At 43.3% G+C, this 72,089-nt stretch overlaps 1 protein-coding gene and 1 non-coding gene across 3 annotated transcripts; one reads left to right on the top strand and one right to left on the bottom strand.

The window, feature by feature from the left end:
• Positions 1–8,464: 8,464 nt before the first annotated feature.
• Mir3220 (microRNA mir-3220) lies at positions 8,465–8,543 on the top strand. Its single transcript, NR_107504.1, is given in 1 exon segment — positions 8,465–8,543. It is a non-coding gene; the product is annotated as a microRNA mir-3220 (primary transcript).
• Positions 8,544–50,082: 41,539 nt separating this feature from the next.
• Positions 50,083–70,870, bottom strand: LOC101737775 (stAR-related lipid transfer protein 7, mitochondrial). 2 transcript variants are annotated; one of them, XM_062675800.1, is made up of 10 exons: positions 70,388–70,870; positions 66,962–67,077; positions 64,763–64,881; positions 62,564–62,730; positions 61,228–61,446; positions 59,440–59,559; positions 58,609–58,773; positions 57,411–57,491; positions 56,659–56,796; positions 50,083–53,777 (listed from the first exon to the last, which is right to left on the bottom strand). In XM_062675800.1, exons 1-10 carry the CDS (start codon positions 70,640–70,642, stop codon positions 53,757–53,759), a joined length of 1,401 nt encoding a protein of 466 aa, XP_062531784.1. In that variant the 5' UTR covers positions 70,643–70,870; the 3' UTR covers positions 50,083–53,756. The 2 variants fall into 2 exon arrangements, with proteins under 2 accessions (XP_062531784.1, XP_021204518.2); XM_021348843.3 differs by having other exon boundaries at positions 51,660–55,999.
• Between the last annotated feature and the right edge of the window lie 1,219 nt (positions 70,871–72,089).

Below are 72,089 nucleotides of genomic sequence, written 5' to 3'. Positions count from 1 at the left end.
AAGAGGGGAATAGTGTACAATATAAAAGCTATTATATTAGTTTTTTTTTCTTAAATATTCATTTTTACAATGAGTATTATAACGTGACAATTTGATTCGTAATGGTTTGATTCTCACAAAAAGACCTTAAGAAAGCCCAATTGCCAAAACCGACAACCCAGGACAGATCAGCCTGGCGCCGTAGAGTGAGGAGACCCGACCCCAGATAACGGGAACGGAGACGGATAGTAGTAGTAGTAGGTTTGATTCTCGCATCTACTAGTTCGGCGTGGAAATCAGAACTTAATGATGTGGACTCCTTTACACGTGTTGGCTACTTTGCACTGTGCAACAATAGATGGCGCTGTTAGGTTTTTCTGAATCGCGCTATTGTTGCTACCAACGGCTTTATATAAAAATGTGAAGTTTTTAAAACTATGTCACCAGCCGATCGTCATCGCATCCGTTTATCTCCCCCTGACAAAAAATTATGTATAAGGCAGTCTCTCTCGAGACCAACCTCCCGCTGCGATCAATGCTTATTGTGGTATCTCTCACTAAATAGTGGGCCCCCACCTTCCCAAGTTTCACCCTAATCCTAGCATCCTGGTTGGCACAGCGCAGGGGGTCAATTCCAACCATAAATTATACACTTAATCAAATCCCAACTCAGAGGACTCGCCTTTCGGCGAGTTGTTTTAAGTCCTGGGGACGCCCGGCCCCCCCGGGCACACAACCAAACCAACGCTGAGTGACGCTAACAGCCCGCAATTCGTGCGGCAGTTCTGCCCGGACATTATGTCCCGCTTTGAGACCTACAAGGCCAGCTTAGGATCGAACTAGCCTTGTTCTTGCTCGGACACTGAACGGAGCGATCCGTACTAGGACAATTTGTCAGATGTCCTAATTCAGTCTTTTAGTACATTTAGTACAGTTTAGTACACTGAACGAATAAGAAATTAAGAATCAATATTTTTATTTTCCTTCATACTTCGCAGGCTTAGAACTGTCATTCTATTCAATATTTTAGTACATTTAGTACACTGAACGAATAGTGAATTATATTTTGATTTTCCTTCATAGTTCATACTTTGCAGGCTTAGGACTGTCATTCTAATCAATACCCGTTTATTTTTTACATTAAGTTATTGAGATATTAAAATATCCTGATATTTTTTTCTTAATGCATTATTTATAAGATATCGAAATTTTATAGATATTTGTCGGGTTATTTTAGAATCAGAATGGCGTATTTAAAAATCAAAATATTTACAATGATTTAATTTTCAGATAAATCATGCTATTCATTTTTTTTTTTTTTATATTTATACTAGCTGACCCGGCAAACGTTGTGTTGCCTTAAATAAGATTTCTAGGGAAATTCTAGTCTAATATATAAAATTCTCAAAAACCTCATTCAATCACATAATATAGTAAGCGGCACGTAAGTTGGCAAGGTTTTGGTGTAGTGGGGGTAATGTCGCGCATAGTGTACATTGCAACAAAAAAATGGTCACTTCTATTGCCCGCATATATGTTTATTTTATTTTATTAAATTTTTTATTTGCCATAATTTATTTTTAAGCCTGTGTGTTTAGAAGAAATTTTAAGAAAAGAGAGGAATTCGTGAAGTGTATTAGGTGTTATAAATAAAATACAATTAAAAGTTAAAAAAATTATTTAAAAAAATATACTTAATATTAAAAATTATGTGTCGCCGTCGTCACTATCATTTTCTAATAGTGCTACCCCTTGGATTAAATTTATGGTAGCACCTGAGCTGGTGGAAGGAGTTGGCTCCTCATCGTCGACATAACGAAGAGTCGCTGTCGTCACTGGCGTAAATAATAAAACGCTCAGTGACTGAATCGACTATAATTATGGTCATTGGTATTTGCAAGCAAATTTAAAACAATAACACTCGTAACAAAAACTAAATTTAAAACAATAATAACAACTCGTAACAAAAACTCAATATAAACAAAGGGTTCCTACAACTTTAGTAGGCGCATGTGTAACCGGGAGCGAACGGAACGTGGACGCGGTGCGGGAGGGGAGGGTCGACTGACTTACCAATCGCGCGCTCGGAACGGTGCTACGTCTTTCCCCGCGTCCCGCTTGACAACCAAAGAGACCTAAAAAACGACTTCTGCGCATCTAGCGACTCTTGCTAAGTTACGTGCCGGGGACTATACCTCATTATAACAAAGAAAAAAAACTAAAAAGAAAAAATGTTTGGGGTGGACAGCCCTTATCACTTAGGGGTATGAAATATAGATAGTAGCCGATTCTCAGACCTACTGAACATACTATTGATACACAAATAAAACCAAAAAAACATGGCTGGCAAGATACGATTGATACACAAATAAAACCAAAGAAACATGGCTGAAAAATGTATAGTGAGTAAGACAGGAGACCGGCTTCGTCCTCATCCCTACTACGTGATGTTTGCTGGATGAGTGGCGACACCTGGCGGGGATAACTGATCGATTGAATTTAAAAAAAATCATTATTACAGGAACTTGAAATTATAAACTCTGAATAAGAATTTATCGTACTACAATTATAATATTTGATTGCCATCTTGCAACCTTATTGCGGATCTGTGCATAGAATAAAAAAAATAAAAATCGGGATGGAAAAATAGGGGTTGATCGTATAAGAGTGAAAATTGAGAGTAATATATATATTTTTTATTTTAAGTCATGACAAAATAAAAAATAAAATCTTGCCAAAAAATTTAAAATTTATAATTAACAAATAAAAAATAGGGGTTGATCGTAGAGGGGTGAAAATTTCAGAGTAATATGATTTTTTTTATTCTAAGTCGACAAAATAAAAACAAAATTCTTGCAAAAAAATTTAGTTTTTAATTAGCAAATAAAAAATAAGGGTTGATCGTAAAAGGGTGAAAATTTAGGGTTGTATGTATTTTTGTATGTTGTATCATAAAAAAAAATAGAAATTAAAAATTTTGTCTAAAAAATAAAAAATAAAATTTAGGGGTGGACTACCCCTAACATTTAGGGGGATGAAAAATAGATGTTGGCCGATTCTCATAGATACTGGATAAGCACAAAAAATTTCATCAAAATCGGTCAAGCCGTTTTGGAGGAGTATGGCAACGAAAACTGTGACACGAGAATTTTATATATTAGATTTAGTTTTGTAATATGATAGTTTTTAGAACTTAATTTTTTTAAATCTAATAATAGTTTCTGTTCTATAAATAGTTGTTTTATTTCTTGTAGGTTTACACTTACAGATACATATTTACATATTTGCATGCAAGAAAAGTAACTGAGAAACTTTATTGGGCTCTAAAAGGCTTCTGGGTTGATTCAATACTTGGCCCGCATTAGAGAAAACCCGCTCACAGGACACTGAAGTTGCCTGGATGCACAATCGTTTAAGCATGTATTGATAAAGGTGTGGATACACTAATTTTCTACTGTTCCACCACAATAACGGGTCTTCTTTTCTATGTACGTACTCTTCATTTAAATATTAATCAAATTGACGTATTCCCGCGGCTATTGAACTATTTGGTCTAATAATTGACGACGTTTCAGAGTCATATTCATCCCAAACACTTTTTTTGATAATAGCCGGGGTCGTAGAAGGTCCTGTATTTTTTTCAATATGGACTACTTGAGGAGAGTTTTCTGTTTCTTCTGGCAATCTTAACTCGCATATACGACGTTTCAGGATATCGCACGCTTTGTTAAAAGCTTCTGGAGTTCGGAAGCCTCTTCTTTTAAATCTCGGATCTAAAATTGTACTTTCCGAGTAAAGGGGATTCCTTTCAAGATCAGAAAATCTTAAGTGAATCTGAGTCTGTAAAACGTCAATGAAGCTTTTTACAACCTGCTCATGCGGTTCTGACATTTTTTTAATAATATGTTTAGAAAGAAGTTGTACGAAAATCAATACTTTTGACAACGAGACATTTTTCTCTGCGCGTACCTCGTTAGTGATTTCATAAAACGTCTCTAATATTGGAATAACTTGTTCAATAGTAACCCACTCATGTGGTTGTAACGATAAATCGCTTCTTAATATAGCTAAAGTGCTTATTACAGCATCTTTAATCTTGCAAATTCTGTCCAGCATATCGAAGCAGGAATTCCACCTTGTTGGACATTCTTGCTTTAATTTAAGTGACTTTTTTTTTTTTTTTTTTTTTCCTACCTAAGCTGATAGCTTTGAGAGGCTATGTCAGCGTAACCCTAACTTTAGTAGGTGAGCTCACGGGGCTCAAACCTGACGATGTTGCTAACACGAACCCTAGCAAGAGCCGTGCTTCGCAGAATCTACCACCGGATCGGAAACGCGACCCACTGAGAAGATCCGGCGAGAAACTCAGTGGGATGTGTCTGAGAGTTAATTTACTCGTCGAGCCCTTCGACGCAAGCGTCGGGTTCGACGAGAACGGTGACCGGTGCTTGAAGTACCTAAAAGCACCGTTAGTGGATCGGGAGGATCCGAGATGACGTGTTTTGGGCGACGTCGACTGCTTTCCATTCTGTCCGCAGGATCGGGAATGTAGTTACCGGCGGCCACGATGAGAGGGTTCTCGTGTCGTGCCGCTTTATCGAAGTGGCGCATGGACGCCGACTGCAGATACTTACTGATGGACTTTAAGTCCAGGTCGTCATGGAGGTCGACGTTCCTGACGAACCACGGGGCTCCGACGGCTATCCTGCAAAAACGGGATTGAATGACTTGGAATGATTTCAAGTGTATGCGGGCCGCGTGAGCGAACACTACACTTGCATAGGTCATGACGGGGCGTATGCAAGTTTTGTAGAGTGTCACCTTATTTCTAAGGGACATTTTACTTCGCCTACATATCATCGGGTAGAGACGTCCTAGAATGAAGGCGGCACGGTCGCGTACCGTCTTGATGTGGGGGCGGAATGTCATCCTACTGTCGAGGGTGACGCCTAAATATTTGACCTTCGGGGCCCACGGTATGGGCTGGTCGAACATCGTGATCGGGCGAACGGCGGGGGCGGGGGTATTGACGCGCCTAGTCGGGAGGGGGATGCTCAGCGTGGTGTTCGGAGGGCGACCCCTTTTGAAGAGCACCGCTGTGCTTTTCGTGGGGTTGATGTCGATGCGCCACTTCCGGAACCACTGTCCCATGGTGGTAGCTGCGGTCTGAAGTCGTCGATGAAGCAACGCCTTCTTCCTACACGAGTAGTAGATGGCGGTGTCATCGGCGAAGAGCGCCAGATGGGTCTCCGGAGACCGGGGTATATCGTTGATATACAAACTAAATAGTAACGGGGAGAGGGCGGAGCCTTGCGGGACTCCGGCTGTGACGTGACGGGGTAGGGAACGCGTTCCCTCGACTCGATATCGGAACGAACGGTTCGACAAGTAGTCTCGTATGATGAGCACGAGTCTGTCTGGCACTCCCATGTTATACAGTTTGTATATCAAACCGTTGTGCCAGACTTTGTCGAACGCCTTCGCTATATCGAAGAAGAGGGCTCCTGTCGGAATGGGTTTCCGCCTGTTCAGCCCTAGTAATATGTGCTCCGTGAGGCGGTGCACTTGATGGACGCACGAGTGTCTGGCGCGGAATCCAAACTGCTCGTCTATAAGAATTTTATTCGCGGATACGAAGTCCCAGAGGCGTTTACGAAGGAGCCGTTCGTATAGTTTGCCTATCGCCGGGAGGAGACTGATGGGGCGGTAACTCGCGGTTTCGTTCTTCGGTTTGCCCGGCTTGTGTATGCCGATAACGTCCGCTTCTTTCCACGCCGCGGGAAAGATGCAGTTCGTCATAGCAGCATTTAATATGGTGGCCAACATCGTTATCAGTTGGGCTGGTAACAATTTAAGCGCGCGGTTGCGGATGCCGTCGGAGCCGGGAGCTTTCCGTGGTTGTAGGCTATCAATCGCCTCCTTAACCTCGGAAGTGGTAATGGGGGGTAACGCGTCCGAGGGCGGCAGGGAAGCTCTGCGCTCGACCTCCCTGTCGACGAACTCGGTGTGTTCGGGGTCCGCGTGTTGAGTGCTGGTGGTGCACTGCTCTTGCAGTGCATCGGCCAGCAACTCTGCCTTGTCATCGTCATCGTAAGCCGGTGATTGGCCTGAGGGGCGTACGAGAGGCGGCATAGTGGCTATAGTTTCGGACTTGAAGGTCCTAGCTAGTTGCCAGTATGCTTGGTGAGTGGGTGCGAGCTCTTCTAAATAACTGTCCCAGTTTTCGTTTCGGGCGTCGCTTAAGCGGGATTTGACCTCCCGCTGTAAGCGACGCATCCGAGTCCGGTTTGAGTCCGTGGGATATCGATCGTAGGCCCGGATTGCCGCGTTTCTAACTCTTACGAGGTCCCTAAGATCGGGGGAAAGTCTGATGCGGTGGAAGCAGTCCTCCACATCGACTTGCTTAGAAGATCTTATGATCGCCGTCGAGACGTGATCAGTGAAGATGTTTATGGATTCGACGGTATCCTCGGGGGATGGAGTTGAATCCGGGCCGCAAGGGAGGATTGGTGGAGCGGTGTCAGCTAAGCACGTGCCCAGCTTCTTCCAATCCACCATGGTCCTCGTATCTGGTTCGCGGTTGACTGGGCGACCGAGCTGCATGACGACAGGTCGGTGGTCTGAGTCGAGTTCTGACATTGCCTCGATGGAGCGTAAGCGCAGAGTTACGTTCCTCAGCAGTGCCAGATCTATTGTGCTCGGACGACGCGCGGCGTTGTACGGATAGCACGTGGGGGTCGGGGGGTTGAATATTTCGAATGTGAGGTCGTCTATGAACGCGTCGAGACGCCTACCGTTCACATTCGTGCGATGGCAGTTCCACCTAGTGTGGTGGCAATTAAGATCGCCTGCCAGAATGACTGCGTCCCCCATACCGAGCAGTGTCTCGAGGTCACTGCTCAGGAGGGGTTTGTCAGGGGGGAGATAAACGGATGCGATGACGATCGGCTGGTGTCCCGTCAGCGCGATGCGGCACACTGACGCCTCGATATGTAAGAGCGAGGGAGTATCGAGAGGGACGCAGTGCAGGGCCCTCCTATAGTAAATGACAGTCCCGCCCTTGCGGGTGGAGAGTCTGTCATTCCTAACCATGACGTAATTCGCGACTTTGGGGTCGCGACGCGAGGGCTTTAGGAAGGTCTCCTGCACCAGAAGGATGTCGATGAGATTGTCGCGGAGAAACTCATATACTTGATCGCGCTGACGCGCGAGTCCGTTAGCATTATAAAATGCTAACTTTAAGGAACGCGGTTTTTCCCTACCGTTGTTGGCCATTGATTACCGGTAATCAAGCCAGCGTACGCTGGACGGACTCGATGACGTCCATATGGTCGAACGTCGCGTATAGGCGGTCATCGGCCGTGACCGCCCTGCGCATGGCGTTGGCGAACGAGCGCATGCGATCGATGTTAATCGCGGCGATATAATCACGCACGATTGAGAAGTCGTTTACGGCAGGGCGCGCGGGGCCGGGGCGAGGCGCGGGACCGGGCGCGAGGGCGGGGCGCGGCGCGAGCAGGGGCTGGGGTGCCGGTGGTTTCCCTGCCAGCGTGAGCGGCAGCGGTTTTGCCCACGCGGAGACGGTGGGCACCGGTGCCGGCACGAAGGCAGGTTTCGGCGCGCGGGGCGCCGAAGTCTTTGGGCCGACGGTTTTTAATGGCGCGTTGGCCAGACGCTTCCGCGGGGCCTTGGGGCATCCGCGGTAGTTGGAAGTGTGACCCTGCTTTTGGCAGAGCACACAGCTCGGCGGTTCGGTCGCGGTCTCCTTGACCCGCGAGCAGTCGGCTGTCGCGTGGTCACCGAGGCACTTTACGCACCGCGGACGCGCGTGGCAGTTGCGCGCGGAGTGGCCATAAAGTTGGCACCTATGGCACTGTCCGGGAGTGCCTTTTTTGTGTGGGGCCTCGACGGTGACCCCTGATAAACCGCAAACGGTGCGGAGGCTTGAGGCAATTCGTTTGCCTTCGGCGGTTGGTTCCAACGCGACGAGAACCATGTTATACGCGAATTTGTCGCGCCCGCTGTGCATACGGTGCACACTTACGATCGGGTACGTTTGCCTGATTAGGTCTTCCTTGATTAGCTCGACGTCGAGCTCTTTTGGTACTCCGCGTATTACTACGCGGAGCTCGCGGTCCTCCTGGAGTGCATAGGTGTGGTAACCTATGCTCTCCTTTCGGAGGTAAGAAGTGAGGGCCCTATGGTCGCCCGGCGTTGCGACTTTTATTTGTATCCCGTGCGCGAGATTACGCGCTTGGGAGTAATTAATTTTGTTGGCCGTAAGGGCCTGGGATACCCGGTTCCACGACGACTTTTCCCGCAGGATGACCGGCGGCGGCGCGGGAATTTTGCGGACGGACGCGGGTTGGGGTCGCGGCGACGGGGTTGCGCGGCGAGGGGAGTCGGGAGAGACCACGACTTTTGGCCGCGACGCGTTCGCGGCCTTGGGTTGTTTCGGCGCCGCGGACGGTTCCACGGCGCGGGCGCGTTTCTTCCCGCGCGTGACGGTTTGGAACCCATCGGAGGTTCCGGGTTCGGGGCTGGCGGCCGACTCGAACTCCATCTCCGACTCGGAGTCGGAGCCGGAGCTCGATGCCGCGCAGGACGCTATCGACGCGGGCGCTGGGGTGGGGGGCGACATCGGCGAGTCAGGGATATTCGCGGCGGCGGCGAGCGGTGCGCGGGACTGTGCTGCTAATTTGGCTTTATGGGCCCTAAATTGAGTCATGATGTCCGGGCAAAACTCCCGGACGAAAAGGACGAACATGGCGGGGTCGTCGTCCGCCATGGTGGTTGTGCCCAGGGGGGGCGTCCCCGGGACTTAAAGCAACTCGCCGAAAGGCGTTTAAGTGGCGGCAACTCCATCTGTTTTTATATCTCTTGGAGCTTATTTAATCCGGCCGAACTTTTTTTTAAATACTCTACTATGCTCTTTACTTTGTTGGTAGTTTGGCTAATTGTTGTAATAGCCTGTTGAAGTACCAAGTTCAACGAATGAGCAAAGCAACCAACTGATCGCCACTCTCCCATTCTAACGGCTCCTAAAATGTTTGTGGCATTGTCGCTGACAATCCACACACTCTTATTATTTATTTGCCAATCGCAGATAACTTGCCTCAAAAAAACAAGTAAATTAGCACTGGTGTGCCGTTCATTATAATTAATACACCCCAAGAGTGCAGAATCCAGTTGACCTTTGGCGTCTATAAAATGCGCCGTAACCGATATGTAACTTTTATTGGTTATTGATGTCCAACCGTCAGTACAGACACAAACATATTGAACCTCTAATAACTTTTCTGTATAGACTCGAAGGTCATAGCATAGTTCCTGGGCACCAAAGTTGTTGATAAAGTTTTTCTGGTCGGAAGTTGGTATCCTGGGCACTTAGATACCATATCAATTATTTTTTTAAATTCAGGTTCCTCCACCATTCGCAATGCGTGGTGACCTTTAACCACCATTCTAACAACCTGATTATCGATTTGATCGACTTTCCGTGATGGCAGTGGTTTCCTTATATAATTGGTGATTGGATTTAATTGTTCAGGTCCAGAGATATATAACGGGATATTCGGGGTACTGTCATGTATAACTGAACTTGTAGATGCTAAATTATTGATGTTAGATGATGGTGCTACTGTAGGATGTCTATAAAATTTTAAAGATATTGTTGGGTGTTTATTTCTCATGTGACGATTCAAGTTTCCTATAGAGCCACTTTTCGTGCTGAGGTAAAGGGAGCAATGGTTACATTTTGCTCGACATTCATTTGTGTCCTCCGTAAAATGAAACCAGATGTTACTTCTCTTAGTTTTTGCCGCCATTTTTAAAACTCAAGAGAAGAGAAAAGGTATCGCAGTAGCAATTAGCAAAATAAATTAATAAAAGTAAGTATTAGTAAACAAAAGTAAGTTCGAAGTATAATTAAAATGTCACAAGCACGTTAAAATATTAGCAATTAATTTTAAATATTGTCATCCACCATATTTAATTTTATACTTGCAAGCAAAGCTAGAGCCACAAACAAATAAGTCCACACTATAATTACGTACCGAACGACACACGACACAACTACACAACGCAGAACAAGCAACTGTACTTAAGTGTATAATCTATGAACTGTACTAAAATATTAAAATATTACGTAGTGTACTAGTAATTTTTAACTGTTTAACATTTTAGTTCATTTCATTCCGGTGTCAAAGGACAAACCCGAAATCCATACAAACTTGGGCCTGGCGTTACAGTGCTAGAATTTGGGCATAAGTTACAATACCTAAGAAGGTTTCATGAGCCCAATTTTCAGGTCTCCCAGCAATGGCCAAATTGGTAAAATCAGACAATGTTTACATTTTAGGTTATGTTTATTGTTCGAGATATTTTAATAAAAACGATATTTTTGAGGCTATTTCCTACTAAAGATAAGTAATTTTTTACGAAACCTGTTGCAGCAACAGGTTGCTTTAAAATAAAAATGGAACCTGTTACGAGAAATCGCGCGTTAGGTTGTTTACGAAAACGAACGAAAGCCAACAATTAAAAACAACGTAATGCGAAACGCGCTGCGCACGAAATGATTTTTTAAGGGATTTTATGACCTGGTAACTAAGACCTTTAGGTCAGTCTTATTTAAATTTTAATGAAATCTTTTTTATATGAAAAACTATATTTATATGATAACTTTTGATATAAAATATAAATCATTACGTGCTCCCATATTATCTCATCACATTTCATTTCATTTTATTTCATGCCTTTTTTATTTTAATTTTTTATAGCTTAGATACCCTTCGATGAGCTCACAGCCCACCTGATGTTAAGTGGTTACTGGAGCTCATAGAAATCTACGACGTAAATGCGCCACCCACCTTGAGATATAAGTTCTAAGGTCTCAGTATAGTTACAACGGCTGCCCCGCCCTTCAAACTGAAACGCATTACTGCTTTACGGCAAAATCCAAAATATCTTCAGTTGGCAACATTAAAGATAACATAACACGATTTGATACATTTGTGTTTTTCAATGGCATAGTCACATTAATATAAAAATGCAAAACTACCCTTTCATGCTATATTTAATTTTGTCAGTTGTAGATATTTTGAATTGCCGCCATTGTAAGTAGTTGTGTCACGATTCGATGGCCATACTCTATTTACATTGATTAAAATACCTATAAAAACAGTCATTTATCCTAAAGCAAAAGAGTATTAATTATTTTTTACACTTGATTTCCACTAAATCGATCATATTTTATGGATGCTCTAATTCTAATCCGCACGTTTGTGGAGCTAGTTACGTATATTGAAATAAGTGTTGCAGATGTTTACAAAGATTGTTTAAAACAAAAAATTGAATTCAACTTATTTTCTACACTTGGCCATTGTCAATGAAGCTAAGATTTTAATAGGTTAATGAAGCAAAATAGACGAATTTTTTGGTACATATCCCATTCGTGTAACGCTTAGGCCCAAAATGGGGTTTCTCCTTTACTGATAAATGAAAATATACTCTAAATTAATGTAAATAAAGCTAATTATGATTTAATTTTACTAGCTTGGAAATCGAGTCCTAAAAACATATTTGAAAAAATTTGTTAAAAAATAAATACAATTTCGCAAAATGTTTATACAAAATTAAAAATTAAAATAATCAGTAAATATATGAGCATAAAGTTCAAAATTGCTTCATGAATCAGAGTTATCAGAGATCAAATTTGGCAAATGAATATTATCATGCGTCTCACTCTTTCATGCACCGATACCAAATCGTTGCCGCTCATTCAGTCAAAATCAGTCGCGCTCGCGTTCCGTGTTTCACGTACGACAGATATAAATGAACGATGTCTTAAAAAGGAAAAGGAATAGTTCGTTCCATTCAGTGTCGGGAATTTATTCTTTTAGTACATAGTACATGTACTACACAAGCCTAACTCCGTCGCCTAAACCCGCGCCCCCGCCGGTAATCCTACGGGAAAAATCCGCGTGGAACCGCGTGTCCCAGGCCCTTAAGGTCAACCAGATAAATTACTCCCAAGCGTAACCTCGCGCATGGGATTCAAATAAAGGTCGCAACGCCGGGCGACCATAGGGCCCCCCGAACTTAGGAATTTGGGTTTCGCGCCAAACACTCGTGCATCCATCAAGTGCACCGCCTCACGGAGCACATCTTATTAGGGCTGAATAGGCGGAAACACATCCCGACAGTTGCCCTCTTCTTCGATATAGCGAAGGCGTTCGACAAAGTCTGGCACAACGGTTTGATATACAAACTGTATAACATGGTTAGAAATTTTTTTCAGGTTGAGCCCGTGCGCCCATTCAAGCGTAGATAGAATAGAAAAAAAAACGTTATGTTTTTAAAAAAGCCTCATGTATCCTGTGTGCTTGTGTGAAGCTAACTGTTCCAAATTCATACAAATATGAGCTAACTTTTACGCGTTCGAGAATTTAAAAAACTCACACTAAACACACTGGTGTGGTATCAAAACTGCGTCCTTTCGTCTGGTACTGGAGGCGACTGTTTTGACAATTCTATGGGTATCAGGTCTTATACGCACTGGAATAAAGTCCGCTGAAAATCCCGCAGTCAACGTGTTAAAGACTCAGAAAGGCTTTAGATAAATCCCGTCCTTAAAGTGATGTGTTCTAAGCTATAAGTTCCTTTGACAGAATAAATCCGCGCGAGGAATTCCCCGAATCCGTCGAATACGAACCCAAAGTGTCGTACTGGTGCGGCCCGTACAGATATTTCATTCCGGCCACTAGTGACGTCCGCTGCGTGTTCTCGATATTTTCAATGAACTTCGTTTTCCGCTTCGGCTACGACGGAGTCACGTACAAAAGCTCGGACCTGTCTTTCGTGAGTATATCCGATTGGATTCACTCAGTTTTCAGCGGTTATTAACAGTGGCAAGTTTACGCTTAGCCGTTGAAAGAGAAGTCGCCGTGGCTTGATAGGTAAGACGACCGGTGTGTACTGACCGGCTATGTAACATATGTACTGGACAGGTGCTCAGAAACGACTTCCATAACGAAGGAATAATATAGTGTAAGTTGGGTGGCGCATTTACGTTGTAGATGTCTATGGGCTCCAGTAACCACTTAACAACAGGTGGCCTGTGAGATCGTCCTCCCATCTAAGCTATAAAAACAAAAAAAACATCACTCAATTTATTTTCCGAGAGCCCGCAGGGGGTTGTTATCATCCCTGAAATATGCTTGGGACGTGGTCTGCTCCCAACATCTGCAGATCGTCAATAGCCCGTACGCCCCTAGGCGCGGATATCTCGTATGACATTCGGCTTCCTACCAAAAAAAAGAAACAAAAAGAGGTTAGTTACCATCATTGTCCCTATGATTTCTGTAGGTTCAGGCAACTACTTACCAGTACGTGGACAGACAGTTCGTTTACCTATGCAAGAAAATCGATACTTGTTTTTCCGACAACAACTGGTGGGAAGGCTTCAAGCCGGAATACAAGATGGCCGCACGCCATAAATACACCGTAACTATAAGAATCGCCTTATGATCACTTCAACTTGTAGATGTACCAAAACGGCCAAGTGTTCTACACGGACGAGCCCTGGGCCGGGATGTCGTGCTGGAACTGGGCCTGCAAGTGGCGGCACAACCAGAACATGCGCTCCAATGAGTTTTTTGTTAATTAAATAAAATATGAAATTATTTTTCATTTCTTTTCCTACTTAAACTGAGAGCCTTGAGAGGTTATTTTAGCGTAACCTTAAATAATAGGTGAGCTCACGGGGCTCAAACCAGAGTTATGCTAACACTGACCCTAGCCCCCTAAAAATCAAACGCGCAAAATTATAATTTACGTAATTACTGGTGGTAGGACCTCTTGTGAGTCCGCGCGGGTAGGTGCCACCACCCTGCTTATTTCTGTCGTGAAGCAGTAATGCGTTTCGGTTTGAAGGGTGGGGCAGCCGTTGTAACTATAATGAGACCTTACAACTTATATCTCAGGGTGGGTGGTGCATTTGTGTTGTAGATGTCTATGGGCTCCAGTAACCACTTAACACCAGTTGGGCTGTGAGCTCGTCCACCCATATAAGCAATAAAAAAAAAATCATATGAAATCAATTTTTTTTTAAATCAAATTTTTTTTTTTTAAATCAAATATTTTTTTTGTTTTATTCAACATAAATGAAAGTACATACTTGTTGAACGTCAAAAGAACTACCGCCAATTCACAAGAACTAGCCTCCGTCCTGAGAAGAACTGGTAAGAAACTCAGCGGGCATGTTTTTTTTTTTAAATATTAGTTTTATTTATTTATTTTATTTTATTTTATGCTTATTGTACACACAAAGAAAATACAATCAAAACAGATTTAAATACTATGTACACAGGCGAGCTTAACTCATTCATGAGTTTTCTTCCAGCAAACCATTAGCAGAGAGAAATACGATGTATAAGAGGGGAATAGTGTACAATATAAAAGCTATTATGTTAGTTTTTTTTTTAAATATTCATTTTTACAATGAGTATTATAACGTGACAATTTGATTCGTAATGGTTTGATTCTCACAAAGAGACCTTAAGAAAGCCCAATTGCGAAAACCGACAACCCAGGACAGATCAGCCTGGCGCCGTAGAGTGAGGAGACCCGACCCCAGATAACGGGAACGGAGACGGATAGTAGTAGTAGTAGGTTTGATTCTTGCATCTACTAGTTCGGCGTGGATCAGAACTTAATGATGTGGACTCCTTTACACGTGTTGGCTACTTTGTACTGAGCAACAATAGATGGCGCTGTTAGGTTTTTCTGAATCGCGCTATTGTTGCTACCAACGGCTTTATATAAAAATGTGAAGTTTCTAATGCTGTGCACGCCCCCCTAAATAGCTGGCTCAGCGCAGAAGGTATAACTCCTACTTAGGGAACCCGACTTGTGGTGAGTGTCCTTAAGTCCCGGGGACACCCCCGGGCACACAACTAACAATGGAAGAGGAACTATTAGGATTCCCAGGGTCACATGCGGAAAAGTACCCGATACTTTCTAACCTCACGGCCGAATTGGCGGCCTACAGGGCCGCCCGCTCAAGTCCCCCCCGCCCGCGTCGTTTCTAGCCGCGCAGTCATGCCCCGCCCCCAAATCCAATTCAAGCGCACGTGGCCTGGCGCCGTAGCGTGAGGAGACCCGACCCCAGATAACGGGAACGGGGACGGATAGTAGTAGTAGTAGGTTTGATTCTCGCATCTACTAGTTCGGCGTGGATCAGTGTGCTTAGTGCGAGTTTTGTAACGCTCTCGATAGCGAGCCAGTTTGCTCAAATTTGTATGCAATTGGAACAGCGCCCCTAGCGGCAAAGGTACCCGGTGTTATTTTGTGAGTGCGAGTTCATATTAACGTTGTGATCTCGTAACCGATTAATTTTACCGAAATGAGTACCACGAATGACATTTGTGCGAGTGCGTGTTACAAATTAGTGGGTTTTAACGTTTCGATCGAGTATTTCTTTAGTAGTTCTATTTTTCCAACTAGAGAGACAAAAATATCATGCCATAAAGCCTAATCTTTTTTTTATGAAAAATGATAATATGGAGTGAAATGGATTTGATTAATTTGAAGCATTAATCAATTGGCATGGGATGAAATGAAATGAGATCGGATAATATGGGATAAAATATAATCTCTGCAAAATGCTGATTATATACTGAGATTTTTTTCAGTGGACCTTTTCGAAGACTTCGAGAAGCTACGTCCAGCGGTTTTGTTTATTTTTTTGAAGTGAAACTTCCTTATCGGCGTTGGAAAAAAATTTACCGTCACATTTTTCGGTTACGCGTCACTTTTTTCCGTTACGCGCCATCTGTTTTGTATTCATGTCTATGATAATAAAATCCTTTTGTTTAAACTTTATCTAATTTAACTTTTTTGTATTCATGTCTATGATAATAAAATCCTTTTGTTTAAACTTTATCTAATTTAACTTTATTTAACCAATTTCTAGAAAGTTGCATGTAGATCATTTTTCGAAAAATAAGGCCATAAACAAGTTTCACTTCTTACGTGTGTACACTAGTACACGCACACATTTTTTTTAATTTTCGCTCTTTCACAGATACTAAACAGTTAATAAACCCACGTTACTTTGTTATTGCATAGATGGGTGGACGAGCTCCCGGCCCACCTAATCTTAAGTGGTTACCGGAGCCCATACACATCTACAACGCAAATGCCGCCTCCCACCTTGAGATATTAGTTCTAAGGTCTCAGTATAGTTACAACGGTTGTCCCACCCTTCAAACCGAAACGCATTACTGCTTCACGGCGGAAATAGGCGGGGTGATGGTACCTACCCGTGTGGACTCACAAGACGTCCTACCACCAGTAATTACGCAAATTAATTTTGCGGGTTTGATTTTTATTACATGATGCTATTCCTTTACAGTGAAAGTCAATCGTAAACATTTGATAAGTACGTATTTCATTAGAAAAATGGATATCCGCCGGCGGGATTAGAACACCGATGCATTGCAAGATACGAATACACCGGACGCCTTAACCTTTAGGCCAGGACGGTCTCAAAATTACACTTATACACGAAGAAATATTAAATACGCATTTACTAAGAAACATTAAATAGACAAAATAAAACAATTCACACAATTTAGCTCCTCGCGGGCCCACCAAAATGTCTTTTCATCTTTTTTTCCTAGTTGTTCAATTGTAAATGAATAAATCAAAATCAAATCGAGTTTACGTTCTATACGGTGAAAAATGAAGAATTGTGAGTGTGAGTTGAGATATGCTACTCGCTTCGCAGGGCGTTTATTCACCGAGAGCAGCAATAATATTATTTCTCGTATATTGGTAGCACGTGATGTTTTGGCATTAGACCGTCTAAATGAAATACAACGCATTTTAACAGCATTTTAATGGGAACCAACTACTTTCAAAATTATTCGGGTAATGTCACGTGTTCAATACTATTTTGTACCTTTAGAATTAAAGTGGCTCAACCCAAAATTCTTAGTTTCTGGTAAACTTCAATATTGTAATACAATAATTGTATTTTTTTAGTTTTTCGGATTAAATACTTTAAGGCATGCCATTTTATTTGAAAAAGACAGAAAGAGTACTTTGTCCTTTTCTAGACTAAAAGAGACTGTTTAATTTAATAAGCTGATAGAATAATATAGAAAAGAATAATAGGATACCCTCTAATCGTCACATTGGAAAAAGGTATGGCTTTATCATTTTATCATTTAAATTATTTTTTATTGCACTTATAAAACTAATTTAATTTACAATATGTAACTACATATATCTATAACTAATCCGTACTTGTCAAATTCCTCATAAATTGTCTTTTTTTTTTTTTTTTTTTCCTACCTAAGCTGATAGCCCTAGCGGCTATGTCAGCGTAACCCTAACTTTAGTAGGTGAGCTCACGGGGCTCAAACCTGACGATGTTGCTAACACGAACCCTAGCAAGAGCCGTGCTTCGCAGAATCTACCACCGGATCGGAAACGCGACCCACTGAGAAGATCCGGCGAGAAACTCAGTGGGCTGTGTCTGAGAGTTAATTTACTCGTCGAGCCCTTCGTCGCAAGCGACGGGTTCGACGAGAACGGTGACCGGTGCTTGAAGTACCTAAAAGCACCGTTAGTGGATCGGGAGGATCCGAGATGACGTGTTTTGGGCGACGTCGACTGCTTTCCATTCTGTCCGCAGGATCGGGAATGTAGTTACCGGCGGCCACGATGAGAGGGTTCTCGTGTCGTGCCGCTTTATCGAAGTGGCGCATGGACGCCGACTGCAGATACTTACTGATGGACTCTAAGTCCAGGTCGTCATGGAGGTCGACGTTCCTGACGAACCACGGGGCTCCGACGGCTATCCTGCAAAAACGGGATTGAATGATTTGAAATGATTTTAAGTGTATGCGGGCCGCGTGAGCGAACACTACACTTGCATAGGTCATGACGGGGCGTATGCAAGTTTTGTAGAGTGTCACCTTATTTCTAAGGGACATTTTACTTCGCCTACATATCATCGGGTAGAGACTGTCATTTACTATAGGAGGGCCCTGCACTGCGTCCCTCTCGATACTCCCTCGCTCTTACATATCGAGGCGTCAGTGTGCCGCATCGCGCTGACGGGACACCAGCCGATCGTCATCGCATCCGTTTATCTCCCCCCTGACAAACCCCTCCTGAGCAGTGACCTCGAGACACTGCTCGGTATGGGGGACGCGGTCATCCTGGCAGGCGATTTAAATTGCCACCACACTAGGTGGAACTGCCATCGCACGAATGTGAACGGTAGGCGTCTCGACGCGTTCATAGACGACCTCACATTCGAAATATTCAACCCCCCGACCCCCACGTGCTATCCGTACAACGCCGCGCGTCGTCCGAGCACAATAGATCTGGCACTGCTGAGGAACGTAACTCTGCGCTTGCGCTCCATCGAGGCAATGTCAGAACTCGACTCAGACCACCGACCTGTCGTCATGCAGCTCGGTCGCCCACTCAACCGCGAACCAGATACGAGGACCATGGTGGATTGGAAGAAGCTGGGCACGTGCTTAGCTGACATCGCTCCACCAATCCTCCCTTGCGGCCCGGATTCAACTCCATCCCCCGAGGACACCGTCGAATCCATAAACATCTTCACTGATCACGTCTCGACGGCGATCATAAGATCTTCGAAACAAGTCGATGTGGAGGACTGCTTCCACCGCATCAGACTTTCCCCCGACCTTAGGGACCTCGTAAGAGTTAGAAACGCGGCAATCCGGGCCTACGATCGATATCCCACGGATTCAAACCGGACTCGGATGCGTCGCTTACAGCGGGAGGTCAAATCCCGCTTAAGCGACGCCCGAAACGAAAACTGGGATAGTTATTTAGAAGAACTCGCGCCCACTCACCAAGCATTCTGGCGACTAGCTAGGACCCTCAAGTCCGAAACTATCGCCACTATGCCGCCTCTCGTACGCCCCTCAGGCCAACCACCGGCTTACGATGACGATGACAAGGCAGAGTTGCTGGCCGATGCACTGCAAGAGCAGTGCACCACCAGCACTCAACACGCGGACCCCGAACACACCGAGCTAGTCGACGGGGAGGTCGAGCGCAGAGCTTCCCTGCCGCCCTCGGACGCGTTACCCCCCATTACCACTTCCGAGGTTAAGGAGGAGATCGATAGCCTACAACCACGGAAAGCTCCCGGCTCCGACGGCATCCGCAACCGCGCGCTAAAATTGTTACCAGCCCAACTGATAACGATGTTGGCCACCATTTTAAATGCTGCTATGACGAACTGCATCTTTCCCGCGGCGTGGAAAGAAGCGGACGTTATCGGCATACACAAGCCGGGCAAACCGTAGAACGAAACCGCGAGTTACCGCCCCATCAGTCTCCTCCCGGCGATAGGCAAACTATACGAACGGCTCCTTCGTAAACGCTTCTGGGACTTCGTATCCGCGAATAAAATTCTCATAGACGAGCAGTTTGGATTCCGCGCCAGACACTCGTGCGTCCATCAAGTGCACCGCCTCACGGAGCACATCTTACTAGGGCTGAATAGGCGGAAACCCATTCCGACAGGAGCCCTCTTCTTCGATATAGCGAAGGCGTTCGACAAAGTCTGGCACAACGGTTTGATATACAAACTGTATAACATGGGAGTGCCAGACAGACTCGTGCTCATCATACGAGACTACTTGTCGAACCGTTCGTTCCGATATCGAGTCGAGGGAACGCGTTCCCGGCCCCGTCACGTCACAGCCGGAGTCCCGCAAGGCTCCGCCCTCTCCCCGTTACTATTCAGTTTGTATATCAACGATATACCCCGGTCTCCGGAGACCCATCTGGCGCTCTTCGCCGATGACACCGCCATCTACTACTCGTGTAGGAAGAAGGCGTTGCTTCATCGACGACTTCAGACCGCAGCCACCACCATGGGACAGTGGTTCCGGAAGTGGCGCATCGACATCAACCCCACGAAGAGCACAGCGGTGCTCTTCAAAAGGGGTCGCCCTCCGAACACCACGCTGAGCATCCCCCTCCCGACTAGGCGCGTCAACACCCCCGCCCCCGCCATTCGCCCAATCACGATTTCGACCAGCCCATACCGTGGGCCCCGAAGGTCAAATATTTAGGCGTCACCCTCGACAGTAGGATGACATTCCGCCCTCACATCAAGACGGTACGCGACCGTGCCGCCTTCATTCTAGGACGTCTCTACCCGATGATATGTAGGCGAAGTAAAATGTCCCTTAGAAATAAGGTGACACTCTACAAAACTTGCATACGCCCCGTCATGACCTATGCAAGTGTAGTGTTCGCTCACGCGGCCCGCATACACTTAAAATCATTCCAAATCATTCAATCCCGTTTTTGCAGGATAGCCGTCGGAGCCCCGTGGTTCGTCAGGAACGTCGACCTCCATGACGACCTGGACTTAGAGTCCATCAGTAAGTATCTTCAGTCGGCGTCCATGCGCCACTTCGATAAAGCGGCACGACACGAGAACCCTCTCATCGTGGCCGCCGGTAACTACATTCCCGGTCCTGCGGACAGAATGGAAAGCAGTCGACGTCGCCCAAAACACGTCATCTCGGATCCTCCCGATCCACTAACGGTGCTTTTAGGTACTTCAAGCACCGGTCACCGTTCTCGTCGAACCCGTCGCTTGCGACGAAGGGCTTGACGAGTAAATTAACTCTCAGACACAGCCCACTGAGTTTCTCGCCGGATCTTCTCAGTGGGTCGCGTTTCCGATCCGGTGGTAGATTCTGCGAAGCACGGCTCTAGCTAGGGTTCGTGTTAGCAACAACGTCAGGTTTGAGCCCCGTGAGCTCACCTACTAAAGTTAGGGTTACGCTGACATAGCCGCTAGGGCTATCAGCTTAGGTAGGAAAAAAAAAAAAAAAAAGCAGTGGACCCAAGCGCGTAATCTCGCGCACGGGATCCAAATAAGGTCGCAACGCCGGGCGATCATAGGGCCCTCACCTCATACCTCCGAAAGGAGAGCATAGGTTCCCAATGTAATGTGATATGACATCACTTTTACAGACAGGTGATATTACTCGAAAACATTACCGTCATTACACATCATTCTTAACATTACTCGGTGCGTTCAATAGATACTGTGACGAATACATTGTATCTATTAGGGATGTAAACCGGTTCGAAGAAAACCGGAGAAAAACCGGTTTTTATACATACCGATAAATACCGGTTTTTATTTAAGAATACCGGTTTTTTACGCTTTACTTTCACAGTTCATACCAGTGCTACCAGGTCAAATATACAAGCTACAAATATAAAAAAAACCGTGTTTCAGAATCAAATTACGGTGCATTACATTTAAAAACTACAGTGCAATAACCACAATATGGTTGGTAGACTTTTATCGTACGAAATGAGGACCGTGACCCAAATATATATATATATATATATATCTGCACCCAACACTCAGAAATGGCTTTCGCCAACCAGAGCACATGTTGTCTGCAAAAGAGATGGTGCATCGTGAACTGAGGAATCTTCTTGAAGAATTTTCAACTCTCGCTTTATCATCGGAACAGTCAGAAAAAACCACAAAAAATTTTAAAAGCCTGGTATTCTGGATTTTTTGCATTCGCGAAAACAGGATATTCCGAACGCCACGGCGGCCGCAGTGAATATAGTGCGAATGGACTGAAGCCGCCATAGAAAACCACACCGAAATTGCTGGCACGTGCTAAAACCCAGAAGGAGCAGGCTTCTGAATGACGCAGTGGACCAACTATGCCTCTTGCATCAAAATTTTGATTAATACAGTAGTATTAAATCAAATATACAAAACTTTTATTATTGGATAATATATAATAATATGATCATTAAAAGCCTATATAAAATATGCTCACCCAATTAATTGTATGAAAAAAACTCTTCGTTTGTACGTAAATTTGTTTTATTTAGTGATTATTTAGCCTTTATGGAAAAAACCTAAAAATACCTAAAAAAACCGGTTTTTTGAGAAATAATCGGTAATAAACCGGAGCCAGAAATTGTAATCGGTTCACATCGCTAGTATCTATACACCCGAATCATTACTTAAGTGATGTGTTCATACTATGTATTGTTATACACTGTTATATTACTTGACAGAGATTGACTTACTTAATAATATAATAATTTAATTTTTTACTTAATATAATTTATTGTGGGATGAACGGATTTCATATGGCGACTTAGACTGCAAATTGAGCTCGACGATAATGTTAATATACGAGAGCAGTAGACAGTCAGTAGACGCATTGTTTCGGCGCGGTCTCCTCAAAATGCATCCAAAGAGGACTGTACTTTCATTTAGACGCCATTCTTTCTTTCACTTATTAAGCACGCATTAAAACCACTGAAGTAGGAAACCTATGGAAATGAAACGTCAACAAAAATTCGTGCCACTGTGACGTCATCTGGCCACAAAACATGGCGGTTTTAGTGCTGCCCAGAAGATTTTAATGTTAGTAGGTTTTATCGATAAACGTTCTTGGCTTATTTTATTTTAAATATTGTTGAGTATGAATGTATTTGTAGAATTTATACTTTAATAGGAAGTAAGTATATTGTTATGTGCAAAGATGATGTGATTTAGATATTATGTGAAATCTAAGACGAGTTCGTGCTTCAAATTTTCCAAGTAAACGATATGACGATTTTTAAATTTGCTACACTGATTTTATAAAGTTGTCGTTTGCCGCAAAACATAAAGATATGGCATAGTACAGTGCCATCAGCCCATTTCTAGCATGCTGAATGTTATCGTATTTTGAGTACGTGTTTTTCTTAGACTACTACAATCTATTTTAATTGTTTTGCTGACTCTAAAGTCCGTAACACACTACCGCAGCGCACCTCAAGGAAGGTGCACCGCACTACCGCACCGCATGCAAAGGGGATGGTCCATTTTAGGCCCAAAGCGGACAATAGATTATAGAAAAAATACTTAGTGCATTAATTTTGTCATAAATAAATATGCATTTACTTTCTTGCAAATAAGCGCCACTATAGTTTACAATAAGTAGTTTCAAAAAAAGTAACTCTATTGAAAAAACAAGGATTTTTATTTTTGCGGGAAAAATATTGCCAGCTTCAAATCCTTTTACGTATGAAGTAAATATTTTGAGTATATAAATAAAACATATAAATAAATCATTTTAAGTATTATCATTAATCAAACGATTTTAATGGATTTTATGCACATAAAATAACATCGAAGACATACCCATTGGATTTTAACTTGTAACTATACTTGAGACCTTAGAACTTATATCTCAAGGTGGGTGGCGCATTTACGTTGTAGATGTATGTGGGCTCGAGTAACCACTCGAGCGAGTGGCGTGGTAACCACTTAGCAACACCAGGGTGGCTGTGAGCTCGCCCACCCATCTAAGCAATAAAAAAAACTTTACTAGTATTGTTATTTAAATATGTGCAACTAAAACAAAAACATAAAAAATAATGTGTACTCGTAAAAAAAAGATTAAGATATAAATCAATTATCGGTTATTCAAAAAAAATAATCGATATATGAATTTCATGTAATTATTTTTCTTTATACTGACAACACTGAATTTAATCTGACTGACTGACACTTCGCTTGCTGCTTGTGGTGTTGTGCTTGCGTACAAAATGGATGTGTTTTGATTTTTCTTCGATTTATTTTACTTTTATCAATAACGTTTCATACTACGACTAAAAAACATTATGTGAATTGTGGTTTTACCCTGACCGAAATTTAAAACCGTGTATATGCTCTCCTTTGCTATTTTTAGATGATACTAATTGTGTATGAAGATGAAGAAAATATAGATATTTAAAGAATTAAGTGTGTTTTTATACCCTATTGGATAAAAATACATTAGGAACATCTTAAACATTAAGAAAAGAAAAGTTCTTGAAGTATCTCACAATCCGACACTTATTTATATAGAAAATTAACCTCAAAACGAGTTTTTATTTTTATTATATTTTTTATAATAGTGGCGTCAATTTCAATATATTTTTTAGATATCCAATACATTTAAGAATTTGAATCAGTACATTTTTATAGTAATATTTGATGTCCATCTTGGGCCTAGCACACTATGGAGAGTGGGCAATCCCCTTTAAACTTATCTAGGGACCGCCTGATAAAAAAAAACACCTACAGAACATTTATTCGTTAATGAAATTACAAACGTCATTCCTTGTGACTTCCTCTCTAAAATCACTTAATTAATAAATATTTAACGAATTTACAATAGTGTTTTACTCATTGCGGAATAAAACTATTTTATTTAAATAGTTCCGAAGAGATTTTGTCGGTAGCCTTTTTCCCGAAATATCTAAACAGAATGTCTAAATATGTTTTGATAACATATTTTAAAGAGGTATTTATGATTAGTGTCATGATGAATAGATTCCGACCGAAAAATGGTGTCCGATATTTCGGATTCAAATATATTAAGTGTATAATCTATCTTTCGGATGAGGGCTCCATAATGAATTTAAATATATATAGATAATAGTTTTGGGGCATCGACTTTCTTGAGATCCTATAAAATATGTTTTAATTATTATTTTTGTATGTTTTAAGCATGATAAAATTAGAAATTTTATATAAGCAATCATATTAAATCGATATCAAAGTCAATAAATAATGTACAACCCAAAACAGACGGCCGAACTGACGTGACAATGACATTTGGCGCGCTAAACATGACGGACTTTCGGCCTCATTAGACGGAGACGGAGACATTTACGTATATTCATGTTTCATTTTATGTACGCACTGAAATACTGTTATATTGTTTTCCTGCGAGTTAAAGTGCTGAGTAAGAACGAGATAGATATATGTTTATGTGTGTGCCTTTAAAATGGGTGCTATTTATATAAGCAATTGTACGTATAGAACAATATGTCGTGTCCCTACTATATAGGTCTATGATTAAAACAAATATTAAAACTATCTTCAAACAAGTGCTTAAGTAATTCAAACACAAAAATTAACATGAAATATTACTAAAGAATTACGAGCGACTAGCGATTTTACAAAAGTTGCGGAAAAAAATTAAGTAACTACTTGCGGGGAACTACCGGCTGGCCGCATGAAAAATATAAACACAAATGTCAAATGCCTATATTAAAATTCAGACGTACTATAGGTATAAAAATGTACCTAGCGGCCAGGGCATACGGTTCAAAATCACTAGGAATAATTCCGTGTCGCTTGCTCATTTATTTTGCGTAGTGCTGTAGCACTGCACGTCAAGCCATCGCGTTGCAGCGTCAATCGGTCTGTCTCGCTCGCTCGGTTCCGTTCGTGTACTAAGCAACATTACACGACAAAGAAAGAAACATGTTGGGTGATAGTGTGATGTTTGTTTCCTTCGCGTAATGTGTGATGTTGCATTACATCGTAGAGTAATATTACTGGAGTAATATCACTCGCATTACTTACACATGTCTAGTTCACAACCGTCGCGCGCGGGAAAAAACGCGCCCCCGCCGTGGAACCGTCCACGGCACCGAAGCGAAGCAGCCCAAGGCCGCGAACGCGTCGCGACCCAAGGTCGTGGTCTCCCCCGACTCCCCTCGCCGCGCAACTCCGTCACCTAAACCCGCGCTCCCGCCGGTAATCCTACGGGAAAAATCCGCGTGGAACCGCGTGTCCCAGGCCCTTAAGGCCAACTAGATAAATTACTCCCAAGCGCGTAACCTCGCGCATGGGATTCAAATAAAGGTCGCAACGCCGGGCGACTATAGGGCCCCCCGAACTTACGAATTTGGGTTTCGCGCCAAACACTCGTGCATCCATCAAGTGCACCGCCTCACGGAGCACATCTTATTAGGGCTGAATAGGCGGAAACACATCCCGACAGTTGCCCTCTTCTTCGATATAGCGAAGGCGTTCGACAAAGTCTGGCACAACGGTTTGATATACAAACTGTATAACATGGTTAGAAATTTTTTTCAGGTTGAGCCCGTGCGCCCATTCAAGCGTAGATAGAATAGAAAAAAAAACGTTATGTTTTTAAAAAAGCCTCATGTCTCCTGTGTGCTTAGTGCCAGTCTTTTACCCCTAGCGACAAACGAAGGGAAGCTAACTGTTCCAAATTCATACAAATATGAGCTAACTTTTACGCGTTCGAGAAATTAAAAAACTCACACTAAACACACTAGTGTGGTATCAAAACTGCGTCCTTTCGTCTGGTACTGGAGGCGACTGTGTTGACAATTCTATGGGTGTCAGGTCTTATACGCACTGGAATAAAGTCCGCTGAAAATCCCGCAGTCAACGTGTTAAAGACTCAGAAAGGCTTTAGATAAATCCCGTCCTTAAAGTGATGTGTTCTAAGCTATAAGTTCCTTTGACAGAATAAATCCGCGCGAGGAATTCCCCGAATCCGTCGAATACGAACCCAAAGTGTCGTACTGGTGCGGCCCGTACAGATATTTCATTCCGGCCACTAGTGACGTCCGCTGCGTGTTCTCGATATTTTCAATGAATTTCGTTTTCCGCTTCGGCTACGACGGAGTCACGTACAAAAGCTCGGACCTGTCTTTCGTGAGTATATCCGGTTGGATTCACTCAGTTTTCAGCGGTTATTAACAGTGGCAAGTTTACGCTTAGCTGTTGAGAGAGAAGTCGCCGTGGCTTGATAGGTAAGACGACCGGTGTGTACTGACCGGCTATGTAAAATATGTACTGGACAGGTGCTCAGAAACGAGTTCCATAACGAAGGAATAACATAGTGTAAGGTGGGTGGCGCATTTACGTTGTAGATGTCTATGGGCTCCAGTAACCACTTAACAACAGTTGGCCTGTGAGATCGTCCTCCCATCTAAGCTATAAAAAAAAAATTCAACGTCACTCAATTTATTTTCCGAGAGCCCGCAGGTTGTTATCATCCCTGAAATATGCTTGGGACGTGGTCTGCTCCCAACATCTGCAGATCGTCATAGCCCGTACGCCCCTAGGCGCGGATATCTCGTATGACATTCGGATTCCTACCAAAAAAAAGAAACAAAAAGAGGTTAGTTACCATTGTGGCGGGTAGCCATCATACAACGCAAGATAATTGACAGATGCCTGAATCTCGCTTACGACATTTTCAAGATAAAGCGCATATATACAAGTTCCGAACAACAACATTCGGACCGTCGGTCTACCGAGCAATATCATCCGCTCGGTGGAAGATCTTCCTTTCGTCGTAAACTCCCCAAACTGGTGACCCCGACGTGATGTGAACACGCAACCTTCTGGTTCATCATCAGCGCATCAAGAACTTCGGCTACTACAATCCCCCCGCATTCTCGCAGATAAAAGCAAGTCATCGACAGTCGTCCCACAGCAAGCCAGCATCGCAGCCTCAACAGGACCATCGCAGCCGACTCACCGCGCTTCCTGGCCCTACGGCACGCACCTACACTGCCTCATCGCGCAGCATTCAAGCTCAGTCTCGACTCACCGCAGACTTCGAGCAGCACTGGCGACAATCACGCAGCATTCAAGCTCAGTTTCGACTCACCGCAAACTTCGAGCAGCACTGGCACTTGCAAGCTAATCTCAGCACGGACAACGATAACTAAAATGACACGACCTCCGGTCTCGGAGGGGAGTGATGTGGCGGGTAGCCATCATACAACGCAAGATAATTGACAGATGCCTGAATCTCGCTTACGACATTTTCAAGATAAAGCACATATATACAAGTTCCGAACAACAACATTCGGACCGTCGGTCTACCGAGCAATATCATCCGCTCGGTGGAAGATCTTCCTTTCGTCGTAAACTCCCCAAACCATCATTGTCCCTATGATTTCTGTGGGTTCAGGCAACTACTTACCAGCACGTGGATAGACAGTTCGTTTACCTATGAAAGAAAATCGATAATTGTTTTTCCGATAACAACAGGCGGGAACGCTTCAAGCCGGAATGCATGATGGCCGTACGCCAGAAATACACCGTAGCTATAAGAATCGCCTTATGATCACTTCAACTTGTAGATGTACCAAAACGGCCAAGTGTTCTACACGGACGAGCCCTGGGCCGGGATGTCGTGCTGGAACTGGGCCTGCAAGTGGCGGCACAACCAGAACATGCGCTCCAATGAGTTTTTTGTTAATTAAATAAAATATGAAATAATTTTTCTTTTTTTTTTCCTACTTAAAGGCCTTGAGAGGTTATTTCAGCGTAACCTTAACTAATAGGTGAGCTCACAGGGCTCAAACCAGAGTTATGCTAACACTGACCCTAGCCCCCTAAAAATCAAACGCCCAAAATTATAATTTACGTAATTACTGGTGGTAGGACTTCTTGTGAGTCCGCGCGGGTAGTGCCACCACCCTGCTTATTTCTGCCGTGAAGCAGTAATGCGTTTCGGTTTGAAGGGTGGGGCAGCCGTTGTAACTATACTTGAGAACTTAGAACTTAGCAATAAAAAGAAAAAAAAGAAAAAATAAAAAAAATTGCAAGAGCAGTGCTTCGCAGAATCTAGCACCGGATCGGAAACGGGATCCACTGAGAAGATCCGGCGATAAACTCAGTGGGCTGTGTCTATAGGTTAATTTACTCGTCGAACCTTTCGTCGCAAGCGACGGGTTCGGCGAGGGTGGTGGCCGGTGCTTGTGGTACCTAAAAGCACCGTTAATGGATCGAAGGTGAAAACTACATATTTTCGTAATTTATATTTATACTAATATAACTAGTCAGGTCATAAGTATTGTCACACAGTAAAAACTTTTCTTTTAGAATGCTGGCCACAAAAAAGTTTATTGAATTCGAATTTCGAATTGTTCATGAAAATAAAAATATATATACTTTTAGAATTTTACTCATTTTTAAATATGGAGTGGACGCTTAAAGAAGACCAGTGTTGCAGTTATTGCGTTGCATCGTTGCGGTTACGCGCCAATTCAAATTTTTAACATACTGAAAAATTTGAATATAACCAAAAGATTCGTTTATCGTATCATCAAACGATACAATGAAGACTGTAGTGTAGATGACAGGTCAAGAAGTGGTCGCCCTCGGTCTGTTAGGACTCCAGCAGTGATAAAAGCTGTGAAGGCGCAAATTCAAAGAAATCCCAAACGTAAGCAGAAACTGTTGGCCCTTCAGATGGGGTTAAGCAGAACCACGGTGAAAAGGGTGTTAAATGAAGACTTAGGGCTTCGGGCATATCGAAGAAAAACAGGACATCGTTTGAATGCTTGTCTAATGGACCTGAGACTGAAGAGATGCCGCGCTTTGTTGAAGCGGTACGCGGGAAAAAAATATCGGGAAATTCTTTTTTCGGATGAAAAAATTTTTACCGTAGAAGAGAGCCACAACAAACAAAATGATAAGGTGTACGCACACAGTAGTGAAGAAGCGAGCAACCGTATTCCGCGTGTCCAACCAGGTTATTTTCCATCCTCGTTCATGGTATGGTTGGGAGTTTCTTATTGGGGCTTAACAGAGGTACATTTTTGTGAGAAAGGTGTAAAAACGAATGCAGTTGTGTATCAAAATACAGTCCTGACGAACCTTGTGGAACCTGTTTCACATAGCATGTTCAATAACAGGCACTGGGTATTCCAACAAGATTCGGCGCCAGCTCATAGAGCGAAGAGCACACAAGACTGGCTGGCGGCGCGTGAAATCGACTTCATCCGGCACGAAGACTGGCCCTCCTCCAGTCCAGATTTAAATCCGTTAGATTACAAGATATGGCAACACTTGGAGGAAAAGGCGTGCTCAAAGCCTCATCCCAATTTGGAGTCACTCAAGACATCCTTGATTAAGGCAGCCGCCGATATTGACATGGACCTCGTTCGTGCTGCGATAGACGACTGGCCGCGCAGATTGAAGGCCTGTATTCAAAATCACGGAGGTCATTTTGAATAAACTTTAGTGTCATAAGAATCTATGTTTTGTTAAGTTCATTTTGGTATATGAATGGTTACATAACGAATAAACTTGTTTCAATTATTTTACATTAAACATGTGACAGAATTTATGACCTGACTAGGTATAAATCTACAGTGCTTTTACGGATGTTCCGTAATAATTACTGAGCCATGCGTCCGATTGACTTGAAACTTGGTATCCATGTAGAAAATACATGTACTTAATGGATAAGCTAATATTTATATGAGTGTTGGACTCCCTACACCAGATGCGGGGGTGTTAATGATGAGAATATTTATGGGAGCGAGAAATAATAATGTTAATTTTAAATGCCCAGCGAAGCGGACGGGTACAGCTAATATTATATCTATATATATAAAAATGAAACCCGTTTTCCGTTGTCACGACATAACATGAAAACGGCTTGACCGATTTGGCTAATTTTGGTCTTGAATTATTTGTGGAAGTCCAGAGAAGGTTTAAAAGGTATAAAAATATGAAAATTCTCGGAATTAATTAAAAATAACAATTTTGTTTTCCCTTTGACGTGTCCCCCGTCGGACGGATTCCTTTTGTTTGTTTTAAGTTTATTCTATATAAAAGTTTAGGTCTTTTATTTATCGATTGAGGCACTACGAAGTCTGCCGGGTCAGCTAGTATTATTATATTTCTTCTGTGCGTGTATTCGTCACTGAACGCCTCCTAAACAGCTGGACCGATTTTAATGAAATTCTCTGTGTACCTTTAGGTGGATTCGAGAATGGGTTAGATTTACAAATCAGCCCGGCAGATGGCGCTGCAGTCGGTGTCTAAATTTTTTTTTTTTCCTACCTATGCTGATAGCCTTGAGAGGCTATTTCAGCTTCGCCCTAACGTTAGTAGGTGAGCTCGCGGGGCTCAACCGGAGAGTTGCTAACACTGATCCTAGCAAGAGCAGTGCTTCGCAGAATCTACCACCGGATCGGAAACGCGACCCACTGAGAAGATCCGGCGAGAAACTCAGTGGGCTGTGTCTATGGGTTAGTTCGCTCGTCGAGCCCTTCGTCGCAAGCGACGGGTTCGACGAGGACGGTGACCGGTGCTTGTGGTGCCTAAAAGCACCGTTAATGGATCAGGAGGATCCGTAATGACGTGCTTTGGGCGACGTCGACGGTTTACCATTCGGTCTACTGGGTCGGGTATGTAATTTCCAGCGGCTACGATGAGAGGGTTCTCATGTCGTGCCGCCTTCTCAAAATGGCGCAGCGATGCCGACTGTAGATATTTACTAAGAGAGTCGAGCTCCAGGTCATCGTGGAGATCCACATTCCTAAGGAACCATGGCGCTCCGACGGCTATCCTGCAGAATCGTGATTGAATAACCTGAAGGGATTTCAAGTTGGTGCGGGCTGCGTGAGCGAACACTACGCTTGCATACGTCATGACGGGGCGTATACAAGTTTTGTAGAGAGTTACCTTATTGCGGAGGGACAGTTTGCTTCGACTACAAAGCATTGGATAGAGTCGTCCTAGAATAAATGCGGCGCGGTCGCGTACCGTTTTTATATGGGGACGGAATGTCATCCCTCTGTCGAGGGTGACGCCTAGATATTTGACCTTCGAGATCCACGGTATGGGCTGGTCAAAGAGAGTGATGGGACTAACGGCGGAGGTGTTTGCGCGCCTACTACGGAGTGGGATGCTCGAAGTGATGTTCGGAGGGCGACCCCTTTTGAAGAGCACCGCTGCGCTTTTCGTGGGGTTGATGTCTATTCGCCACTTCCGGAACCACTGTCCCATGGTGGCTACTGCGATCTGGAGTCGCCGATGAAGCAGCGACATCTTCCTACACGAGTAGTAGATAGCCGTGTCATCGGCGAAGAGCGCTAGATGGGTCTCCGGAGACCGGGGTATATCATTGATATACAAACTAAATAATAACGGGGAGAGCGCGGAGCCTTGCGGGACTCCGGCAGTCAGTTGACGGGGACGAGAACGAGTTCCCTCTACTCGATATCGAAACGAACGGTTCGACAAGAAGTCTCGTATGATGAGCACGAGTCTGTCTGGCACTCCCATGTTGTACAGTTTGTAAATTAAACCGTTGTGCCAGACTTTGTCGAACGCCTTCGCGATGTCGAAGAAGAGGGCGCCGGTCGGGATTTGTTTACGCCTATTTAGTCCTATCAGAATGTGCTCCGTGAGGCGGTGCACTTGTTGTACGCACGAGTGCTTAGAGCGGAATCCGAACTGTTCGTCTATGAGAATTTTGTTCGCGGTAACAAAATCCCAGAGGCGTTTCCTAAAGAGCCGTTCGTAAATTTTTCCTATCGTCGAGAGGAGACTAATCGGACGGTAACTAGAAGTTTCGTTTGTCGGTTTGCCCGGCTTATGTATACCGATAACGTCCGCTTCTTTCCACACCGCGGGAAAGATGCAGTGCGTCATAGCAGCATTTAAAATTGTAGCCAACATTGCTATCAGTTGGACTGGCAAGAGTTTTAGCGCGCGGTTGTGGATGCCGTCGGAGCCGGGTGCCTTCCTAGGTTGGAGGTTGTGGATCGCGTCTCTAACTTCGTCAGTGGTAATGGGGGGTAACGCGTCCGAGGGCGGCACGGAAGCTCTGCGCTCGACCTCCCTGTCGACTAACTCGGTGTGTTCGGGGTCCGCGTGTTGAGTGCTGGTGGTGCACTGTTCTTGCAGTGCATCGGCCAGCAGCTCAGCCTTGTCATCGTCATCGAATGCCGGTGGTTGGCCTGAAGGGCGTACGAGGGGAGGCATAGTAGCGGTAGTTTCGGATTTGAGAGTCCTAGCTAGTCGCCAGTATGCTTGGTGGGAGGGCGCGAGTTGTTCTAAATAACTATGCCAATTATCGTTACGCGCGTCGCTTAAGCGGGAGTGGACTTCGCGTTGTAGACGACGCATCTGAATCCGGTTTGAATGCGTGGGAAGACGATCGTAGGCCCGGATTGCCGCGTTCCTAACTCTTAAGAGATTCCTAAGATCGGGGGACAGTCTGATGCGGTGGAAGCTGTCCTCCACATCGACTTCTTTTGAAGATCTAATGATCGCGGAAGAGATGTGATCGGTAATGATGTTTATGGATTCGACGGTGTCCTCGGGGGATAGATTCGAATCCGGGCCGTAAGGGAGGATTGGCGGAGCGGCTTCGGCTAGGCACGTGTCCAGCTTATTCCAATCCACCATGGTCCTCGTAACAGTGACTGGGTTGTGAGGGCGACCGAGCTGCATAACGACAGGTCGGTGGTCTGAATCGAGCTCTGACAGTGCTTCGATGGAACGCAAGCGCAGAGTTACGTTCCTAAGTAATGCCAGGTCTATAGTGCTCGGACGGAGCGCGATGTTATACGGATAACATGTTGGAGTTGGGGGACCGACTACTTCAAAGGTGAGGTCGTCTATAAACGCGTCGAGACGCCTACCGTTAACGTTTGTACGATGGCAGTTCCACCTAGTGTGGTGGCAATTTAAATCGCCTGCCAGGATGACAGAGTCTCCCATGCCGAACAGTGACTCGATGTCACTGCTCAGAAGGGGCTTGTCCGGGGGGAGATAAACGGATGCGATGACGATCGGCTGGTGTCCCGTCAGCGAGATACGGCACACTGACGCCTCGATATGTAAGAGCGAGGGAGTATCGAGAGCGACAACGTGCAGGGCCCGCCTATAGTAAATGGCAGTCCCGCCTTTGGAGGCGGTGAGTCTGTCATTCCTAACCATGACGTAATTCGCGACTTTTGGGTCACGACGCGAGGGCTTCAGGCAGGTCTCCTGCACTAACAAGATATCTACAAGATTGTCGCGGAGGAATTCGAAAATTTGATCGCGTTGCCGCGCGAGTCCGTTAGCATTGTAGAATGCTAACGTAAGGGAATACGGTTTTTCTCTACCTTTTTGCGCCATTGATTACCGGTAAAGATTTTATAACGTACGCGACACGGACTCGTAAACGTCCATGTGATCGAAAGCGGCCGCGAGCCGCTGTTGGGGGGTTACCGACCTACGGATAGCATCAGCGAACGATCGCAGACGGTCGAAGTTCACCGCGGTGACGAAGTCGCGCACGAGCGCGAAGTCGTTGGCGGCAGAGGGTTGCGGGGGACGGAACGCGGGCGCGGGGCGAGGTGCGAGCAGGGGCTGGGGCGCGGGGCGTGTCACGAGCGGGGGCGGGGGTGCGGTTTCCGTTCCCGCCTTCGTATACGGCAGCGGTTTTTTCCACGCCGAGACCGTGGGAACTGCAGCCGGCACGAAGGCGGGTTTCGGCACTGAAGGTGCCGAAGTCTTTGGGCCGACGGTTCGCGGAGCCGGGTGGGTTGGACGTTTTCGCGGAGCCCTAGGACATCCACGGTAGTTCGCGGGGTGCCCTTGCTTAAGGCATAGGACACAGCTTGGAGGTTCGGTCGCGGTTTGCCTATCTCTAACGCAATCTAACGTAGCGTGATCGCCGAGGCACTTCACGCAGCGGGGGCGCGCGTGGCAATTACGCGCCGAGTGGCCATAGAGTTGGCACCTGTAGCACTGCCCGGGAGTGCCACGCTTATGGGGGGCTTCGATCGAGATCCCGGATAGGCCGCAAATGGTCGTGAGACATGCGATCTTCTTTTTGGCCTCCGGGATGGGTTCTAACGCCACGAGTATCATATTATAGGGCTGTTTGCCCCGCCCGCTGTGCATCCGGTGCACACTAACTATCGGGAGGGCCTGAGCGGTCAGATCCTCCTTTATGTAGTCGATGTCGAGTTCTTTGGGGACTCCGCGTATTACTACGCGGAGCTCGCGGTCCTCCTGAAGAGCATAGGTGTGGAAACCTATGTTCTCCTTTCGGAGGTATGCTGAGAGGGCCCTATGGTCGCCCGGCGTTGCGACCTTGATCTGAATCCCATGCGCGACGTTACGCGCATGGGTGTAGTTAATTTTGTTTGCCTGAAGGGCCTGGGAGACGCGGTTCCACGCGGTTTTTTCTTGGAGAATCAGCGGGGGCGGGGCAGCTACTTTAGGAGCGGGCGCGGGCTTGGGACGCGGCGGCGGGGTTACGCGGCGAGCGGAGTCAGACTCCGGTGTCACGACTACCTGCGGCCGGGAGGCGGTCGCGGATTTTGTCTGCTTCGTCGTGGAGCTCCGGGACTCCACGGCGCGAGTACGCTTTTTACCGCGCGTTACGGTTTGGAACCCATCCGAAGTTCCAGGCTGAGGGCTTGACGCGGATTCGAAATCCATCTCCGATTCGGTATCGGAGCCTGAACTCGAAACGATCGAGGTCGCGACGGACGAAGCGCGCGATGACGTAAACGACGCGGACGCGGGGGTGGGGGTAGCGCTAGGCGCTTCGTGAGTCGCATCGTCGGAACGTGCGCTCGAACTTAACGCGGCGGCGGAGGGCGCGCGGCGTGCCTCCGAGGCACGGTTGAAATACGCGGCGACGGACGCGGGGGGGGAGGGATTGCCACGAGAGGCCCTATATGCTAAATATTCGGCCCTAATTGTCGGGTACCTATCCCGGAGGAACCCGACAAGATCACTGTCACAAACACTTGCACTTTCTTCCATGTTTCTTCTTGCTTCTTGCCCGGGGGGGGCGGCCCCGGGACTTTTGTTGAACTCGCCGAAAGGCGAGGCCCCGGATAGGATTTGTAACCCCCCTGTGCTGCAGGACAGCAAGGAGCAGGGGGGGGGGAATGCCTATGCCGTGAAAACGGCAATCGGCGGGGAAAAGGAAAGGAACCCGCTCGGGCTGTATAGTGCTACAGCAGGCAGAATCGCGAGCGGGGGTCTAGTCTTGAAAAAGACTGTTGTTTTGGGAAGGGTTAGGAAATCGCTAGCCTGTGATAGTGCCACAGGAAGCCTGATCGTAGCGATTGGTTTTGTCTTGAAAAAGACAGTTGGTAAAGGGTGGGTTCGCGGTTACAATACTTTAGCGCACAAAAATGGACTTCGAGACGCAGATCGCAAGCGACCGACGGATCGGAACGTCCGCACTACCGAATTGTAAGCACGATGTATTCACGGTCACTACACTGTCGAGCACAGCTGTGAGTTCAGAGACGCAGCTCGCAAGCGGGCCACGGATCGGAAAGCACGTCCGCGCACGACCGAGTCGTGAGCGAGAATGGTCTAAATTATCTTTCGTAGAAATAAATAATTTATATGACAAAACAACGCTTGCCGGGTCAGCTAGTATTTTCGTAATGTCTCGTTCGTAATGTTTGTTTTGTCAAGCTACGGAACTGAGTTCAAATTGTTTTTAGACTTTAACCTTTCTTAGACGTTAGTCAGTGAAAACGAAAGGTATTATTAGAAACGTTAGGTAAGAAGAAAAAAAAAAGGTTAAAAAAAACACGCTTTTCTAGAAAATCCAACTAAAACATTATAAATCAATTTATTGTAAAAAAGGCGTGGGCTGAGCGTGTTTTTTTTTAACTCCTATTTATTTTTCATACATAAATTATTCATTATTGTTTATTCACGCAAATACAACAATTTCTAATTAGCTAAGCGAAAAAAAGAAGGCGCTCCAATTAATTTGTTGTTTTGACTGCCGAAAGTAAATAATAACGAGTCTAACTCTTTAAAATATTGAATTGTCATCGGTCCGCGATAACTAGGTAGGTACTTCGAATTTTTAGTTAATCCGACATTTTGAGGGGGTTCAAAATACATTCAAAGTTTCTGTTACATACATACATACATACTAGCATGCGTCGATTCCGATCCGGTGGTAGATTCATTCGCGAAGCAGTTACTCTTGAGTTGTTAGGTCTCCTTTGAAGGCGCTCAGGCAGCTGTTAGCAAATCCCACACCTCCTGGCCGAGCCCTTGCTCGCCCACCTGTCCTGGTGAAACTAGAAAGGCCTCCGGGCTCCCTCATAATAAATAAAAAAAACTAACATAAGAAAAAGGAGTTTAATTCTAGCTAAAAATTAGTTTTAGTTTTAATGTAAATCAAATCAAATCATTTTTTTTTATTCAACATAAATGAAAGTACATACTTGTTGAACGTCAAAAGAACTACCGCCAATTCACAAAAACTAACCTCCGTCCTGAGAAGAACTGGTAAGAAACTCAGCGGGCATGTTTTTTTTTTTTAAATATTAATTTTATTTATTTATTTTATTTTATTTTATGCTTATTGTACACACAAAGAAAATACAATCAAAACAGATTTAAAGAATGTCTAAATACTATGTACAAAGGCGAGCTTAACTCATGCATGAGTTTCCTTCCAGCAAACCATTAGCAGAGAGAAATACGATGTATAAGAGGGGAATAGTGTACAATATAAAAGCTATTATATTAGTATTTTTTTTAAATATTCATTTTTATAATGAGTATTATAACGTGACAATTTGATTCGTAATGGTTTGATTCTCACAAATAGACCTTAAGAAAGCCCAATTGCCAAAACCGACAACCCAGGACAGATCAGCCTGGCGCCGTAGAGTGAGGAGACCCGACCCCAGATAACAGGAACGGAGACGGATAGTAGTAGTAGTAGTAGGTTTGATTCTCGCATCTACTAGTTCGGCGTGGAAATCAGAACTTAATGATGTGGACTCCTTTACACGTGTTGGCTACTTTGCACTGTGCAACAATAGATGGCGCTGTTAGGTTTTTCTGAATCGCGCTATTGTTGTTACCAACGGCTTTATATAAAAATGTGAAGTTTCTAAAACTGTGTACACGGTAGACTTGCGCAAAACATCACTTCCCAATGTAATGTGATATGACATCACTTTTACAGATAGGTGATATTACTCGAAAACATTACACATCACTCTTAACATTACTCGGTGCGTTCAAACTTTCAAAGTGATGTGTATAAACACATCACTTAGGTAATGATTCGGGTGTATAGATACAATGTATTCGTCGTCACAGTATCTATTAGCGATGGGTAACTCGTCTATTTTAAATGAGGATGAGGGAGCACCTCATTTCACCTCGTGAGGTACTCATGAGGTACCCCTCATTTGAGGTGAGTTAGCGCTTGCTCGATACGTCACCATTACGTCCCGGCCCGGCGCGACGCGGCGACGGCGCGGGCGATGAGTTGGTTGAGTTGAGGCCGAACGAGTGAGGGAGTCGAGCAAGTGTTGCGCGCGCATTATACTCGAGTCGCGCTTCGTGTTACCGAATGCTACCGAATGCCGTCGCCGAGCGTGGCTTCGTTCGGGTTCTGCCGAAATGCAATTATTGCTCTCCCTCACACGTATAGTTTTCTTTCGCTCAGAATTTAAAATGAAAGAAATTAATGACACACTATTACCATTTTTAAGTGTGAGTAAATAAAGCTTATTATCCAAGGGATTATCAATCATAGGGAAATAAAAATATTTTATTTTAAAATTCTTTTTTAGTTTATAGTTTACCTCTGACCTTCGAAGTGCATTGTTGTATCAATCTTTAACTTGTTACGTTGTTACTTGTTACTTGTTAATTACGTAAAGTCCGAAAAATACTTACAATATTCTGATTGTTTTGTTTATGTTGGTGGTGGACTATTATTGCTAGCAGGTAGCAGTGTGGTTAACGGTGGTGGTGGTGATTTATTATAAAGCTATTTGTACCTATTTGATTTTTGCTTGACTGAAAGTTTTTGGCGGTATTATGGCTCCAACAGCAAAAAAATCTAAAACCTGGGAGTTTTTTACGGAATTAGGAGAACACAAGGCTAAATGTACAATTTGCTCGAAAATTTTGTCACATAAAGGCGCAGGCCCTTATAATTTAACACGACATTTAAAATCATTCCATCCCCTTGTACTAACTGGTATTCAAGAAGATCGTATGGCTTTATTGAATTCAAATGCTAATATTAACGCCACAGATAGTGTTGCTATTCCTCTTGCACCTGCATTTCAACTTGTGTCTACGTCTCAAGGTGAGTCGTCTACAGCCTGCTCGAATGAATCTACACAATTAGTACCAGCAGCTGCCGTTCCGATTCGTCGTCCTCAAGTTCATGCCAATAAAATTAATGAATATTTTTCAAAACCGTTGTCATTAAAAAAAACTGAAATAGTGAATAAGATGCTCCTTGAAATGATTGTTAAAAATTATTTGCCTTTTACAATCGTTGAAAGTGATTCATTTAGAACATTTATACAAGAGTTGTCTCCTTCATATATGCCTCCATCACGAAAGACATTATCAAATGCCCTATTATTAAAATATTATAACATTGTTAGAGAAAACGTGGCAAAAGTACTAAGAGAAGCGGAATACATAGCCCTAACTACGGATGCCTGGACTTCTTCATCTCACCAGCAATATGTTTCCGTCACAGCTCATTTTATTATAAATACTAACATTAATTCAGTTATGCTTGAATGCATCCCAGATGCACAGCGTCATACCGCACAAAATCTAGCTCAATTAATAAAAAAAGTATGCACAGACTGGGGTGTCGATGAAAAAATAGTGTCAGTTACTACCGACAATGCCAATAACATTCAAGCTGCCATTGCGTTACTCAAATGGAAGCAAGTGCCGTGTTTTGCACACACGTTGAACTTAATTGTCCAAGGGGGGTTAATAGAGATAAAAGACACTCAAATGAAGGTTAAGGCAATTGTAGAAATTTTTCGAAGAAGCGTTCTGGCAAGTGAGCGACTTACAGCCACACAGAGGCAGCTGGGAGAAAAAAACCTAAAAGTGAAACAAGATGTCATCACTCGGTGGAACTCGATATATGACATGTTTGAGAGGATTTTAGAAATAAAAAAAAGTATTATCTCCACTATTGCCACTGATTATCCCAGCACGCCTAATTTGACCCCCGGTGACTTGCAGATTTTGATTAAAAGCTGCGAACTGTTAAAGCATTTTAAATCAGTCACAGAAATAATGAGTGGAGAAAAGCACGTTACGGTTTCTCAGATAATAGTCTTAGCAAATTTATTAAAAAAAAAATGTGAGGTTTTTATCCAAGAGTCGGACAATATTCCTCAAAGCGTAAGGAATATGGCAATGCGGTTCCTGACAGATTTAACCACGCGATTTAGGAACGTGGAAGACAATAAATTACTTGCTGTATCTACTCTACTCGATCCTAGATTTAAGACGTACGGGTTCCCCGACGATAAAACACCTAGTGTTGACAACGCAAAAAAATATCTTTCAAATATAGCAGCTAAAACGACTACTACCACAAATTTAGAACTTACAGAAAATATAATACAAAACGTAACTCCAGAAACTCCAGAAAAACCTAGCATTTGGGACGATTTCGATTTAAAAGTTGTAGATGCAGTAAAAAAACAGAACCCGACCGCAGCCGCTATAGTTGAAGTCGACAAGTATTTTGATGAGCCTCTTGTCAGCAGAAGAACCACTGATCCCATATTATGGTGGTACATGAAACGGCATACGTATCCGCGACTATACGATGTCGTGAAGAAACATTTCTGTATCCCCGCTACGTCAACTCCTTCTGAAAGAATTTTTTCAAAAGCAGGGCATGTTGTCACTGATAGACGTAACCGTTTGGACGGTCAAAAGGTCCGCATGATTTTATTTTTAAATGCAAACATGTGATTTTTTCCTTCGTCTTAATTTTTTTTATTAATTTATATATATACACTTTTTCTCAATATAAGCACTCAATATTTTTTTATGCTTTGTTTTATTTAAGATCTCTGTGACTTTTATTTTAGCACCCCTAATATTCCTTCTATAACTATATAATTAAATTCAAACAAACAAAACATACAAACAGTTAAAAAAATTAAACAAAAATAAACATGTTTGTAATTTCGTTTGATCTGAGACTTCCCGCCTCAGTTCAGCTCAACTTGGCTCAACTCCCTCGTTTCCATTCATCTGATTCACGTTCACAGATAATAACCTCGCCGAACATTTTTCTCACTCACTCACTAGCGTGAAGAGGTTCGTGAGGCGGTTCAATATTGAAATTCGAGTAACTCTTTCAATTTACTGTCACGAGTACCTCAAATGAGGCAACTCATGAGTGAGGTACCCAACTCTAGTATCTATTGAACGCACCGAGTAATGTTAAGAGTGATGTGTAATGTTTTCATCAATCATTACCTAAGTGATGTGTATAAACACATCACTTAGGTAATGATTCGGGTGTGTCATTACAGTAGTGTATTACAATACAAAGTATGAACTTTGTATTGTAATACACTGTTATATTACTTGACAAATTGACTTACTTAATAATATAATAATTTTATTTTTTACTTAATATAATTTATTGTGGGATGAACGGATTTCATATGGCGACTTAGACTGCAAATTGAGCTCGACAATAATGTTAATATACGAGAGCAGTAGATGCATTGTTTCGGCGCGATATCCTCAAAGTGCATCCAAGGAGGACTGTACTTTCATTTAGACGCCGTTATTTCTTTCACTTATTAAACACGCATTAAAACAAATAATAAAACTATCTTCAAACAAGTGCTTAAGTAATTCAAATCAAACACAAAAATTAATATGAAATATTACTAAACAATTACGAGCGACTAGCGATTTTACAAAAGTTGCGAATAAAAAATTAAGTAAGTACTTGCGGGGAGCTACCGGCTGGCCGCATGAAAAATATAAACACAAATACCTATATTAAAATTCAGACGTACCATAGGTATAAAAATGTACCTAGCGGCCAGGACATACGGTTCAAAATCACTAGGAATAATTCCGTGTCGCTTGCTCATTTATTTTGCGTCGATCGGTCTGTCTCGCTCGCTCGGTTCCGTTCGTGTATTAAGCAACATTACACGACAAAGAAAGAAACATGTTGGGTGATAGTGTGATGTTTGTTTCCTTCGCGTAATGTGTGATGTTGCATTACATCGTAGAGTAATATTACCCGAGTAATATCACTCGCATTACTTACACATGTCTAGTACACAGGCCAGGTCCGACCGCAACGCTGTTGAGCCCGGACGCGTTTTCCTGAATAATTGTCGCTGCTGTCGCGATTGTGTGTTTAGTTTGCACGACATCGTCGTTGTCGCTTTGATCGCGACTTTGTTTTGCATTCCGGACGCTCTGTCGCTGGCATCGCGACCTTGATTCAGTAAAGCGTAATTCGAGTTCGTAGTTCTGCAATCGTAAACGACAATTTCATATTATCACCAAAACATCCAATCCATTGTCATTATTATTTTTATTTATCTATCATTTTAAAAAACAGTCTCTTTCGAGACTAACCCCCACTGCGATCACCGCTTGTTGTGGCACTCACAACCCAGTGGGGCCCCACCTTCCCAAACTCTCCACCCCAATCCCAGCTGACTGCCGTTTTCACGGCATAGGCATCCCCCCCTGCAAATCACTGCTGGCTGGTACAGCGCAGGGGGTTTAAACTCCCACTCAGGGGACTCGCCTTTCGGCGAGTTGCTTTAAGTCCCGGGGACGCCCCCCCTGGGCACAACCACCATGGCGGACGACGACCCCGCCATGTTCGTCCTTTTCGTCCGGGAGTTTTGCCCGGACATCATGACTCAATTTAGGGCCCATAAAGCCAAATTAGCAGCTCAGTCCCGCGCACCGCTCGCCGCCGCCGCGAATATCCCAGACTCGCCGATGTCGCCCCCCACCCCCGCGCCCGCGTCGATAGCGTCCTGCGCGGCATCGAGCTCCGGCTCCGACTCCGAGTCGGAAATGGAGTTCGAGTCGGCCGCCAGCCCCGAACCCGGACCCTCGGATGGGTTCCAAACCGTTACGCGCGGCAAAAAACGCGCCCGTGCCGTGGAACCGTCCACGGCACCAAAACAGCCTAAGGCCGCGAACGCGTCGCGTCCTAAAGTCGTGGTCACACCCGACTCCCCTCGCCGCGCAACTCCGTCGCCGAAACCCGCGCCCGTCAACAAAATCGTCGCGCCCCCGCCCGTAATCCTACGCGAAAAATCCGCGTGGAACCGGGTATCCCAGGCCCTTACGGCCAACAAAATCAACTACTCCCAAGCGCGTAATCTCGCGCACGGGATTCAAATAAAGGTCGCAACGCCGGGCGACCATAGGGCCCTCACTTCTTACCTCCGAAAGGAGAGCATAGGATACCACACCTATGCACTCCAGGAGGACCGCGAGCTCCGCGTAGTAATACGCGGAGTACCAAAAGAGCTCGACGTCGAGCTAATCAAAGAAGATTTAATCACACAAGCGTACCCGATAGTAAGTGTGCACCGTATGCACAGCGGGCGCGATAAATTCGCATATAACATGGTTCTCGTCGCGTTGGAACCAACCGCCGAAGGCAAACGAATTGCCTCAAGCCTCCGCACCGTTTGCGGGTTAACAGGGGTCACCGTCGAGGCCCCACACAAAAAAGGCACTCCCGGTCAGTGCCATAGGTGCCAACTGTATGGCCACTCCGCGCGCAACTGCCACGCGCGTCCGCGGTGCGTAAAGTGCCTCGGTGACCACGCGACAGCCGACTGTTCGCGGGTCAAAGAGACCGCGACCGAACCGCCGAGCTGTGTGCTCTGCCAGAAGCAGGGCCACACAGCCAACTACCGCGGATGCCCCAAGGCCCCGCGGAAGCGTCTGGCCAACGCGCCATCTAAAACCGTCGGCCCAAAGACTTCGGCGCCCCGCGCGCCGAAACCTGCCTTCGTGCCGGCACCGGTGCCCACCGTCTCCGCGTGGGCAAAACCGCTGCCGCTCACGTTGGCAGGGAAACCACCGGCACCCCAGCCCCTGCTCGCGCCGCGCCCCGCCCTCGCGCCCAGTCCCGCGCCTCGCCCCGGCCCCGCCCGGCCAGCCGTAAACGACTTTTCAATCGTGCGTGATTACATCGCCGCGATAAATATAGATCGCATGCGCTCGTTCGCCGACGCCATGCGCAGGGCAGTCACGGCCGATGACCGCCTATACGCGACGTTCGACCATATGGACGTCATCGAGTCCGTCCAGCGTACGCTGGCTTGATTACCGGTAATCAATGGCCAACAACGGTAGGGTAAAACCGCGTTCCTTAAAGTTAGCATTTTATAATGCTAACGGACTCGCGCGTCAGCGCGATCAAGTTTATGAGTTTCTTCGCGACAATCTCATCGACATCCTTCTGGTGCAGGAGACCTTCCTAAAGCCCTCGCGTCGCGACCCCAAAGTCGCGAATTACGTCATGGTTAGGAATGACAGACTCTCCGCCCGCAAGGGCGGGACTGTCATTTACTATAGGAGGGCCCTGCACTGCGTCCCTCTCGATACTCCCTCGCTCTTACATATCGAGGCGTCAGTGTGCCGCATCGCGCTGACGGGACACCAGCCGATCGTCATCGCATCCGTTTATCTCCCCCCTGACAAACCCCTCCTGAGCAGTGACCTCGAGACACTGCTCGGTATGGGGGACGCGGTCATCCTGGCAGGCGATTTAAATTGCCACCACACTAGGTGGAACTGCCATCGCACGAATGTGAACGGTAGGCGTCTCGACGCGTTCATAGACGACCTCACATTCGAAATATTCAACCCCCCGACCCCCACGTGCTATCCGTACAACGCCGCGCGTCGTCCGAGCACAATAGATCTGGCACTGCTGAGGAACGTAACTCTGCGCTTACGCTCCATCGAGGCAATGTCAGAACTCGACTCAGACCACCGACCTGTCGTCATGCAGCTCGGTCGCCCACTCAACCGCGAACCAGATACGAGGACCATGGTGGATTGGAAGAAGCTGGGCACGTGCTTAGCTGACACCGCTCCACCAATCCTCCCTTGCGGCCCGGATTCAACTCCATCCCCCGAGGATACCGTCGAATCCATAAACATCTTCACTGATCACGTCTCGACGGCGATCATAAGATCCTCGAAACAAGTCGATGTGGAGGACTGCTTCCACCGCATCAGACTTTCCCCCGATCTTAGGGACCTCGTTAGAATCAGAAACGCGGCAATCCGGGCCTACGATCGATATCCCACGGATTCAAACCGGACTCGGATGCGTCGCTTACAGCGGGAGGTCAAATCCCGCTTAAGCGACGCCCGAAACGAAAACTGGGATAGTTATTTAGAAGAACTCGCACCCACCCACCAAGCATACTGGCAACTAGCTAGGACCCTCAAGTCCGAAACTATAGCCACTATGCCGCCTCTCGTACGCCCCTCAGGCCAACCACCGGCTTACGATGACGATGACAAGGCAGAGTTGCTGGCCGATGCACTGCAAGAGCAGTGCACCACCAGCACTCAACACGCGGACCCCGAACACACCGAGTTCGTCGACAGGGAGGTCGAGCGCAGAGCTTCCCTGCCGCCCTCGGACGCGTTACCCCCCATTACCACTTCCGAGGTCAAGGAGGCGATCGATAGCCTACAACCACGGAAAGCTCCCAGCTCCGACGGCATCCGCAACCGCGCGCTTAAACTGTTACCAGCCCAACTGATAACGATGTTGGCCACCATATTAAATGCTGCTATGACGAACTGCATCTTTCCCGCGGCGTGGAAAGAAGCGGACGTTATCGGCATACACAAGCCGGGCAAACCGAAGAACGAAACCGCGAGTTACCGCCCCATCAGTCTCCTCCCGGCGATAGGCAAACTATACGAACGGCTCCTTCGAAAACGCCTCTGGGACTTCGTATCCGCGAATAAAATTCTTATAGACGAGCAGTTTGGATTCCGCGCCAGACACTCGTGCGTCCATCAAGTGCACCGCCTCACGGAGCACATCTTACTAGGGCTGAACAGGCGGAAACCCATTCCGACAGGAGCCCTCTTCTTCGATATAGCGAAGGCGTTCGACAAAGTCTGGCACAACGGTTTGATATACAAACTGTATAACATGGGAGTGCCAGACAGACTCGTGCTCATCATACGAGACTACTTGTCGAACCGTTCGTTCCGATATCGAGTCGAGGGAACGCGTTCCCGGCCCCGTCACGTCACAGCCGGAGTCCCGCAAGGCTCCGCCCTCTCCCCGTTACTATTCAGTTTGTATATCAACGATATACCCCGGTCTCCGGAGACCCATCTGGCGCTCTTCGCCGATGACACCGCCATCTACTACTCGTGTAGGAAGAAGGCGTTGCTTCATCGACGACTTCAGACCGCAGCTACCACCATGGGACAGTGGTTCCGGAAGTGGCGCATCGACATTAACCCCACGAAAAGCACAGCGGTGCTCTTCAAAAGGGGTCGCCCTCCGAACACCACGCTGAGCATCCCTCTCCCGACTAGGCGCGTCAACACCCCCGCCCCCGCCGTTCGCCCAATCACGATGTTCGACCAGCCCATACCGTGGGCCCCGAAGGTCAAATATTTAGGCGTCACCCTCGACAGTAGGATGACATTCCGCCCCCACATCAAGACGGTACGCGACCGTGCCGCCTTCATTCTAGGACGTCTCTACCCGATGATATGTAGGCGAAGTAAAATGTCCCTTAGAAATAAGGTGACACTCTACAAAACTTGCATACGCCCCGTCATGACCTATGCAAGTGTAGTGTTCGCTCACGCGGCCCGCATACACCTAAAAACATTTCAAATTATTCAATCCCGTTTTTGCAGGATAGCCGTCGGAGCCCCGTGGTTCGTCAGGAACGTCGACCTCCATGACGACCTGGACTTAGAGTCCATCAGTAAGTATCTTCAGTCGGCGTCCATGCGCCACTTCGATAAAGCGGCACGACACGAGAACCCTCTCATCGTGGCCGCCGGTAACTACATTCCCGATCCTGCGGACAGAATGGAAAGCAGTCGACGTCGCCCAAAACACGTCATCTCGGATCCTCCCGATCCACTAACGGTGCTTTTAGGTACTTCAAGCACCGGTCACCGTTCTCGTCGAACCCGTCGCTTGCGACGAAGGGCTCGACGAGTAAATTAACTCTCAGACACAGCCCACTGAGTTTCTCGCCGGATCTTCTCAGTGGGTCGCGTTTCCGATCCGGTGGTAGATTCTGCGAAGCACGACTCTTGCTAGGGTTCGTGTTAGCAACATCGTCAGGTTTGAGCCCCGTGAGCTCACCTACTAAAGTTAGGGTTACGCTGAAATAGCCGCTAGGGCTATCAGCTTAGGTAGGAAAAAAAAAAAAAAAAAAAAACTGTGTACAAGGCAGTCTCTCTTGAGACTAACCTCCCGCTGCGATCAATGCTTATTGTGGCATTTCTCACAAATTAGTGGGCCACCTTTCCCAACTTCCACCCCAATCCTAGAATCCTAGCTGCCTGGTACAGCACAGGGGGGTCAATTCCAACTCCAACAATAGATTATACACTTAATAAAATCCCAACTCAGAGGACTCGCCTTTCGGCGAGTTGGTTTAAGTCCTGGGGACGTCCGGCCCACCCGAGCACACAACCAACGATGAGTGACGCGAACAGCCCGCAATTCGTGCGGCAGTTCTGCCCGGACATTATGTCCCGCTTTGAGACCTACAAGGCGGCCAGCTTAGGATCGAAATCGAACCCCGACCAGCGTTGCCAAAAATACGGCAGTCACGCTTCCAAAAAGACAAATTGTACAGCAGAGTGGTCATTGCCGTATAGTGCCATACACCTATTAGGTTAAGTCGGCTAACAAGAACATAAAGTTAAAAAACAATTAATGTATCCAAAGAGATTACAGAACGTGGATACTTTTAGCGTAAACATGAACCCATCCAACTCTTATAATAGACAATGTTTCATGTTTGGTACGAGGAATTCCCTATAATCTACAACGCCTGCTCTTTAAATTCTCTCCTCAAGTCGCCTCGCTCTTGTTTCATTGTTTGTACTAGCAAGCGTAGCTTAATTTTAACTTTTGAAAAAGTGCAGTGTAGCGATACGTGAGATAGTGATTAAAATGTGTATAAAAAAGAATCTTCAATGCAGTAAACCTAATCAAAACAAAACAAAGAAACCGCCTCTTAACATATACCATAAATGGAACTTTATTACCAAAACAGTGCATTGTCAGAAAGCATTCAAACTGTGCGAACTTTAAGCCAACCCCCGAAATGAATAATAAAATGAAAAAACCATCAAATTACGAAAAAAATGAGATTATTGAAACTGAACTTACTTTAGGCAATAATACAAATTTGATGGGAAGAGACGAGTGAAAAATATATACTGTTTTAATTTCTAGTCTAAAATAAATAGTTTGGGTTCCGCGCCAGACACTCGTGCGTCCATCAAGTGCACCGCCTCACGGTGCACATCTTACTAGGGTTGAATAGGCGGAAACCCATCCCGACAGGAGCCCTCTTCTTCGATATAGCGAAGGTGTTCGACAAAGTCTGGCACAACGGTTTGATATACAAACTGTATAACATGGGAGTGCCAGACAGACTCGTGCTCATCATACGAGACTACTTGTCGAACCGTTCGTTCCGATATCGAGTCGAGGGCACGCGTTCCCGCCCTCGTCACGTCACAGCCGAAGTCCCGCAAGGCTCCGCCCTCTCCCCGTTACTATTCAGTTTGTATATCAATGATATACCCCGGTCGTCGGAGACCCATCTGGCGCTCTTCGCCGATGACACCGCCATCTACTACTCGTGTAGGAAGAAGGCGTTGCTTCATCGGCGACTTGCATACGCCCCGTCATGACCTATGCAAGTGTAGTGTTCGCTCACGCGGCCCGCATTCACTTAAAATCCTTCCAAGTTATTCAATCCCGTTTTTGCAGGATAGCCGTCGGAGCCCCGTGGTTCGTCAGGAACGTCGACTTCCATGACGACCTGGACTTAGAGTCCACCAGTAAGTATATGCAGTCGGCGTCGATGCGCCACTTCGATAAAGCGGCACGACACGAGAACCCTCTCATTGTGGCCGCCGGTAACTTAATTCCCGATCCTGCGGACTGAATGGAAAGCAATCGACGTCGCTCAAAACACGTCATCTCGGATCCTCCCGATCCACTAACGGTGCTTCTAGGTACTTCAAGCACCGGTCACCGTTTTTGTCGAATCCGTCGCTTGCGACGAAGGGCTCGACGAGTAAATTAACTCCCAGACACAGCCACCTGAGTTTCTCGCCGGATCTTCTCAGTGGCTCGCGTTTCCGATCCGGTGGTAGATTCTGCGAAGCACGACTCTTGCTAGGGTTCGTGTTAGCATCGTCATCAGGTTTGAGCTCACCTACTAGTGACGGTTACGCTGGAATAGCCTCTCAAGGCTACCAGCTTAGGTAGGAAAAAAAAAGAAAAAAACTGTGCACGAGACAAACAACCCGCTACGTTTAGCGGTTCTTGTAGCATCTTACAACCTTATGGGGTCCCAAGTTCCAACCCAACACTCTGCTGATTGTCGTTTTCACGGCATAGGCATTCCCCCCTGCAAATCACTGCCGATAAGTACAGTGCAGGGGAGTCGCCCTTCGGCGAGTTAAGATAAGTCCCGGGGACGTCCCCCGGGCACCCCATACAAAATGACGGACGAGGACACCGCGATTTTTTTCCTATTCGTCCGGGAATAATGGGAATATTGCCCGGACATAATGACGCGATTCCAGGCCTACAAACCCAGTCTTACAAGCCCAGTCTAGTACCGTACCCGCACGCACTGATCGCCGTCGCGCGAAGGTCCCTCTGGTACTCCCCGAGTCGCCGCTTTCCCCCCCACCCCCGCGCCCGCAGTATCTATCGCGTCCTCTGAGGCCGCTAGCTCCGGCTCCGACACCGAGTCGGAAATGGAGCACGAGTCCGCAACCCGGAACCTCGGATGGTTTCATAACCGTCGCACGCGGTAAGAATCGCGCCCGCGCTGTGGGATCGTCCACAGCATCCAAACAACCGAAGGCCGCGACGCGCTCGGTCGCTTCGTCAAACAGAATGCGTACTTAGCGCTGCGTTTTAACGTCGCGCTCTTTTCATGTCACACAAATTGACTAGATGAGCCCAACGCTCCTTGACGCAACGCCTTCGCCAAATCATAGTGCCTTTCGATACCAAAATTTGAAATGTGAAAATTTAAAAGTATTAAGATGTCGAGTAATTCAGATTTTTTTTTCCCTTCCTAAGTTGATAGCCTTGAGAGGCTATATCAGCGTCGCCTTAACTAGTAGGTGAGGTCACGGGGCTCAAACCTGACGACGCTGCTAACACGAACCCTAGCAAGAGCCGTGCTTCGCAGAATCTACCACCGGATCGGAAACGCGACCGGACAATTTACTCTCGATTTTTTTTCATGAACGAGATCCTAAGCAAATTGATAAAAACAAAAAATAAGTCATAAAAACGCTAAACGGAACGTCCACGAGCCAATACCATCTTTTAATTTCCTCTTCAAATAAAACACAAATTAACTTTTAAAATCGTATATTACTTACAATTTCATTTCATAACAAATAACTACATTATTTACATTACATACTATTTATGTATAAACAAAATCGCTTAAATATAATTTAAAAAATACATACTTACACACTTTTACATCTCTATTTGTTTGTTACCAAATATAAGAAGAAAAAAAACGAACTTATCTGCCGTCATTATAAAATAATATCGAGGTTTTACGTATTTGATTTAAGCGCCATTTATCTTTGTAATTAAAAGTCCAATTTGTTTGGTATCAGCATCAACAGTTTCATGTTTTTAATTGAACTTCAATTAAGCTTACTCCATTTAAATAGCTGAATAAGTTTTTTGGTTACAATGTTTTTTTCCAAATTTTATTCTTTAAATGGTTCTCCTGTAAAGTTGCAAAAATGTCGATTAACCTTTCACTCTTCGATATATATATATATATATATATATATATATATATATATATATATATATATATATATATATATATATATATATATATATATATATATATATATATTTCAGTGTTTCGATACAACTTGAAACTGTCAATAGGACACTGGACCTATTGTAGATGACAGTAGCAGTTACCTATCTTATATTTTATTTTTTATGAAGGATTTTGTAAATTTTCAGAAATCAGAAATCAATAAAATTTAATCAATTTGTTTATATAACAAATAAACACTTGTATGATTTATTATTAATATTTAATGTTCTGTGTTTTGTTATACAATAATTATTAAATGCCTTAACTTTAACAACCTATAAGTTTAGGGGCATCCGCTAAAAGATGGCGCTAGTTTCCATACAAAAAAAAATGTCTTAAAGTATTGTAGTTTCAGGGCCATCGGACATCTTTAGTATAGTAAAAACTACGTTAAGAGATTTGCATACGTTATAGCGATTCATTACAATTATTCTAAAGTAAGTATCTAATAATCATATACCAACGATCTATAACATTAAAACAATATTTTTTTACTTCATTTATTACATCGTTACAAAAACGGTATATATGTAAAATAAAAACATATTTATGTTCGTTTTTTTTTAATTTTCAATAGTAAACTACCCTCCCCTGTCTTATTCATATTGTGCGAGGTATTCTCAAAGTCTTTGTGCATTAAAAATTAGTAATTATTTATTATGGCTATATGTATATTAAATGTGTTTGTCGGATTTATTTTTGATTCAATAATTGATTTTTTATTTATTGTTTAAATAGGTGGACGAGCACACGGTCCACCAGGTATTAAGTGGTCACCGGAGCCCATAGACATCTACAACGTAAATACTCACTTCGAGACATGAGTTTTAAGTGACAGTTTTACAGCAGAACGGCTGGCCCACCCTTCAAGCCGAAACGCATTACTGCTTCACGGCAGATATAGGTAGGGTAATGGTACCTAACCCCTGGGGACTCACAAGACGTCCTAACACTAGTTTATGAGAGTCCATATCAATTTACATAATATTCTATGCAGACGAACCTGTACCTTTCATAGAGTCATACATCTTTGGACGTGCATCGATCCTCAAGGGAAACAAAATAAGACAAAGACAGCGTTATCTTAACTTTTATATTTTTCTAAAACTTCATTCATATTCTGAGACTTCTTGAAGAATTCGTTCCTTCGATCCATAATGCATAACACATAAACAGTTGACAGTTCACGAATCAACAGAGAGATAAAAGATGAAGAAGTAAATGTATTCGTAATCTATATATTAATACGTGAAGCAAAAACTTTGTATCCCTTTTTACGAAAATTGCGTGGATGGAGGAGTATGAAATTTTCCACACTTATAGAGAATATAGAGAAGAAGTGCACAATGCTAATATTTTTTTTAAATAATGCGTAAAAGATACATTAAATCAATAAAGAAAACATTACACACACTGCATACCATGTATTTGACGCACACACGCATGCATAGTATTTATTGTCAAACTTTTGTTCTTGACGTCTGTTGTCAAATTGAGAATAGATTAAATATTGTTTGTCTTTGTTAATATTTTTATAGTGTAGTCTTAGCGAAATTTGTGATTATAGAAGTATAAAATACAATCATAATAGTGTACAAACTTACAATTCCAATTCGTTATAGTCGAATTTCGACTACTGCGGGACTTCTAGTGTATTATAAATAAGAATTTAAATTTTTTTTGTCGATACCGACCCTCACCGACGTACCATAATATCAGCGATTAAAATTAAAATTTCCACAATTCATTTTTCAATAAACATTTACATACATACATACATACATTATTTGGTATTTCTTTTTTTAGTTATTACAAATATAATAAAACGTACCTACTTAATGTGTAGTTTAACTGAAAGAACTCAATTATGTTCATAATTAATTTATGATAACGAAATATTTGATATAGATAAAGTTAACGTATCAAATAAACCAAAAAAATAATGGCGTTTTTGTTTACTTTTCGAAACGAGCTTTCGTCTCACCACTCCGTCTCGCCGGTCTCACGAAATCATTCTTAATGATGTGACGTCATAGGATAACGAATTTAAAAGCTACACTTTTATGGGTAACGAACACGCGCTTCCACTAGTACGATGACGTCACTGACAGAATAAGCTCCACGCCGCAATACACGTACAGGCATGAGCTACCCGTCGCGGGTTCAGCCGTTGTCCACGAATTAATAATCTATTAGATATTAGCCACTGAAATCTGACGGAATTTCGTCACAAAAAAAAACACAAACGAATTAAAGCCTTAAATACGCAAATCTGTTCTTAGAACGATTTAATATCGGTCGAGTTCTTTCTGCTAAATTATTTTAAATACTAACAACCGTTTCTTAGAAGAAAAACACTTCTTATATCTATCTATGTACTATGTACATATTTGTCTAACTGTAACTCTAACATTTCAATCAAGAATACGTTACTTTACATCTATTTTTGATCAGTTTATTGGTTTTATCGTCTTCGTAAAGCTCGTAAATGCCTAGACGACGACACGATTTTTACACAAATTCATAATCGTATTATGAATAAATAATTCAATGGTTTTTTTTCTTTTATACAAAAAAAAAACATATTCAGATATTATAGCCCATCGAATAACAATGAATTCCAGATGATTAAATAAATTATTATTGTTTTAATTACCAAAAAAAAATTCAGAATTTTGCGCTGCTCATGTTGAATCCTAATATCGTCATATTTTTATAAATGCGGGTTTGCGCGAACGGGTCATTCTTAGTTTTTCACGCAAAAACCACTACACGGATTTTAAATCACACATACATATATGTATAGTTATAGTAGCCCAGTAATAAAAACAACTAAAGAAGCAAGACAAAAGTCCCTCTCTATGACGCGTTGACTAGTTGGAACAGCACCTCTAGCGGAAAACGTAGGCAAAGTTCCCAATCCATACAAATTTTAGTTAACTTTTACGCTATCGAGAACGTTAAATAACTCGCACTAAACACGCTGGCCACATAGCACGAAGAGAGGACGGTCGATGGGGCAGAAAGATCCTGGAGTGGCGACCACGTACTGGCAAGCGCAGTGTGGGACGGCCACCTACTAGATGGACCGACGACCTAGTAAAAAGCGCTGGGTCTCGTTGGATGCAGGTGGCAATGGACCGGTCGCACTGGAAATCTATTGGAGAGGCCTATGTTCAGCAGTGGACGGCGATAGGCTGAAATGATGATGATGATGATGAAAACACGCTGGCGATGTGATCAGAGGATGGTTAACATTAGGAATCCTCAGGTTAGAGCCCCGTAGCTCACCTACTCGCTCAGTTACGCTGCCATAACCCCCTAGGTCACCAGCATAAGCAGAAACAAAAATTAGTCAGGAACTTGGGTCTTTTCGCTTGAAAGCAGACCTCGCTTTTTTTATGGCATTATGTCGGTTGTCATCATTCAACGCAAGATATTTGAGAGATGTCTGATTCTCGCTTACGACATTTTCAAGATAAGCTTGTATATACACAAGTTCGAACGACAACATTCGGACCGTCGGTCTACCGAGCAATCACACTCGCTCGGTGGAAGATCTTCCCTTTGTCGTATACCTACAGCATCACTCTTAGAAAGATTCTCCCGCATACACTTCATTATAAAAAAATATTGCTGTTGCTCTTTGAAAAAGGGGGGGGACGACAGATCTCAATCTCTATTTTTTTAAGTGGTTACCGGAGCCCGTTGACATCAACAATTTAGACGTTAGTTTTATCGTACACCGAGTGCTCTAACGCATTATCTACTGCTTCGCGGCAGAATTAGGCAGGGTGGTGGTACCTACCCGGGCGGTCTCACAGGACGCACCAGGAACAAACTTTAACTTGTAACAGCGTATGACCCGCCATTCCACGGGGTTGGCCAAATTTTTTTTTTTTTGTAATCAAAACATCAGTGGCGTGACGTTTGAAGCAAATAAATTTTATTTACCAAAATCAATTGTTTTATCGCTTATAATTAATTATTGACTATGTGAGTCGACTATTATCAAAGCCGGCAATCTGATTTTTGGACAATGATTGGTAAATCAGAAAAACAAATTATTGACTTTGTATTCCATTGGCAGTCACAAAACTCTTCGGAACGACATCTTAGATAAATAACAGGTTAACTATTATCCTTTATTTAATGCAGGTTTTGAACCGTATTCTTTGAAGGAGACGATTATATTCAAATCAATCTGAATTGACATATCAATAAAAAAAAATTGTCCAAATGCACAGATTGCCACCTTTGATAATAGATGACTCATGTATGATCATCCTCGTGGATCACTGCCGTCTAAACGACAAAGACATTTAAAAAAAATTAGGTATTATATCGCACCTTTCAAATTATGGAGACCCAACCCAAAAAATGTGTTTTTTTGAAAAACATCGAATTTTTTTATTGCTTAGTTGGATGGACGAGCTCACAGCCCACCTGGTGTTAAGTGGTTACTGGAGCCCATAGACATCTACAACGTAAATGCGCCACCCACCTTCAGATATAAGTTCTAAGAACTCAGTATAGTTACAACGGCTGCCCTACCCTGCAGACCGAAACGCATTACTGCTTCAGGGTAGAAATAGGCAGGGCGGTGGTAGGCAGATGTAGAGGAAGGGGATGGAATGAAAGAGACCGACAGATAAGTTTGTCTCTTTACAAGCCACTTTTGGTCATTTGATTATTAAGAGTCACTGAAAGGGTCTTTATAGGTCCATGTTTTATTTAAAGTCGAAATACAAAAAATTCCGAAATTGATCTCTGTAATTCTAAAGGTGCGATATATTAATTAGGTATTATGTATTATAATAATTTGAGAGCCACTGGTCAAATCGATTTTAAACGAAACTCGATTCTATTTTCGCGTCTATAAAGTCGGAATTTTTAAGCTATTGCATAGCTTTTATCGCGGGCCTTGAGCGCGGCGACCGAATCATGAAATTCCGTAACGAAAAAAACCTAACACCCCTCATTCCGCCCACCATGTAGCTCGCGTTCAACACATTCACGCGTTGCGCTTGTGTCGTGTTTGTGAATAAGCGCGTGGCGTGACGTCACACTGCATGCGTATCATAAAAAGTCTGCCCATCTCTCTCTCGCGCGGTCTAGCTTATGAGTGTGAAGGGGACAGTTAAGGTTTTGCTTTTATTAATGTTTAATACAGCGTGGTCTTGTTTTATTATTGTTTTAATATTAAATTATCATTGTCTAATTATAATTGCATAAGTTGATAAAAAATGCTATGCAATAGCTTTACCGCGGCAGTTCCCGAGTGCCACACGTTTTTTTTTTGTTCTATTATTTAATTTAACTAAACGAAGTAGTACAGGGGATATAGATAGCGCCACCAGCTAACAGATGTCTCGTCATCGGACCGATCGCCATCTTGTTCCGTGGATGTCTGGACGGCCTATAATTTAAAATCTTTGATTTCAATTTGAATTCCATTAAATACCATCGAAAGTATAAAATACCAACACATCGTTACAAAGAGTGGCAAGCATCAACATGTATTGAAGATTGTTTTTCCAACGGTACAATTAGTAGGACTAGCCGTGAGCAATGGGTCGTCTCTGTCCCTGGGCAGTACTTATGAGCAACGGTGACTATTCACCATCAGATGGGCCGTATGCTCGTCTGCTTACCACCCACCTTGAGATATGAGTTCTAAGGTCTCAGTATAGTTAGAACGGCTGCCCCACCCTTCAAACCGAAACGCATTACTGCTTCACGGCAGAAATAGGCAGGGTGGTGGTACCTACCCGCGCGGACTCACAAGAGGTCCTACCACCAGTAATTACGCAGTAATTTTGCGAGTTTGATTTTTATTACACGATGTTATTCCTTCACCGTGGAAGTCAATCGTGAACATTTGTTGAGTACGTATTTCATTAGAAAAATTGGTACCCGCCTGCGGGATTCGAACACCGGTGCATCGCTTCAACACGAATGCACCGGACGTCTTATCCTTTAGGCCACGACGACTTCATAATCAGCAGTATGTATACAGAATTATCAGTAGCGTCCTATAGACAAGAATCGTTCTAAACATTAAAATTTATCGCTCACCTTACTAACACGAGGTCCACTCGGCTTGTCTACTTTGATTTTCGACTTAACGTCGGGTGGGTCGTCGTCGGTCTGTGTGCTCTGATCGCGGGTTTTCGTCTCCTTGTTTCCATTCAATTCTGGACCTTGTTTTGATGACTATAAGGAATACGCAATTTCGGTTTGTTTATTCAACCATGGCTAAGCCAATACACGAGAAGTTTGAAGGTTCTCGTGGCTTAATAAGACACCCAGAGTACTGGCGGTAGGACTTCTTATGCGCCCATACGGGAAGGCACCACCACCGTGTCTATTTCATGTTGGGTCAACCGTTGTACTATAGAAATAGGACTCATGTCTCAAGTTGGACGGTGGTATTTTCGGTGTCGTTGTCTATGGACTCCGATAACCGATTTTTTTGTATTGCTTATATGGGTGAACGAGCTCACCGTCCACCTGGTGTTAAGTGGTTACTGGAGCCCATAGACATCTACAACGTAAATGCGCCACCCACATTGAGATATAATTTTCTAGAAAAGCGTATTTTGTTATTTTTTTTAAACTATTATTTAAATTTCATTTTTTAGTTGAATTTAAATTATTTCAATTTTTTTTTATTTTATCGAATTGTCATCTGGTCCTTAATAATTATACCAAATTTCGAGTTAATCCGACGTTTTGTAGGGGGTCAAAATCATGTTCAAAGATTCCGTTACATACTAACATACATACGTGTGAAGCTAATAAAATCGTATTAAAAAAAAAAACCTAACCTCCATATCCTCTTCGTTGACTTGAGGCTCCTTCTCGACGGTTACGTTCGAGACTTTGCCCGGTACGAAGTCAGGGAGATCCTGGAAAGAAAAATTCCCTTACTCCAAGCCCCCCCTGGTAGGGCTTCCCGTGACTACAGACAGTCCCACCGATTGGAAATTCCATAGCCGGTCCAGACTGTCGGGGCTCGATCAATCATTGCTCGGCGCTGCTAAGGGTCATGTCTTCAGGGTGGCAGACGAGCTCACAGCCTACCTGGTGTTAAGTGGTTACTGGGGCCCATAGGCATCTACGACGTAAATGCCGTCACTCACCTTGAGATATAAGTTCTAGGGTCTCAAGTATAGTTAGTTACAACGGCTGCCCCACCCTTCAAACCGAAACGCATTACTGCTTCACGACAGAAATAGGCAGCGCAGTGGTACCTATCCGCGCGAACTCACTACAGGTCCTACCACCAGTTGAAGGCATGAATGCTTTTTATTTAAAGGGTTTTATGACCTGGTAACCTTTAAGTCAAGTCTTATTTTAATGTTAATGAAAACTGCACTATCACTTCATTTCAATATTAAATTATTTTTATACCGTTTTTAATATATTTATATATCAGTTTGCATGAATGCGATGAAGCACCAGACTAAATAGAGAGTCAACAACATCAGAGTGCTGATCGACTTTCCACCCCACAATCTATTTATCTGAATATTCGAATACAGCACCCAGCAATATCACATATCGTTCTTTAGAAAGAGACAATCGGCTATTCTCGGCTTCGTATAGCGTCATCTCTGTCGCACGAAACACTAAAAGCCAACAGTAACAACGTCTGGTTTGAGCCCCGCGAGCTCACCTATTCGCCCGGTTACGCTGACATAGCCTCTCAAGCCTATCAGCTTAGGTAGGATAAAACAAAAACTGACAAATTGAAGTTGAACGAAATCACTTTTTTTTTCCTACCTAAGCTGGTGGTAGCCTTGAGAGGCTATTCCAGCGTAACCTTAACTAGTAGGTGAGCTCACGGGGCTCAAACCTGACGACGTTGCTAACACGAACCCTAGCAGGAGTCGTGCTTCGCAGAATCTACCACCGGATCGGAAACGCGACCCACTGAGAAGATCCGGCGAGAAACTCAGTAGGCTGTGTCTGAGGGAGCTAAGTCTAGCACATATGGAGTTCATCTATCAATGATTACCGTACCTGCTGGTCCTCCACGGCGGTGCGCTCTCTGTAATTCATCGCGGCCGTCCTCATCCTCTGCAGGTATGCGGGAGCCGCCCGCCCCGTGGCCCACGCCGCTACCCCTGTGGGCAACCCGCCCACGGCTGGCTCGTCATAATACGTCAACACAAACTCCATCCCTGTCTGCGGTCAACATAACAAATCAAGCCTTCGTGTACGAGGAATGCTGTACTACACATCAAGGGATGAACGGTAATTTGGTTCAAGCGCCATTTTGATGTGTGGACGAGTTCACGGTCTATATGGTGTTAAGTGGTTACTGGAGCCCACAGACATCTATTTTTTTTTTCTACCTATGCTGATAGCCTTGAGAGGCTATTTCAGTTTCACCCTAACGTTTGTAGGTGAGCTCGCGGGGCTCAACCGGAGAGTTGCTAACACTGACCTTAGCAAGAGCAGTGCTTCGCAGAATCTGCCACTGGATCGGAAACGCGACCCACTGAGAAGATCCGGCGAGAAACTCAGTGGGCTGTGTCTATGAGTTAATTCGCTCGTCGAGCCCTTCGTCGCAAGCGATGGGTTCGACGAGGACGGTGACCGGTGCTTGTGGTGCCTAAAAGCACCACAAAGTTAATGGATCATGACATCTATAACGTAAGTGCCCCCAACCAAGTTGAGATATAAGTTCTAAGGTCTCAGTATAGTTAAAACGGCTACCCCACCCTTCAAGCCGAAACGCATTACTGCTTCACGGCAGAAATAGGCGGGGCGGTGGTACCTACCCGCGCGGACTCACAAGAGGTCCTACCACCAGTAACATATGTAATATTTTTACCGGACAAGACTTACCTGGTCGACTCCGTTCAGTGTCTTGATGACCATGTGACTCCAGTACTCGGAGACCCTGATGGCATTCTTGGTCTCCGGTACGTTGGGATGCTCGCAGGACTTCGACACTATTATGTAGACCTGATCAAGAATCGGGGAGGCATTTTCAATGAATGTGTTAATGAATGAATTAGAAAATTTTTGTTGCTTTTATCACTCAGGCTGACGGTCCCCCTGCTGGTTTATAGAGTCCATTGGCATCACCAACATAATGCCATCACCCGCCTTGAGACGCGAATACCAAGTCTCAACTGTATAGCAGAGCGGTTGCCTCACACTTTAAACCTATTTCTGCTGACTTCGCCGCAGAAATAGACGGATTGATGGTACCTACGCGTGCGGGCGCATTAGACGCTCTCCACTAGTAAATATTCGATATCCACTGCTTCAGGAATTCAAAATTTTGGTTTGTGTTGCCTAGATATGTGGACGAGCTCACAGTCCACCTGGTGTTAAGTGGTTACTGGAACCCATAGACATCTACAACGTAAATGCGCCACACACCTCGAGATATAAGTTCTAAGGTCTCAGTATAGTTACAACGGCTGCTCCACCCTTCAAACCGAAACGCACCACTGCTTCACGGCAGAAATAAGCGGGGCGGTGGCACCTACCCGCGCGGACTCACAAGAGCTCCTACCACCAGTAATTACGCAAATTATAATTTTGCGGGTTTGATTTTTATTACACGATGCCACTCCTTCACCGCGGAAGTCAATCGTGAACAATTATTAAGTACGTATTTCATTAGAAAAATTGGTACCCGCCTGCGGGATTCTAACACCATTGCATCGCTAGATACGAATGCACCGGTCACCGGACGTCTTATCCTTTAGACCACGACGACTTCGTTACTGTTTCACGGCAGAAATAGGCAGGGCGGTGTTACCTACCCGCGCGAACTCACATGACGTCCTACCACCAGTGTTCTCACATCAGCGCTTTACTTTTTTTTCAACAAGATCCCACAAAACGTTCAATTACTACCTGTTCATAGATTTAAGACAACTGTCAAGGAACGTTTGTGCAACAAGGCATATTATAAAGTTAAGGATTATTTACTAGATGGCACTACGTGGGAATGAGGCGTTCGCTCCTGGCCTTTTCATTTTTCATTATTACAATATATTTTTTTAATTGTATTTTTTGACTTGCTTTTTCGTTTATTGTAAATATTTTTACTTATTAAAAAAAAAACCGGTTAATTTGTTTCGCCGGTTCTTCTCAGGACTGTGGCTTTTTTTGGAATTAACATTGTTATTTATATTTTGACATTCAACAAGTGTGTTACTCATATACTGAAATCTAAATGATTTTGAATTATGTATTACAGTTTTGAAGTTATACTTCTTTAGACGCGTTATGAAAATTTGATGAGAGTGAAATTTTACGATGCGCGCGCACCGTGACACAAAATTAACAGAATGAAGTTGCCCACTAAATCGCTCATTACAATACGACCGACGTAACTTAGCGAGTCTGAATATAGCCGCAAGAACTTTCGCGCATGTACACTCGTAAAAAAAAGTGTTATTAGCATTCATTTTTAGTAATATAAATGACTAAATTATTATTTAATATAATTCATACTAAATATTATTAAATTATTAACGTTAATATATTTATTATTAATTATTTAATATAAACAAAAAAAAGAAATTTTATATAAATAAAGTATAACTTCTTACGCGCGTACATAAGTACACGCACCCTTTTTTTTTTCAAAGACCACCATCCAAAAAGACCTACCTTATTGTTTTCGATCCTGGGTTTCGTTCTAGTCACGAATTTCTCGGCCTCCAGCGCCCTCCTCTTGGCGTTCGAGTGGACGCTCGTCCTTTCATCACTGGACAGTCTCTTCTTAATCTCCTCGTTAAATATAACCTCCTTATGAGGATCGCTTTTCGATTTAACATCGAACTCCTTGTGCCTACGTATGTATACGTAATCTCGATTCGCGAACAATCTCTGCGGAATTCGGGTAATTGAATAACGTTTCTGAAGGGAGACTAGGGTCGCGCAGTCCCCGTGTGCGGAGTGTGCGGTGCCAAAACAAAAAAGTGTGTGTGTGCAAGTCACACACGATAGAACTGAAACTTTACTGGTTTACTGGTGGTAGGACCTCTTGTGAGTCCGCGCGGGTAGGTACCACTACCCTGCTTATTTCTGCCGTGAAGAAGTAATGCGTTTCGGTTTGAAGGGTGGGGCAGCCGTTGTAACTATACTGAGACCTTAGAACTGATATCTCAAGGTGGGTGGCACATTTACGTCGTAGATGTCTAATGTGTAGGTGAGCTCGCGGGGCTCAAACCGGAAAATTGCTAACACCGCCCTAGCAAGAGCAGTGCTTCGCAGAATCTACCACCGGATCGGAAGCGCGACCCACTGAGAAGATCCGGCGAGAAACTCAGTGGGCTGTGTCTGTTTGGCAAGAGAAATACGAGAACATCTATCAACTGTGTAACATCTCGTCACCGCGATTCAGGAATTGTTGAATTTACGTGCAGAGACATCTGTTGATAACAAACTAAATAGAAATATTTGTAAATCATCTTTTATAGTATGAGGTAGCGCCCTCTGTGAATTGATATTTTAACTTAACGTATAATGTGTTCTATCTCATTCTCTCGCCGGCTGAAGCCTATACATTTACGTGTTTGTGTCTCTATGGACTTATTTTTTCGTTTCATCGAGTTTGAAAACACAACAATTCTAAAGAAGTTTCACTTCAAAAATACATTGAAACATGAAGATTCGTTAAAATAGGGGGCGCTTCATGGGTTTCGCACACAGGGTCTGCGCGAGCCTGCTGGAGACGACCGGCAGATAGTAAGTTAGTACTTTTTTTTTATTGCTTAGATGGTTGGACGAGCTCAAAGCCCACATGGTGTTAAGTGGTTACTGAGATATAAGTTGAGATATAGGTTCTAAGGTCTCAAGTATAGTTACAACGGCTGCCCCGCCCTTCAAACCGAAACGCTTTACTGCTTCACGGCAGAAATAGGCGGGGTGGTGGTACCTACCCGCGCGAACACACAAGAGGTCCTATCATCAGTAAAGTATTGTATAGTAGTATTCCACTGACCGGCCAAAGGACCTCCCAGTGGAGCACGGCCTGGCCGGGGACTCCGTTCGCGTCCCTCTCGACCACCGACAGCGACGCGACGGCCGTGTCCCAGACTGTCCGGTAGGCGCCGTCGACTTGGACGGCAGCGAAGTCCTCGGCCCTCACTTCCCTGTACCTGCCGTACACTGCAATGGAGCAACTCTTCAAGCAGAGCGGTAAGACGAAGAGAAAAAAACACCCAGACTTATATCGTCTTCTCGGATTAAAAGTATATAATCTCATAACTTACTAATTTTACAGGAGAGTGTTTGAAAGGCGATTGCATGGAGCAGAGATGCGAATGTTGCGATGGATGTGTGGAGTAACGAGAATGGATAGAATACGGAATGAATATGTTAGAAGAAGTCTGAAAGTGGCACCTGTGACAGAGAAGCTGAGAAGTGCGCGTTTGGGATGGTATGGACATGTGATGAGACGAAATGAAAATGAGGTTGGTAAGAGTGTGTTGACTATGAATGTGGAAGGATATAGAGAAAGAGGTAGACCTAAGAAGAAATGGATGGATTGCGTGAAAGTCGATATGGGTAAGAGGGGAGTGAGCGAAGACACGGTATATGATAGAAGAGTATGGAAGGAGAAAACATGTTGCGCCGACCACAGGTGACTGGTTTAAAATGTGATATGTTTAATATTAATAATCTTTGCAACTTTTTTCCAGTTACATTTTAAAGTAAGATTAAATTATGACATATTAATTATGTTAATAGTAGTCAAGATATAGGTAAACTAAAAAAAAAACTAAAACTAAACTACGCTCTTTTGACAGTATTTATGAGAAAAATACTGGATAGATACCAAATGAATCCGCATATTAACTCAATTTCGAATATTTTTGGAAATTGTACACTTTTAATGCGAAAAGACGATATCTCATTTCAAGTATGTGTTCTTATCTTATCCGTTACCAAGGAAAATATGTTCATTAATACATTTTTTATTGCATAAATGAACGGATGAGCTCACAGCCCACCTGGTGTGCTTACCGGAGCCCATAGACATCTACAACGTAAATGCCGCCACCCACCTTAAGATATAAGTTCTAAGGTCTCAGTATAGTTACAACGACTGCCCCACCCTTCAAACCGAAAGGTATTACTGCTTTACGGCAGAATTAGGCAGGGTGGTGGTACCTACCCGCGCGGACTCACAAGAGGTCCTACCACCAGTTCGAATTCAGAGTCGATGTTTAATAATCTATATGATATATGATTGGGTTTTTGATGGGCGCGCAGTGAAATGCAAACAATGAAGCAGCCGACGGGTCAACGAACTCGGAGGGGCTCAGTTGCTTCGCTTTACATTGCGGGCTTACGAAGCATGAACTCGCTAAAACTAAATTAATTGTTAATTTTAGTAAATAAATATGGGTGTTATTTACTTAAATGGTTAGCATAGTATTTGTATTTTTGTGCGTAGAATATTATAATCTGTGAGCAGAAATAGCTAACTGATCAGCAACTCATGGCCAGCAAACATTTCAAAATCAGTCAGCAATTTATGTCATTCGGGATGGCTGTAATAGTTTTTGTACAGCATATTAAATTATATAAGCTGCAAAGATCTGCTCCTGTTTAATAAAATTTGGTGCCTGATTTTTTTAATTGCAAAGAAAATCTTTGCATGCCGACCAAAAAACAGTAATGAAATAATCATTGCTGTTTTTTGGTGGCTCACCAAATTTTATAATTACTAAACATTTCATTACTTCTCAATAAATATATGCCGCCGTCTTTAGGCTTTTCATATGTTTTGGTAATCAGTGGTCTCCTCACACAGTGTAAGCTTATTAATGCCGTGAAGTAGTAACACGTTCCAGTCTGAACGGTAAGGCACAGGTTTTGTACTATACTGGTGGTAGGACCTCTTGTGAGTCCGCGCGGGTAGGTACCACCGTCCTGCCTATTTCAGCCGTGAAGTAGTAATGCGTTTCGGTTTAAAGGGCTGGGCAGCCGTTGTAACTATACTTGAGACCTTAGAACTTGTATCTCAAGGTGGGTGGCGCATTTACGTCGTAGATGTCTATGGGCTCCAGTAACCGCTTAACACCAGATGGGATGTGAGCTCGTCCACCCATCTAAGCTATAAAAAACACAACGACGTCCACAAGGCCACTGGCCCTCTACGTGTATAATCCATAAGACGCTTTATCGTATGTACCTTTGTACGCGTATAGACCCTGGCCGGGCTTGTATTCCTTGCGCCAGATGATGACGTCATCGGCCTCCATAAACGGGCTCCAGCCGTCCGACTCGAGGCTCGTCTGAGCGTCCTTGCAACTGCAATGTTCGAACGATGCTTATTTACAATTAGAGAACTAACTGTTTTTACGGTTTAATCTCACTGAAATTAAACGCGAAATTCTAGAAATAATCTTTATAGAAAAATAGAGGGTAGTCTATTTGGTTTTAGCGAAATTTCGCTTAATATCCGACATTTATCTTTATAATTACACTAGCGGCTCACTCCGAGTTCGCTTGGGTCTTTAACAAAAATTTCAACAACAGTTGACGATGTTTAATTTTTTTAAATAAAAGAACTCCTATTGCGGCATAACTATAATAGTTAGACATATGTTGTCGTGACACTTTTTGTAAATAATAATGTGTTCTACAAAGTCGTAGTACATTATTTTATTCTATCATCAATAGTTTTCGCAGGGCACGCGATTTAAAGAATATTTTGCGTAATTTTTTTACACCTTGGGTTACATTATTGGAGTTTTATTAATAAGGATCCCTAATTTTTTCAAAAAAGATTAAATCCATTATCAGCAGCAAAGAATTTTTCAAATCGGTTCAGTAGTTTCGGAGCCTATTCAATACAAACAAACAAACAAATCTTTCCTCTTTATAATATTAGTATAGATTTATAATATTTAAAAGGTGCGTTTCCTTTGGTATTAGCATCAACAGTTCGATGTTTTTAATTGAACTTCAATTAAGTGTACTCTACTCAAATAGCTGAAGAACTTTTTTACTATGATACCTTTTCCAATTTTTAAACTTTAAATTGTTGTCCTGTAAAGTTGCAAAAATGTCGCTTAAACCAAATAGCCTTTCATCTCTCGATATAACTTTTTTTTTCGTTCTACCTAAGCTGATAGGCTAGCCTATTTCAGCGTAACCTTAACTAGTAGGTGAGTTCACGGGGCTCAAACCTGACGACGTTGCTAACACGAACCCTAGCAAGAGCAGTGCTTCGCAGAATCTACCACCGGATCGGAAACGTGACCCACTGAGAAGATCCGGCGAGAAACTCAGTGGGCTTTTGACAGTTCGCAACTAGACTTTACTTCCGCAAAATGTTTAGTTAAGGCACGGAATATTACTTATTATCTAACCTTGTCAGAGACGAGTAAACATTTTTAAAACACAAGGCTACAAAAATATGAGGCCGTCGCGTCGGCGCAAAAGTGGCCTAAGCTTATAGTTTTATGGAGCAATCAGGTTTAAGTTTTAATGAATTTGAATTTGAGTAGGCAAAAAAACAATACGCTCAAAAATAATGTTCGCAAAGCCCTCTATTATCTATGGGTGAAACTATGGATTGGCAGGTTTTACATCAAAATTTATTAAATTTTAAAGTCTTGCTAGGGTTCGTGTTAGCAATGTCATCAGATTTGAGCCCCGTGAGCTCACCCACTAATTCGGCTAATCTAGAATAACGCCTCGAGGTTACTAGAATAGGCAGGGAAAAAAAAACTGTCAAAGAGCCGCGTTTTGCCTACACTTTGTTTTTTAATAGGTACGCTTTTATTAGCTTCAGGCGTATGTATGTTAGTATGTAACGGAATCTTTAAACATGATTTTGAGCCCCTTCAAAACGTCGGATTAACTCGAAATTTGGTATACTATTAAGGACCCGATGACAATTCAACAACAATAAAAAATTGAAAAAAAAATTATGAAGAAATTGGAATTCAACTAAAAAATGAAAAATAAATAATAGTTTAAAAAAACTAACAAAATTTCGCTTTTATAGTTTTTTTTTATTGCCCTTGTAGGCAGACGAGCATACGGCCCACCTGATGGTGAGTGGTTACCGTCGCCCATGGACTTCAGCAATGCCAGGGGCAGAGCCAAGCCGCTACCTACCGATAGAAAATCCAACTAAAGAATAGAAAATGCTTTTCAGGATATTATCAAAATAACCCTTCTACTCATATCTGTTCATAAAATATTTATAACTACTGATACCATGCACCCCACGCTTTTTTTACAATAAAATAATTTTTTCTTACACTATTTTTAATTCAAATTTATTAAGATTTATTTTCCTTTTTTTAGTTGGATTTTCTATAAAGGCGTATTTTGTTAGTTTTTTTTTAACTATAAATTTTTACTGTTAATCACTCACACGCAATACTGAATGCCCGGGTGTTTCTTGTCGATGACAAGACGACAGCCGCAGCCGACGCAGAACAACGTCCTCCGCGAGAGCTCCTCGATTCCGTCCAGTTCAGTTATTAATTCCTGCACAGATTATTCTCATTTTGATTTCATCCAACGCTTTTATACACAACTAGCCGTACTCGCCCGCATCGCTACGCATTTAAAGTTAACATTATTATTTATTGTCATTACTAGCTGACCCGGCAGACTTCGTAGCGCCTCAATCGATAAATAAAAGACCTAAACTTTTGTTTAATATAAACTTAAAACAAACAAAAGGAATCGTCCCACGGGGGGCACATCAAAGGAAAAAAAAAGTTATTTATATTTAATTCCGAGCATTTTGATATTTATCTACCTTTAAAACCTTTTTTGGAGTTTCACAAATAATTCAAGACCAAAATTAGCCAAATCGGTCCAGCCGTTCTCGAGTTTTAGAGAGACTAACGAACAGCAATTAATTTTGTATATATAGATAGATTATTAGGGAGTCCAACACTCATATAAATATTAGCCTATCCATTAAGTGCGTGTTCTACATGGATACCAAGTTTTCAGTCAATCGGATGCATGGTTCAGTAGTTATAATGGAACATCCATAAAGACCACTCTAGATTTATATATTAGTATAGATAACACATACCATACACATGAATGAGTTATAAAACAAATCTTAACACATTGAGCCCTTTTCGACTCACCAATGGGCCTAGCGTACTATACCATTAGGGCCATGCCAAAATCAGGGAATCAGTCATTTTTATCAACTTGAAATTTTCATTCTAAAATTTAGATAATGCGATAATTTGCACGGAAGAAAAAAAATAGCCACTTTTACTGTCAATTTTTAAGATATTTTAAAAGGCTAGGATATTTATTTTTATTTTATTCCTTGATAAAAACTACAAGTTTCTATTGGATATGAAAATCACACTATTCACAAACGTAAACAGCACTGATTTCCAGACACTCTTGCATTGATGATGTGCTGTGATTGTAGAGTATGCAGTCTTATCTGGTCACAAAGCTGGTCAAGGTGAACAAAGCTATTCAGTTGTAATGATGTCAATGGACTTATGTTAGCAATGACCATTTTACCTGATCGAGGTCGCGAGCTTATCTGCCAATCCTCATATGATAAAAATTCCTTTGTCTCAAAAATAAGTTTAAAACAAGATGCCCTTGAACTTTATTACAATGTCCCTGGATGTGTGGCAAAGATTGAGCAGATTCAAAGTAAACCTCATTATCAGCTTGTGCATAAACATTTCTTGCTATATTTAGGTTGATTGGCTGATTGCATGGGAGTGGCCACTAGGAGTGGGTAATATCGGTTTTGCCGCGTATCGAATCGTATCTATATATCGAGGATCAATATCGGATATTGAATCTATATATTTTCTGAATCTATATATTGATGGATGCTAGTAGATTTTCTCGATTCATGATATTTGAGATTTGAAACGATACGCTGATATAATATCGTAGTAGATATAGATTTAAGTCAACGTTATACGGTTGGTTTTCTGATATCAATTTATAATATGATCTTAAAGTAATAAAAAGAACATGAAAATAAAAATATCAAAAAAACTTTCCTTCATGCTTTTACCAGGCTTAGGACTGGCTACATTATTTTCAGTTTTTAGTATTTTGTGTCTTAATTTAAAATTACAAAATATACCAAAAGAGTGTAGATTTCAAAAGTTTAATACAAACACAGGAAATAAACTCAATTATTTGGATTCAACTAAAAATAGAAAAATGTGTACTTTAAAAATCAAACACAAAAAACTTTTAAGTATTTATAAACACTTGTTCAAAAATTCTAGTTCAAGGTCAAAGCGCGTGAAATTAAATTCAACGATGCAAATAGGCTATACTGCATTCAAGTTAGGGTCGAAAGTTGAAACTTCTTTCCTTAATTGTATCCTGCTGATACGCTAAGAATAATCTACAGACATATGGACTTAAATATAAGGTTTACAATTGTATGGATAATGCCTGTTTCTGTTTCATTCATCACATGATATCCCTATCGTGCGCTCACTCACTCTGGCCGATTCGATACGAACCAAACGAATATTGCTGATATTAACGAATCGGTACGATATGCCGATGCGCATCACATCGAGCAATATCGTGTATCGGCTGATATCGAAATATAGATTTCGATTCACGAATCGGTCCGATATGGCGATGCGCATCACATCGAGCAATATCGTGTATCGGCTGATATCGATATATAGATTTCGTGCGGGGCGATATCGGATTCAACGATATTGCTGCGATATATAGATATTGAATCTATATACGATTTATATCACCCACTCCTAGTGGCCACTGTTGTAGTAGGTGGCTTCTCCAATGGGTTACTATTGTGGCTGCCAGTATAATAATATACATTAATGACTCCTGGGATGGTTCTCAAAAATACCTCTCATCCATATGTACAATAGTAAATTTTCACAGAACTTTCTTTTACCATATTTCTGATGATGTTTCAAATTTCCATACATTTTATTTCTAGCCCACGGACATCCACTGCTGGACATAGGCCTCCCCAAGACTCTACAATAACTGGTCCTGCAAAGCCTTATGGGAGACATGACCATACTATGTTTGCCAATGCACAGTCGCCATCTAATTTAAAGTTAGCAGGGAAACTCAGAGCAGTAGATCCTTCTCTATTGGTTATTGAATGACTTTGAGCCATCTGATAAGGTCCATTATCAGAGACCACATCTCATGTTATCACTGGCACTTGCTGGTCCAGACTTCCGCCTAACAACAATGCCGTATTTGGGACCAAGCTATCAATGAGTATTTGCATGATTATGAATTTATGTATAATATATACTATTTTTTATAATAACAGAGGTAATTTTGTTATAATTTTTTTTTTTTTTTTTTATAACACAAACTTTAGAAGCTTAATGTTATTAATGTAATTCATAACCTTCTTATAAAATTCATAATTATCATAATTTAATAAATAATTTCATAATTATCTTATAAGAATATACAACCAACTCTAAGACTCGATATAATAACAGTCCTCTGTAAAACTGTGTCCCTAAGCCTAGTTCATTTTGTATGTGGATGGCAGAGATCTTCCAAGCATCAACTTGCTTCCTAGAGGAAGTCAGCCAGTTGCCTCATGGAGAAACATCACGAACCCAATCTCAGTGTCAAGATGCCTCAACGTTACTACCATAACGATAACATGTAATGAAATGATAATTATATGTTACAATTTGGGTTTGCATTCAGAATACTATTATGTTTTATTTATATAAATAATTGTTTACTCTATATTTACCAACGACTTTTTCGCCCTTGACATTTACAAGATGGGTATTATTATCGAATTGTTATTCAATAAAGTTACCTCCAAATCTTCATCGGATATGCTGTTCTCGCAACTATCTGGTGTCTCGTCGTCTCCTCGATGGTATGCAGCCGTGGCAGAGAGGAGCAAGGTCCTTCGTGGCCTCAAGAATGTTTGACGAAAACATTGAAGAACATCCCTCACACTTCGATCCCGCCGACACCGCTTAACCATATGACTCAAAAAATAGCTACGAGTCCACACATTCCACAATCTATACACACCAATGTCTTTAAATATCCTGAAACGGGACATATTTTCAGGTACACAAAACCTTTTAATGAGAAAATTGTTCTGCCCGCGGCAGACGCATCTTTTGAAAATAGATTGTGATGTTATAACGTATTGACAGATATCGGACTTCGTTCTGCATCGATTTAGTTATTCTCATGTGTTTGATATTACTACATAACATCCCGTGAGCGATTGCGAAACCTTTATCATTTTATAACCTAAATTTAATGTCAGAAGTACGATTAATTTGACATTTCAGTTCACTGTCATGTAATGTCAATGTCAAGATCGGAATTTTTTTTTGTTCAGCACAAGAGCTCGATCGTTACTACTCGATACGAAGCAAGATGTCTAACACGATAGTCAAGATCAGACATAATAGTACCAGCTGTACCCTATTTCATTACTTTAAATTACTAAAGTTACGATTCATTTTTCATAACCGATAAGAAAATGACTGAGCAAAAATAGGTTGCTAAGTTTACGAAAAATAAGTTATATCTCCAAACTAAATAACTATCATAAACTTCAATCAATAATGATTGCTTACTGAAGTTTTTAGGGATTACTCCTTTATATCAACGATGTGTCCACTGGTAAACTTGTTTTTGCTCTTCATATTATTATATGCTTCGTATAAAAGGTGATAGACATACGACCAAGTATGCGTTTGTCTATACTTTTTTCGTCTATAGCCATAAGTATGTCTATTTTAAAACCGCCATGCAAATCGTTGGCGATCCGGCTGGTTTAAAAGTTTGTTCATAGCTCAACTCAGTTCGTACGTGTGGTAACATTCTGAGTCTTCTACAGTTTCTCCAGCCCTGTCTGTGGATGTACTTAGTCTGGCCATAAATACTGTTACAATTAAAAAAAAAAATCTATTGCAAATAACATTACTTTTACACTGTGTTAGTTCAGTCCAGTCTTCAGCTCTGAGGAAGTCCGAAACGTTCGTTTCCAACCAAGACTGCGTAGACCGAGCTTATGACCTGGCGCCGAGTCTTGCTGGAAGGACCATTCTTGATTATTGAACATGGTGTTGTTAGGGGCTTCACTACCTTCTCAAGAATGGTATCTTGGTACACTTGTGCTTATGTTTTAATAGTTAATACCCCACCAAACCATCACTGAAGTCGGATAGTGCCCACGTTGCACTCTGTCGACTAATTGGGAAGCTTCCTGAGAGCTTTGAGCATAAATACGGTTATTTGGTTTGTTAAAATGTTGCTCAATTGTAAAAATTTTCTCTCCGGAGATTCAAACACCGGTGCATCACTCAACACGAATGCGCCGGACGTCTTATCCGTTAGGCCACGACGACTTCTTTTGTTGACGACTTCGTTATACAGCGTGAACAAGCTGTTTACCCATTATAAGCAATAAATAAAAAAAATGTCACTGACGTAAAGTTCATATAAGTTCGTGATTTTAAAATCGCTTACTTAAATTTCGTACATTATCACCC

Source organism: Bombyx mori, chromosome 24, assembly GCF_030269925.1.
Source record: "Bombyx mori chromosome 24, ASM3026992v2".
Classification (NCBI taxonomy): domain Eukaryota; kingdom Metazoa; phylum Arthropoda; class Insecta; order Lepidoptera; family Bombycidae; genus Bombyx; species Bombyx mori.
Note: the sequence above shows the minus strand (reverse complement) of the source record. Positions and strands in the feature narration are given on the sequence as shown.

Coding starts and splice junctions, on each gene's coding strand:
- LOC101737775 (XM_021348843.3), bottom strand. CDS start 70,642: ATGTCCCGTTTCAGGATATTTAAAGACATTGGTGTGTATAGATTGTGG. Junction 64,882..66,961: donor CCGGGCATTCAGTATTGCGT/GTGAGTGATTAA, acceptor CGAACATTGCAG/TTGCAAGGACGCTCAGACGA. Junction 61,447..62,563: donor ACTGGGAGGTCCTTTGGCCG/GTCAGTGGAATA, acceptor CGAATTCCGCAG/AGATTGTTCGCGAATCGAGA.